This window comes from Mauremys mutica, chromosome 3, assembly GCF_020497125.1.
Source record: "Mauremys mutica isolate MM-2020 ecotype Southern chromosome 3, ASM2049712v1, whole genome shotgun sequence".
In the NCBI taxonomy this organism is placed as follows: Eukaryota; Metazoa; Chordata; order Testudines; family Geoemydidae; genus Mauremys; species Mauremys mutica.
Genome location: NC_059074.1, coordinates 74,002,654 through 74,074,742, shown reverse-complemented (window position 1 = coordinate 74,074,742; position 72,089 = coordinate 74,002,654). Strand labels below are relative to the sequence as shown.

The 72,089-nt window shown below is 43.0% G+C and overlaps 1 protein-coding gene across 6 annotated transcripts; it reads left to right on the top strand.

The window, feature by feature from the left end:
- The first annotated feature begins 21,377 nt into the window (after positions 1–21,377).
- Positions 21,378–67,185, top strand: GPR63 (G protein-coupled receptor 63). 6 transcript variants are annotated; one of them, XM_045011964.1, is made up of 5 exons: positions 21,378–21,848; positions 38,250–38,394; positions 38,690–38,798; positions 55,901–56,017; positions 64,671–67,185. In XM_045011964.1, exon 5 carries the CDS (start codon positions 64,815–64,817, stop codon positions 66,072–66,074), a length of 1,260 nt encoding a protein of 419 aa, XP_044867899.1. In that variant the 5' UTR covers positions 21,378–21,848; positions 38,250–38,394; positions 38,690–38,798; positions 55,901–56,017; positions 64,671–64,814; the 3' UTR covers positions 66,075–67,185. The 6 variants fall into 6 exon arrangements, with proteins under 6 accessions (XP_044867899.1, XP_044867902.1, XP_044867900.1 ...); XM_045011963.1 differs by lacking the exon at positions 21,378–21,848 and adding an exon at positions 22,175–22,506; XM_045011967.1 differs by lacking the exon at positions 38,250–38,394.
- The last annotated feature ends 4,904 nt before the right edge of the window (positions 67,186–72,089 follow it).

Genomic DNA, 72,089 nt, shown 5'->3' with positions numbered 1-72,089 from the left:
ACAACATGGTGAAGAGCTGTGGAAACCAAGCTGAAAAACCTGGGGCACATCTGGGAAACTATTGAAAGACTTGACAGAAACAGACAGGAGTGGAGGAGCTTCGTCACTGCCCTAAACGCCAGAGGCATAATAGGAACATGATGATGATGACGATAATGGTCTTGCTTACAACACTCCTGCTAATACATCCCAGAATGGTGTTCACTTTTTTTTGCAATGGTGTTACACTGTTGACTCATATTTAGCTTGTGGTACACTATGATCCCTTTCCGCAGTACTCCTTCCTAGGCAGTCATTTCCCATTTTGTACGTGTGCAACTGATTGGTCCTTCCTAAATGGAGTACTTTGCATTTGTCCGTATGAATTTCATCCTATTTACTTCAGATCATTTCTCCAGTTTGTCCAAATTATTTTGTATTTTAATCCTATCCTCCAAAGCACTTGTAACCCCTCCTAGCTTGGAACAGACTTTTTTTTTTTTTTTTTGAGTGCAACTTTTTCAATTGGCAAAACTAGGTTGGAGTTGTTTAGCCACTAAAACATACCTTGTCTTATCAAAATATATATTTATGCTTTATTCATAAGAATGCCATTGGAAACAGTGAAAACCGTCTTAGCCAATTAAGATAATTGAAAGTTTGCTGCTGTTTATACTAACAGAAACCAATGTTTCCCTCAATAACTTTGTTTCCAGGGTCCTGAGCAAATTCAAATGGTAGAGAGTCATTCTTGGATCAGATCAAGAAAAATGAATTAGGAAAACATTAGCTTTAGTTTATACTGGCTACACATTAACCATACTTGCAGGAAAAATGCTGGTGGAGCAATAATGGCTAAGACTCTAAAGCAAGGCTGTATCATGTTATTTTCACATTCAATGGATAAACACAGAGAGCTTCCTGAACAGACTTGGCATGTGTCCAAATCACATACAAAATGTTCCCCTCTGTGTGAATTTCAGGGACTTTTGTGCTAACTGGGACAAGTCTGTCATTTTATATGTATATTACATATATAAATAATATGAATTCTAGTTGACAAAATACCCATGTTGCAGCTGACCCAATGCAGCACAGCAAGAGCTAACCATAGTGGTACCATATAGCAAAATCCCACTTTCAGAATGGAAAAAGTCATCTTAAATGTTATTCTGCCAGCTGAGAGCATTATTATACAGATGTCACCTCTTGACCTGAAAGATCCCCTTTTAAAAGTGAGATAACTTGAAAAGTTCATTTAGCTTTGTGCATCACACTTGAGAGAGGGAGAATGAATGCATGAATCAGTGGCTGATGTGTTGAATGAATGATGTGTTGTATGTCATCTTTGGGCGGGGGGCCTACTGCCCCTTCCTGTCCTTCGGTGACTAGGCAGCAGAATGTGGTATTTTCTGTGAACCCCAGCTACTGGACCTCTTCAGTCTTCATGACACATTGTGGATTCCCCAGAACATCCACCCCAGAGTCCATCATAGACTCACACATAGCAATAATAAATTATGAACATTAACATTTTAACTCCATTGGTCTGGCTTAGAACTAGGGTGAGGATTTACCCATATCACGTGTCCTGTGCTACCTGTGGGAATAGATATAATCTTTTTACTTGTTCACTGACCAGTCCCCTAAGAGCATGTTTCATGTGGATTATTTGCAGCTCACAATTTTTCATCTACCAGGATGCAGCACTATTATGTATATGTGCTAGCTTGTTAGACCCCGTGTGAGTGACACAAAAGCCTGACATGCATTGCTCATATTTCTCACTTGGCTCTACAGAACAAGGTATCTGTATGCGAGTTTAAAGTCAGCTTTTTAGCCTGCATCATCAACAGAATGAAAGCTGTACCGCTTTGTTTATCTCTTATCTACCAAGGTTATACACACAAATTGGATTCTCATCTGGGTTTGTCTGTGTAATGGGGTGGCTGCCTCACTCCATGAGAAAAAGGGCTGGAACAGGCCAGAGAGGCTGTGCAGACCAGCAGCCAATCAGCAAAGGCCTGTGGCAAAGAGTCAGCCAATCAGGGCCGGGCTGGGCCCTATATAAAGTCTGCCTAGCAAAAGAGAGGGTAGTCTCCCTCTGACTAGCAAGGGAGGAGAACTGGCTCCTGAGGTAAGGAGGTAGCACCTTGGACAGAGCAATGTTGGGCAGGCTTAGGGGAGCAGAGGAGAGTGCCGGCCCAGTACCTGCCAGGCTGTGCCCTCCCTCCCGCCCCCCCCCCCCAAAAAGGGTTGAGAAGGTGCACAGGGCCAAAGAGGAAGTAGCCCAGGGAAGATAGGCTGACAAGAAGGGAGAGAAGGATGTCAGAGAGAGGCTGCCGCTAGAGGGTCACTGGGTTGGGACCCAGAGTAGCGGGTGGGCCTGGCTTCCCCCTCCTTCCTCTCTTGCACTGCACCTGGCCACAGAGGAGTATGGCTGAGACAGACTACAACTTGCCTCTTAGGTGAGGGGCTAGACTTTGGGGTTGTGGTTGGCTACTGAGACCTGTGCAAGCTGGAGGACTCCTGTTTAAACCCTCCTCCCACCAGAAGGGGGTGAGAATGGAGTAGTGGATGCTGCCGGAGGGCAGTGTCCTGAAGCAGACACTGCTGAGCAGACAATGGCAAGACCCCAAATGAGCAGACAATGGCAAGACCCCATGCGCAGAGGGCGCTCCACAGCTGATGAGCTAATTCTCGGAGCAACCAGCAGGAGGTACCAGCAGTGGTGAGTCCTCACCCTGTTACAGTCTGATCTACTGGATTTTGTAGATTTGTATGTAAAATTATTCAGTGTTTAGAAAATATGTAACAAACACTTGGTGGCACAACTTGCATCTTTTGCACTTTTCAATGCCAACATGATGTATGTGGTAGACAATATAGATGCAAGTTAATGCATTTCCCTAATTAATTTTTGTCCACATGTCCTAAAATGACTTAAATGTACAGCATAATGTACTGAAATCATTTTTACTCTGTGATGTGACAGGGAGTGATTTGCTATTAGCAGCAAATGTCTGCAGCAATCTTTTGAAGTACATATCTTAATTAAAGTGAACATCCAATATGTTGGCCAAGGATGAGTCATGCTTCACAACAGCTCTACAGGGAAGGGGACTTGAGCTTTGTACTCTTTCAAAGCTATGGCCATGTGAATGCATTGCTTTCTTTTGTGTGAAATTGTATTTTATGCTGCTTATTGCATGCTTAGGAGGCACTTTAGTGAAGTCATAAGGGTGCCAAGAATGTGCATATGTATAGCATGGGACAAGAAAAGCTTGGGGGAGGGGGCAAAGGGCTATTTAAAAACTCAGTTGGCAAAGCTTTGTTGCTAGGCACAAAACCTACTCTATATGCAATGTTATTACTCAGGAACAAGGTACCAGCATATTCCTAGTTACCATGGTTTCCATGCAGACACAGTGCCCTCTCAGAAAGGAAACAATTAAGCTTAATTTTATATTCATTACTTAAATCACTTTAAATGGCTTAAAAAAAAGAATTGCAAACTAACATGCATGGGAACATTGTCATGACTTGATTTCTTACATGAGTTTTGTACTTTCACAGACATAGAATCTTCTTGGGTTTTTCCCCAAAGGAATTTAAAAATAAATGCTGTTACAAAGATTTCTTTTATTAAAGAGAGCTGAGTGGTATGTGCTGAGTCTTCTGAAAATTGCAGGTGATGACTCACTGTGAAAGCTGATGGATTGTGCATTTCAGATTTAGTGCCTGACAATATCTTCTAATCACCCGCAATCTACAATTGGCTTGCAGACTAGAATAAATTGCCTGAAACTTCCAACAACCCTGAAATCTCAACCAACTACAATGATGGGAGAACTCTGTATAAAGATTTATTTGGTGAAAAATCCTAAAATGTAGAAATGGCCCCCTTCTAAACACTGATTCCTTCCAAGTACAATATTTGATTTGCGGATGTTACAGATTTGGGGATCAAATATGTTACATTTTGAGGAGATATACTTTTTTTTTTAAATGACTTCTGAGTTTGAGCCTATGAACAGCTGCAAAACTGCATAAGCAAATTAAAGGCTGAGTTGGGTCTTCTTGACAAATGTTGCCCTTTAGCAAGGCCCCCTTGTGCTCGCAAGCTGGGTTTATGTGTTGCGATCCTGATTCTGGATTCTGTGGTCAGGGCCGGTGCAAGGATGTTTCACGCCCTAGGCGAAACTTCCACCTTGCGCCCTCCCCCCCTCCACGCCCCTGCCCTGAGGCGCCCCCCCCGTGGCATCTCCCCCCCTCCACCCTGAGGTGCCCCCCTTGCAGCAGCTCCCACCCCCCACCCTCCGCCCTGAGGCACCCCGCTTCCTGCTCCGCGCACGAGCACCCTAAGCACGCCATTGCCGCTTCACTTCTCCCACCTCCCAGGTTTGCGGCGCCTAAGCTGATTGGCGCCGCAAGCCTGGGAGGCGGGAGAAGTGAAGCAGCCATGGCGTGCTTGGGGAGGAGGCGGGGCAGGGGTGAGCTGGGGCGGAGAGTTACCCTGCGTGCCGTCCCCCCCCTTACTTGCTGCAGGCGGCCCTCCCCACGCTCCCCTGCCCCAGCTCCCTCTGCCTAAATGCTGGCGGCGACCGGGGCGGCCGAAGATCCGGCTGCTGCGGTCGCTGCCGAAGAAAATGGCGCCCCCCAAATCCTAGTGGCCTAGGCGACCGCCTAGGTCGCCTAAATGGTTGCACTGGCCCTGTCTGTGGTATTCTTCTGGGAAATTCTGCAGAAGCTTCATGTGGGGTAGGGGGGAGTTTATAATGAATGAAATATGAAGGTGAATAATAGTCAGTACAATAACCCCTTGTATTATTTCCTTTGGCCAGATTCTGCCACATATAATCACACCAATTAGTACTTTGGTCCCCAAATAACATTATTAGTTCCAATATAACTGTAACATTCTACTGAGGACATCCAGAGCTGTGAGCCACTGTGCTACCTCTCTGCCCCAGCAAGAGTTAGTTTTGCTGGAGATTAGACTGTGCATCAGCCCCCTTCCACACCAGTCTGTCTTCCTCACCAGCAAACTTCTCAAGGCTCTCCCTGCCCAAACCTTGCCTAGCAGATAACAATCTATGAACTCCAGCCCCTGAACTCCTCAGAGATGTGTCTGCAATGCACAGCACATAGCACTGTACATTCAAAAAATATATTTATTTTGCTGCTTTTTCAAAGAGTGAGTACATGATAGCTTATTAACTTAATTTATGTCTTTTGTTAATAAACTTGTTTTGTTTATTATTATTATTATTATTATTATTATAAAGCAACTCAGTACTGTATTTGAAGGGAAGAGTGTGTTTACCTCAGTTAAGTGATACCAAGTGGAAGGAATAGAGATAGAAATAGATACAAACAAATACAAATAAAAATATGCTTTCTAATGGGTAAGACCTTAACAAACTGCTGTCTCCATTCAAGGTAGTTTCCTCTCTAAGCGGTAGCTGACTAACTCTTAGCCAGGATCCCCATGGAATCCAAGAAGTTAGTTTTCCTTGTCTCCTCAGGTGAAGGATAATCCCAAGTCTTTCTGTGTGTCCTTATCTCAAAATCTGCCTTTGTTTCAGGGTCAAATTGATCCCCTAGGGTTCAGTCTCCAGTCTCCTTCAGGGGGCTGCTTCCATCTTGATTAAGGTGTCCCATGGGGTACACCCAGGTGATACTTCCTGCTGCAGTTTTATAATGTAAATGTCCTCTTTTTTGCAACCTTTGATACAAATGAATAGTCCATTGAATTTGACCACATCTGGTTTGAGGTGTTGGCCTCTTTCCTTTGTCTGGAGAAAACCTGTTCATCAATTTCCTCTGACATGCCTGGTTTAAGGACTTTTTAGTATCCATAATTCCACACACAGCATTATTACATACATTTCACAATGATATTATTGACCCATGTGTTATTAGTTTTCAAAATACGCCTTACAAGGCATATTTTATACAAATAACATTGTAGTAGTGTGTCTGTGAGAACACAGATACCTAGAGTCATAGTAACTTTTCTCAGAATATGATAATACTCCCTGTGAGATTCATGGAATACATGTAGCTTCCCATATAGCTATAAACAGTGTACTAAATTATTTCATTGAAGTCAATAGGGTTTTGAATGGACATTATTTTTTGTATTAGGATTGGTTTTAGAATGTCACCAAGATTAGGGTCTCATTGTGTTGGTGTTGTGCAAACAGGTAGTAAGAAATAGCTCCTGTCCTGAGGGCTGTGGTAACTTTGTAGTAAGTATATGTTGACAATTTGATTGTGCTCATGGTTCATGAGCACACAAACACTTTTGCAATTGTTTAGATTAGTTCTGCTTGAAATAAGTCTTTTGCAACCACTAACCTTTTAATTCCACAACAAAGGACACATGGAGAATAAATCAACTTTTGAGTTGTGGGAAGGAAATTACAGTGCAAAAGGGATAATTATCATAGCAGAACTTGTATTTAGGAAAAATCTTCTGTAGTGTACAAACACCTGGATCAGTATTTTTACCAGAAAGAAATGTTGAATGTCCAATTAATGTAAGCTATGAGTGTTGAATAAAGTAGCTATAACATTTTGAAATGTGATCTTATGAGAATCCAAGTAGGGATGAAGAAGTACAGTGCTGGAAGAGATTTCCAAGAAAAAGGAATGTACTAAAGTGATGATGACTCAGCATGTGTCAATCTTCCCTGTGAGCCAATTAATAGTTCTAGAGCTGCCTACAGTTATTTATACACAGGCTTGGAAGGATTAGATTTTTATTGGTAAATGTCAATTTTACTGGCTACACTCTCAAACCAATGAAAAAAATATTTCCATCAATAATCATCAAAATTTACAGATAGGCAAAGTAGGAAAAAAATGCTACTTGAGAACTTATTATAGTTTGATTTAAGTATATTTTGACATATTGACAACTTGTGTGTTAATGGTAATAAACTTCATTTAATTACAGTATATGTTGACATTCAAAACATTAATTATTGTCTGACCCCTCTCATAATTTCCAACAACTGTGAAAGTTTAAACAGATGAAAATAGAAAAAAATGCTTTAAATAAACATTAACTGTTAAAATTACAAAATAAAAATGTAAATCTGCCAAGCACCCAAGGGTGAGCTAGGTAAATTGAAATGTGAATAAGTAATCCAGTTTTGTAGTTAGTTATATGTAACCTGTACCAGTTAATGATTAAAAGTTAACATGGATTTTGAAGTAAACACAGATCTGAGCTGATATGAGTTTTGGATAACAGGTTTAGACTAAATGTCTAGTAGCATCAGCTAAGTATTTACAAACTAGCAAAGTTTTTCACTATACCAGCTGTATAACTTAAAGCAGTGTACTCAGTTGCCATAAATATGGGCCTGTTGTAAGAACCTACACAGAATAAACAGGAGAGCTTGAAGGTGACACATGAGAATATCCTATAGCTCAATGGTCCCAAAACTCTGCTGAGAGGTAGCAGTTCCCTGTTCAAATCCTTACTCCCTTTTTTGGGGTGGGGATTGAACCCTGGTCTCTCACCTCCCAGGTGAATGCACTAACCATTGGGCTAAAAGTGTGAAGGTGGTTGGTGGAACCACCACCACCTCCATCCAGCTGTAATGAATGCTCTGCGCCTCAGTCATCTGAGGTCATTACTTTTCAGTGCTAAGGGTTTAGCCAATCCACAAGCAAGGGTCTAACCAGGTGACCCCAAGGCAAGTATTTAAGCTCCTAATGCAAGCAGCTACTCCAGTCTGCTCAATGTCAATACTTTGTCAGGAATACTCCAAGCTACTGGTAGTCCTGACAGGCTGCCTGGCTGTTCTGACACCACAAATTGAATGGGACTTGATCTGGTGGACTTGCTCAGAGTCCACCTACTGGATCAGGACCTTTATGGGAGATAGGCATTCGACTGCCTATCTTCACCTGGTTTGTGGACCACACTGAGGCTTAGGTGGGAGATAGGCATCTAAATGCCTAGAGTAAGGCAGCCATGAGCATGGCCAAAAGCAGAAACTTAGCTGGCTAAGGAACTTTTGCCCTGAAAACCAGGGCCAGCTCCAGGGTTTTTGCTGCCCCAAGTGGGGGTGGGGGGGAGCTTTAATCAGTGGCAGCTCTACCACGCTGCTTCATTCTTTAGCAGCCAGCTGCTGAATTGCTGCCAAAAAGCCGGACATGCCGCCCGTTTCTGTTGGCCACCCCAAGCACCTGCTTGCTGGGCTGGTGCTTGGAGCTGGCCCTGCTGAAAACTGAGGCACTGAGTTTAGGAGCCAAGAGGGTTTGAGGGGATTTGAAGGATTTCAGGAATTTAGGGACCTAAGGGTGAGGTATAGGTACCCAAGTACTTTTGTGGAGCTGCTGGGCCAGAGTGACTTGCCCCAGGTCACATGTTGAGGCTATGGCAGAACCAAGAAATGAATGCAGGTCTCCCAAATCTTAAGCTAGTACCTGTATCATCCTTCTCTGTAATTCCAGAAAAATGTATCCTAGGATAACTTTAAATTGATTTCTTTATTTGGCCCCCTTGCCCCACTTCCTAAATCAAGCCTAATGAGCTCATTCAGCACATAAATTGATGTTTCCTTTCAACATGTAGGGGAAGAGGAAGTAGCGCTAGGGTCCAGCACAGTATTCACACTCCAGCTATCTGAAATGCCCTTGTATTTCCTACACTCCCACATCCCAAATGGTGTATTTCTGTGGACAGAGGATAGCTGCCTCATTTCCACACCAGAAGTGTTTGCATTTCAATAGTGAATTAAGCAATCCCTGAATATAGTCTATATATCACTATGGGATCCCTCTGGATAAAAGTAATACCTTATATTTGTATAAAACTTTTATTTAAAAACACAAAAATATCTAGAAAGGAACTTTCTATGAAAACTAAATGAATTTTTAGTTTCTATTAATTATTACAGGATAAATTTTTGTTTCCAGCAATTTGTTAATGCATTGAATTCTCTTATCCTTAGATTAATAAAGTTAGAAGGGAACATTGTGATAATCTATCTGACTTCCTTAATAATACTGGCCATAGAACTTCCCTGAAATAATTCCTGTCTGAACTAGAACATACCTTGTAGAAAAAAACATCTGTTCTTGATTTAAGAATTCCCAGTGATGGAGACTGCACCACAAACAACTCTTGTTAACTTGTTCCAAAGGCTAATTATTCTCTTTGTTAAAAGTCTGCACCTTACTTTATTTCTAGTCTGAACTTGTGTAGCTTCAACTTCCAGCCATTGGATCTTGTTATATCTTTATCTGCTAGAATGAAGAGCCCTCTATTATTAAATTTCTGTTCCCCATTTATGTACTTAGAGTCTGTGAATATAGTAATGCCACAGAATAGAAGATTATGCTGCTCTATCGAGCTCTAAAATGCTTCATATAGCAATTCTACTGGATTTCAGTGTAGCACTGCTATGGGAGATATTTGTTGGCTTCATGCACTTTATTCAGTACAACTAGGGTGACCAGACAGCAAGTGTGAAATATCGGAAGGGGGTGTCATAGCCTAGGGAAGCTCTTTAAATACATACATACAGTAACTTGTGTAATAATTACTGCTTGTGAACAAGAATGGAAAGTCATTTGCAAAACTAAAACTGTTGTAAAAATGACAGGCCCAACAAAAGTCTGTTTTACTCCAAAAAAGCGAATATTAGCAATAATCCTAATGTGAATCCTGCCTATTCTCCCTATTGAGCAGAAACACACTAGAGGCTGTAGAAGTTGTTTTGTATACTACAAACTGTTCTGGGACTCGCTCTTTCTCTTAAGCACGCTGATGCTATTATGTCAAACTGTGACATAAACATTTTCTATTGCAGTGGGATGAACTCTGTGATCTAAAGGCTCTTTTCCATTTCTAGATGCTATGATCCTGAAGGCACAACTTTGAAGTAAATATACTAAAAATTGCAAATAAACATTGAGAAATACATTTATGTGCATTGGCCCAATCCTGCTGGAAACCATTACTTCTTCACTATTACCTGAAGGAAACATGCCTGGTTTACACTACATGGGTAGGTCAATGTAAGCTTACATCAACCTAATTATGTCAGAGTGCACATTACAGCCTTGTCCTGCTGATGTAAGTGCCCTACTACACAAGAGGTGTAGGACTTACACAGGTGTAGTTAGGAGAACTGCATTACTTACTTTGGCTGTTTGGGAACCTCTGGACTATGTGTTTGTGGGAGTGGAGGGTACAGCACTTTAGAAGACGGCACTGTCTGGGAGGGGAAGAGCTCAGTTATAGTGTATATCCTGTCTCAGTCTCTATGGCAGATTGCTAACTTCCTGGTGATTACAAGCAATTCTGTCTAGCTTCGCTGGACCTTGATGGTAAAGAACTTTTTTCTTTTTCTTATTTATTTATTTATTTTTGCTGTTCACACATTAGTCCTAATCCTTTACACTTGTCACACAAGGACATTAAATGTGCTCCTCCTCAAAAGAGACTGCAAAAATAACTCCTCCTTGGCACTGTTTTTCTGGAGGGTTCACCTTCCATGAGACTGGAACAGTGTTATAAAGTACCTTCTTTTCAAACAAAGGCTGTTCCTTGGACGCTTTACAAAACAAACAAAAAATGGCACCATATTCTTCTTAATGGAAAGTTTTTCTGAAATGCCAATTTTTTAAAGCACAGATTACTCAGGGAAAAATGTATACTATAGGACTAGCTTATTAACTGTCTGTGTATTTTCCCTATGCACAAGTCTCATTAGCAAGCATTACTCTTGTGTGTGGATGATGAGTGGCCAAGAATTAATGAGCAAAGTGAAACATAAAAAAGGTAATGCCATTTAATTTCAGTCCATAAGGGATCCTTCCCTCCTCCCTCCATGTTAACACAGCTAAAGAAATAAAACAATGAACCATCTTTTTTCTATCTTTGTTGATCCCAGAAAGCTTTACCATAGCTCTGTAGAGGAGCCAATGATCCTATAATTAAGGTACTGGCTTGGGATTCACAAGATCTGTATTCAGTTCTGGCTTCTGTCATCTACCCCCTGGGGCTTTTGGGGAGGGGGGGGGCAAATCACGTAATCTTTCTGTACCTCCGTTCCCCCATTGGTAAAATGGATATAAGAATACCTTCCTTCTCCCATCCTGTTTGTCTTGTCTATCTAGATGGTCAGATTTTCAGATGAGGGATTGTCTCATGATGTGTATATAGAGGGCCTAGCTCAGTGGGTCCCTGATTAAGATGAGGCCTCTAGATGCTACTGTAACAAAAATAATACTAAACACCCCCCATGAGTGGCCACTGTGCATACAGAAAGAGTCAATGCCCTTTATAGGAATGAAATAAAAAAATCTCCCTCTACTTCAATAATAATTCATATGTGGGATGCCACTGTGTAAGAGCATCCCTTGCCTCCCTCCTGCCCCAGTTCACTTCCTCCCAGAATGTATATGCCGCAGCCCGAAGAAAGGTTATCACAGGGCCCAGAGGAAAGATGTTGCAGAAATAACTCTACTTTGCTTCTTTTTTTTTTTTTGTACCCCCTACCCCAGTCAGGGATCCACTGTGTTTGCATCTCCTCCACTCTCAGAGTGGAGATGATAATTTTGGATTAATTTATTAAGAATGCCATTTGACTTCAATGGGAGTACTACATGTGGAGGGGCTATTGCACTATGGCCAATCCATAGTCGTATCTGATCTTTGATGTAAAGTGATCACACGCAGGACTCAGGATCACAGGTATGCTCCCTCCCTCCTACTAATTTACATAATTGCACAATTGGCTAGATTTGTCCCCTTCCTCTGAAGTATGTAGATTCCTTACAGTGTTTCCATGGCACCTAGCACTAAGTGTATGAGTTGAAAAGTCTCTTTGGAAAAACTCGGTTGTCAGAAAGTTGATTAGTACCTTTCTGTAAGGACCCCAAGAAACATTTGTAGTCAAGCTCCCCGTTTCTAATGAAAGACAGCAACTAATCCCATGCACAGCTTTTGATTCCTAAATAGGGTAATAGCTCTCTAAGACTTAATTGAAAATTGTAGCCAGTACTAATATAGCAAATTTATATTTTTGTTAAATTCTGCTCATTCAAAGCAGCAAAGAGTCCTGTGGCACCTTATAGACTCAGGCTACGTCTTCACTATCCGCCGTATCGGCGGGTAGCAATCGATTTCTCGGGGATCGATATATCGCGTCTCATCTAGACGCGATATATCGATCCCCGAATGAGCTCCTGTCGACTCCGGAACTCCACCAACCCGAACGGCGGTAGCGGAGTCGACATGGGGAGCCGCGGACGTCGATCCCGCGCCGTGAGGACGGTAGGTAATTCGATCTAAGATACTTTGACTTCAGCTACGTTATTCACGTAGCTGAAGTTGCGTATCTTAGATCGATTTCCCCCCGTAGTGTAGACCAGCCCTAACAGACGTTTTGGAGCATGAGCATTGCTTCAAGATGCACTATTTCTCCATCATTCTTTGCTCAGGGTTGGAGGAAAAACTTTGATTTTTAATGTTTACTTTCCAGTTCACAGAACAGGGCCCTGAACAAATTATTCTTGATGGTGAATTGTTTGCCTAATTTACTGTAATGCTGGCCTGCAATTATAAACAAACACTTAACGGATTTTGTTTGGTTAGATCAAGGAGTCTGAGAGGATATTTGTGAACTGTCAATGTTTCAGTGACCCATTTCATTACACTGTTTGCTTCTTTATCATAGTAAGTATGTGGAGCATTGTCTAAGGTTTTGAATAACAAGAGTGCAGAGATTTTTGTTAAATAGTATTTACTCCCTCTGGAATTTGTAAAAGTATGCTAAAGAATACAGGGCAACTTTAGCACAAGGGCCAAAATTTAGTTTTCCTAATACTCCCCACATTAGGCATTTAAAAAAAAAGTTTTTTTTTTAAAATCAGACTGAAATGTAATATGAAAGTGCTATTGAGAATTGGGCTAATCCATATTAGCCTATTATTAATGTGCTAGATTAGCAGGCAAGAAACTAACTTATTCCTAGAAAGATCTGTTTACTAAAGTCCAGTGCATATAATCATGGATCTATTCCATCTTGAGCTATGAACAGCCTGCTCTTCCTATTTCTGCTCCATATAAACTAGTAAAAGCCTATGGGAATTTGGATGAATGACTTAGATATTTACCAAAATGCATTTTTTCTTTAAGGGCCTCCCTCTTCCACTTCTTACACCGATAGGTAGCTCTGTGCTCTTCTCCTACATCTGATATCTATTAAGAGATTAAACTCTCTGCAGTGGTCTTGATGTGCTGCCTGTGACCCTGTGTACGTGGGGTAGCCCTCACTGGAAATGCCAAGGTCAGGGCAGGCTGCAAAAGGGAGAGTAGATACTTCCAAGACAGGTGGGTAACACTGAAGTTAAACTCCTCAACCAGTCAAACTGTGCTTTTGATTTCCCCATACTGGTTATCAAGAAGGGAGGGGAAGAAAATCTCACAGCCCCCTTTATTGTATTCCAGTTCTCTGGCTCTCAGTCAGCACCTAGGTCCAGTACAGTGAGAAGTTATTTTAAAACTCTGCTCACTATACACAATGTTCTTCTGACCCCAAGGGTCAGCCACATTACCAGGTTAGTATAGGTTTGGATTTTACTCAAAATACCACGCTGCCAGCCAATCCTTTAGTGTCTAAAACTAAAGGTTTATTATAAAGAAAAAAGAGAACAAGAAGAGATAAAGTAAAATAGTCACATACATACAAAGACTTCAAAGTCCATATATCAAGTTCCTAGCAGTACTAGTGGGATGGGCCACACAGCTTGGATAGGCCATTCAGGCCTTTATTCAGAGCTTCAGTTTGTAGCAAAGTTCCTCCCAGAGGTAAGCAGCAGGATTGAAGACAAAATGGAGAAGATGCAGCTTCCTTTTATAGTCCTTTGCCATGCAGCCTGTGCTTCCTTTGTTTCAAACACAAGCTATCCAGCACATGACTTGGAAGCCTTAGGGTAAGTCTTAACTAGCAAAGTTAAAGCACATGGCTGTGTAGTCGCAGCACCGCTATTAAAAAACCCCAAAAAACAAACAAAAAAATTCCATGAGGGGAGTGGCTCCCAGCGCAGGTGCACTGTCTGCACTGCCACTTTACAGCACTGAGACTTGCAGCGCTCAGGGGTGTGTAGTTGGTTGGGTTTTTTTGTGGGTTTTTTTGTGTTTTTTTTTTACCCCCTCCCCCCACGAGTGAGAAAGTTGCAGCGCTGTAAAGTGCCAGTGTAGACAAGCCCTTAGGTAAGCATTTCAACTTATTAGAAGAGAACCTCTGGAGGTTCATTCCTCACTTGAAAACCATAATGCAGAATATTTTACTGTATTAGTGCAAAACTCCACCTTGGATGTGCATTTGCTACAGTTGTAGCAACAGGGCCAGCCCTTATGCTGCTTCTGTTTGGAACTTCACGGACACAGGAAAGATGTATACAAAATTGCATATTTAAATACACACATACGCTATAGCCTCACAGTTCCAGTGCTTGTAGCTATGACTAAGAGTAAAAGGCAGTTTATTTCTAATAGTTGTTTTCAGTGATTTATAATTTCCCCCAATATTAGCATTCAGAAGAATAATCTTATTCTATTTCAATTTACAACATATGAGAGGGAACCTTCCTGTTAAACTGGGCGCCTTTGACATTATTTTAAATAATCCAATAAACAGAACCAGCAGCAACCCCCTAGGAAAAACTACAACCTCTATGCAACACAATCTATTCATCCATTCACGGACAAACAGACAGGTATTGCAGTATGTTTGACAGTTCAATGATTCCTGACTATTTAGGACCAAGGATAGAAGCTCATTTCTTAGCTGAAAACTCCTAGTGGAGAATGTTCCATCATTCAGCTCCCAGAGTTACAAGCACCAAAAAAAAAAAAAAAAGTGTTTCCACAAATAGGAACAATTTTGGTGCATTTCTGCTCTATTGACCAAATTCTCTTCCTCTTAGGCAGTGAATGGTCCCACTGGTGCTAATGTAACCCACACACCTTCTGGGTGTGGTGTTCTGTCCCATCTAGTGGCACCAAGATCTCTAGAGAGAGAGAGATTCATGAGTTTGCTCTACAGCCTTAGCTAACAGGCAGTTGGCTTTTAGCTCATGCAGTAGAGCAGGGGTCGGCAACCTTTCAGAAGTGGGGTGCCGAGTCTTCATTTATTCACTCTAATTTAAGGTTTCGCGTGCCAATAATACATTTTAATGTTGTTAGAAGGTCTCTTTCTATAAGTCTATATTACATAACTAAACTTTTGTTGTATGTAAAGTAAATAAGGTTTTTAAAATGTTTAAAGAAGCTTCATTTAAAAATAAATTAAAATGCAGAGCCCCCCGGACCAGTGGCCAGGACCCGGGCAGTGTGAGTGCCACTGAAAATCAGCTCGCGTGCCACCTTTGGCACATGTGCCATAGGTTGCTTACCCCTGCAGTAGAGGCTCATGCACAAAGCTCCAGAGGTCCCAGGTTTAATCCTGCCCGCCAACAACCGGGGTCTGTTGATGTTACACTAAGACTTGGAGATTCTCCTTCAGATCAAGTGATAGCAGCCTGTGCTTTTGGAAAAGGAGGATCTAAATTCTATTTCTGCTTATCCCATCATCATATATCAACAGTGAAGCCAAGACTTGTGTGAATAAAGTGAGAAGGATTTGACAGTGTCTGTGATAAAATGTATCCTTTCTCCAGATCTTTATTAGTTAAGTAATATTTTATTCTTTTTCCCACCTCTGAACTATCAGAACTGTTAGATGGCCCCTCTAAAATTATCTTAAGCTTGGAAGCACTAAAAGACCTATCACTTTAGTCAAAAGGTGAGACTAGAATTTAATGAGGGTATTAGCACAATAGATTACAGCTTGCATCAGGAAGCATATGTTGATTACTAAGCTGTGATTGCTTCAGTGAGTGAAAGTGCTTTTTCAAATCATATCAAACATTCTGCTTTTCCCAGAGTCAGTCTTGTGCCATAGCAATACCAACCTTTTGCAAATAAAATGTGGTCATACATTATTTGTCTTACGGGATCAAGAACTGAAGCCTGTTGTACTAGGCTCTTTACAAACAAAGGGACAGATTTGTATATGTATTTAGGCATCAGGAGATGCAGATAGGCTCCCAAGTCCTCTTAAAATCAAGCATCCTTGTCATTAAAGGGCATAGAACTGGAAGATGGACTTTGACATAGTTGAGGTTCTTTAGGGCTTCCTAGATCACAAAGGGCACCTTGAATTTCACCCGGATTAAAGAGATGAGGATGGCACACAGATGCAACAGGATTTCTTTCATCTAGCCTACTTCAAAGGCAAGCAGATCCATACTGCACCAACTGTGAGTGAGTGGCCTTTTTGAGAGGGTGGTAGCTGGCAGGCTTGTCACCATCTTACCATCATTGGTGCCAAAGTGCCATTGACTTCCCTGCACAGATAGATGGCAGGATATTATTTCATATATCATCTTCAGCTTTGTCACTCTTTTTTTCAGGCACATCCAACAGAGTGGAAATCTGAGTCTAAAGGCAAGGGAAGTAAAGTTACTTTTGTTCTATCCTCTCTATTCTTAAAAAGGATTGGGCATGATTTATGTTTTTTTAAAGATTTGTTTGTCAATACCATTTCTTTTTAATCTCAGGTTTCCGAAGGTGTGATGCACCATCTCTTATCTTCTATTTTGTTGCCTAGTAAGGGAGACAGAATACTGAAACTGTGAGGAAATGACATGGGATGCTTGCATTATAGCAGAGGCAGCTTCACAGCACATCACAGGATGACTTTGGAAGGTGTGAAATGATTTTCATGCTACATTTCAAGCTCAGCTCCAGTTCACTAGCCTTCTGCATCAGTTAACAGATACATGTCATATGCTTCCACTGCAAAAATAGCAGTCTATTTTTTCAACATAACCCTTATTCATTTAGTCTTTCTTCACTTGCTTCAGTTAATGTCGTATGGTTGCATGCATCCTAGGCCTAGATTCAGCAAAAGAATTTAAGCATGTGTATAGTTTTAAGCATGAGTCGTCCCATTGAAGTCCATGTAATTGTGCATGTGCTGGACTGGAACCCTAATTGTTGCAGTGAGTGTTTGCTTTTTTTTTCCAGGGTCTTCAAGTTTAATCCTCTATTACAGTGAAGAAGCAGGCATTAAGAGGGTGGACATCATAAAATCTTGGTACTAGAGATGTGCTAGAACCAAGCTCCCCAGATCCAAACTTCTGCACTTGGGGGAAGAGGTTCAGATCCAGACCAAGTATTCAGATCAGGCCCTGTTTCTGGTTAGCACATGATGGTACTTTATAAAGGACTCTGAATATTTAATGTTATGTAATTGCTTCATAATACAATAAGTGCTCTTGCCTGAAGTCTGTGCAGCATCTCATCTGGTATGCCCATTTCCCAAATCCAGTGCTATTTGGCTTATATATAAATATAATTGACTTATTCCATCAACTGTGTTCCACATTTTGACAATTACCATTAATAAAGAGGTTTTGGGAGGGTGTGATTTCTGCTCCCAATCTTCCCTATATTATTAAACTTTGGCCTGTGCTGCACATTATGCAGATACCTAAAAAGAAGCATGCAAAATCTTTTACATTGTATTAAGCTCCGTTAGGAGGGAAATCTGAATGGGATTTGGCTCAGAATAGTACTTTAGGTGTTGAAAGCCACCCTCCCACAGACACCTCTTAGATGGGGTTGAAAAAGCAACATTGTGGATGAAAGAGAAATATTCATGTGAGCAAAATAATTCAAAAAGTCTAAACACAACACAAATATTCTCATGTAACGTGTTTGTGGGTAGTGATTTGCTTCAAGGATTCTGACAGTTGTAGTCAAAGAAATAAATTATATAGTACTTGTGCTAATCATTGTGTATTATGCACTGTGAGTAAGACAGGCCAATGACATTTTAGATGGTTACCCACTGCTCTCAAAAACATTGAACACCACAGCAGGTAAAGGGTAAACAAAGATCTTAACAGTCGGGGTATGCTTCTGCAAAGAACCAAATCTAAAATAAGTCCCTGCCATCAGCATTGCCTGTTCCCACGCATCAGGAATTAATACACACCAGTCTTTGCTATCATACTAGTCCACAAATTGGGCTACTCTTGCTTCCAGGACTTTGTCCACACTGAAATATTTCCTAAAAATCTCTCCATTGCTTTAGCACTGCTGCAGCTCTACAGATGCTAGCAAAGGAGGGAATTCTGGTGTGGAGAAGACACTAGCAGTTTGACCATTGTGTTGTTCTCAGCCTGCGACCCATAGGCTGTTTGTGGGGGCCCAGTCAGCACAGAGATGTGGCCCATGTGACGTCCTCAGCACCACAGAGATGGTATTGGATGCGACCCACATAACACATTGTGGGCCACAAATGCGTCCCACAATGGTAAATTGGTTGAGAACAACTGTGTTGTCTAAACCTGCCGTGCTAGAAGAAACAGTAGTGAAAATGCCAACAGACAGTCTTTACTTTCACTCCTACCCCTGAAGGACCTGTACACTAAGGCTGGGGCAATGGGATTTTCAAAAATACTTCCTTGTAGATGTAGCCACTCATGACAGTCCTTTTTGTTTGTTTGTTTGTTTGTTAGGGAAACTTTCCCTCCCCCACTCACCACTTGCTTCTGGGGTAAAATGACCAGAAAAGTCCCTTTTTATTTAAGGGCCCTAGCAGGTCCATTTAGACCCTGCTCATAGTTATTTTTTATTTGAGCCAATGTTTGCCCTAGCATACCAGCCTAAAAACCCAAGTTTTCCTCCAGCTGTGGGCCAAGAGTAACCAACCCTTGTAATTTTGGCTACTGGTTAATTTGTCAAAGGGCCATCTCTCCAGACTTGGTATCTTATCTTGGGCAGTTTTACAGGATTAGCCTTTCTTTCTACTTTCCTGATTCCAGGGAAGTCTGGTAATCCCTTCCTGCACTGGCTAGGTATGAATATGCCATAAGTATTTATTACTACAATCATTTTCTCATTATTTGGAGCTGTTCTGTGTGGTCAGAATGGGCATCAAGGGGAAAAGGTTCAATGCCCATTGAAGGATGAGGGAGACAAAAGGCTCATTTGTGTGCATTTCTTGACCAGCTCTGTGGGTCTTGACTGCATAGACAAGTGAAGCCCCTCCATCTCCCTCCCCATACTTGGTCCAATGAAGAGCCAGCTTACCTATAAAGGCCGCAGTGTTGCCATAATAAAGTCTTTTTGTGTTTCCTAAGCAAAGCTCTGAAAGACTAATGATCTACCAGTTGGTTTCCTTAGGCACTTTGAACTCTCAGTTGGGAAGACCAGCTGTATTAGTGTTTAAAGATGCACGTGAGAAGGGAAACTTTCTTTTGAAGTGCACTGCTTGTATTCACCAGAGAGCAGTGTTGCTCAAAGGGTGATCCAACAATGTACAGCGTTCCATGGAATGACAAAGCTCTTCCCTCAGACAAAGAAGAAAGAGAGGTGAAGCTGGTGCATTAATTCAGGGGACAAAGAGGAAAACACTGTGCCCACTGCATTCTATCCAGATGAACTGAAAATATGAAGGTCAAGGCAAGATTTATTCTTTTTCTCGGGGATGAAACTCCACTATCCATGCTGGCCTGACAAGTTAATTGTTCAGGTACATTCAACTGAAGCATTTCTCAATAAAAGCACAAACTGTGTATGCATACAGTAAAACTAGTAAATAAATGCAGAATGCTCTGGGAATGCTAATCTTGAGCAGTGAAGATATAACAGGTTGTCAATGAAATAAGCTTTGAAGAGATGTTTTAAGAATAGCCAGGGAGTTAATTTCCATCTTGATAGTCACTGATTTGCTGTATCACAATTTTTTAAAGCAGTCATTGATTTTCGGTGCCTTCATTTCTGATTGCCCAAAGTTGATTTTCAAAAGTGCTCAGCACGCACAACTGCAGCTGAACTCAATGGAAGATGCACGTGCCCAGCATCTAAAAAACAAAATATCCCTCCTCCCCGTCCCCCACAAAAAACCTGACCCAGGTTGGATGCATATTTGGTAGCTACTATTGAAAGCATGGGCCTTGACCTCTTTTTGTTATAATATCCACTATCTGTATTGTGTTCAAGAAATTAATGAGAGGACCTGAAGCTTCCTGTAATCTTCATTTTCTTCTTTCTCTCATTTTGGGTTATTGCCCAATACTTGGGGATTGAATAGAGACACGTGCTGAATAAACTACTACATTCTTTGTAATAGCCAAAGTGAAGACTGACTATGAAGCGCTCTGTGTGCCTTGAAAGCTTGTCTCTCTCACCATCAGAAATTGGTCCAGAACAAGATATTACCTCACCCACTTTGTCTGAGTAAAAATGGCATTCCGGAGTTTTAAGTTTGAGAGATCAAATACACTCAGTTTATAAATTAAAAGAGTTTTCATAGTGGCATTATATCCTTCCAGTCTTGACACTGCTCCCATAAAGAAATAACTAGTCTTCCACAAATTATTTTAACTGAAAATACAATTAATTGAAATAAAATTAATACACTTGATACAATGTAATCAAATTTATTGAAAGCTAAGCTCATCCCTTGCCTGAATTGTGTTACTGATGCTATTAATATGCACCTTGCTTGAAGATTCTACAGTTAGACTTCATTAACAATTCTGTTGTTGATACATGAGCCAGAACTGAATCCAACCCTCTTCCGCTTGGTTGTATTGGCATTATGGGGGTGTCAAAAGCAGTAAAAACTTATTTTAGTCACTAAAGTCAGCAGATATGACTCAATCCACAAAGGGAGCAGATATCTATGGAGCGAGGAAGTGTTATTTCTACAGTCATGTTTCTGTTCATAATTAGAGTTAAGGATTCGGGGAAAATCCAACATTAGAGAAATGGAGCATATTTATATGTATGTGCCAAGCCAATGAGAGGGAAACGATTTATTGTAAATAGTGTGCAGCAACATCCATCTCCCCTAACGGAAATATTTTAAACATCCACTTTAATAGCAAGACCTTAATGCGAATGTAGGAACAAAATAAAAGCGGGATCACAGACACCCCCCTCCCCGGTGTTTCCATAGCAGAAGTTGGTGCTAAGTCCCAGTTGGTTTGTATAAACTGTTCCTTTACATGCCCAGCGCAAGAGCAGACTAGACTTTCCATTGCACGTTGCCCCTGTCCAGGATCCCCCCCGGCTCTGAGCACTCTCCCTTGGGAAGCACCAGCCTCGCTCCATTGCAGCGGGCCTCTGCTCTGCGCTCGCTCGCGCCTGCACTCAGGGCCGGGGCCGACTGCTAACGCAGGTGCAAGGTGCGCCAGGCAGCTACCACATACCTGGAGCGGCCGGCGCGGCGCGGCGCAGGGCGGGGAGCCCGGCCCGCCCAAGGGATGCTCGGCGGGAGCGCGCGGCCACTGGTGCACGTTCTCGGAGCGCGAAGTCTCCTCCCCTCCCGGGGTCGGGGGCCCGCCCCAGCAGCGGCAGCAGCTGCAGCATTGCATAGACCGGGACGGCCAGCAGCCGCTTGCCGGGAAGCAGTTAGGTGAAGGAGGCGGCTGGCAGGGAAACGTTTCCTCCTCCGACCGGGCGTTGAGTCTGTCCGTCCAGCAGCAGCAACAGCAGATCCATCCTCAAAGCAATGGGGAAGGTTGCGCTGAGCGGGGCGCAGTCGGGCTACCCTGAGGAAGAGACAGCAGCCCCAGCTTGCAAGCAATGCGCCTCGCGGGCTGCCTGTGCTGCCTCCTCCTCCTCCTGCTCCCAGCTTTGAACCTTTTGTTTTCTCCAGTCGGGGGCAGCGAGCTGCTGCTGCTGCTGCTATGTCAGGAAAGTTCCAGGAGGCATCGGATCAGGCCAGGCTTCTGCTCCGCCGGGATCTGCAAGGCGTGGTGTGTGTTCTGAGGTGAGACTTTGTTCTCTTCCTAAACACCCTTCTGCCAGCTGTTCAGACCAAGTAGATTGCTCCAGTTGGGGGTGCGGGAGGAGAGCGGGGCTCTGTGTGCGCGCCGGGGGAGTGGATCGTCTGCATGGGAGAGAGGTGAACCCCCGAATTGTGCTGGGGTTTTTCTTTTTCTGGAGAGCCCTGCACAGTTATCTCAGGTGCATTTTTTTCTTTAACTTACAGTGCGGAGGCACCTACATGGAAATCCATTCACTAGACTAGTTCTCTCGTTTCTGATGAGGGCTGAGCTAGGAACGCACTGTTTCTCCATGGCACCTGGTGCCCATTTACTCAGGCTGTTGTCTCTAAGCAGCTAGGCCATTTTAGAAATCTGCACCCTGAAGAGTACTTGCATTCCTGGGCCCCAGGGCAACTGGCTGTCAGGCCCAATTCAAGCTGAAAATAATCTCTAGCCAGCCGTCCAGGTGGGAAAAATCAGCTTCATCTTCAGGCTTTATTCCAGGAGCCATTTATCAAGCCATTGATTGATAGGCAGAGTGATTACTAGGGTTTTATAACAGTCTTCAGCAGTTGCACTGCTGTGGAGTTCAGCCAAAGAAACTATCTCTTCTTTCCAAAACTAAAGGTGCTAAAAAGTAGAGGTTTTGTCAGCCATGAGGTAGGCGCTTTAGGTTTCACTCACAATTATTTCCCCAGACAAATCTGCACTTGAGACCTTTCCATTTCTTCTTTTTTAAAAGTGTTTCCTCATCTGGTCCCTCAAATTCTGGCATTATTTTATATCTGCTCGAACTAGGCCATGAAACATGTGCCTTTTGTAATGGTCTTTGGCCTCTTTGCAGAGGTGCTGAGAACACGCAGTCCATGTTTTTTCTTTTATTGCCTGAGTTGTGGGCTTGTTCTTTAGAGTGGTTGCTAAATAAAAGCTGTAGTTCAGTATGTGATCTAAACATGAAAGCTCCCTATTATTCTCTACGAGTTACATTCATAGTAAATATTTAAAGGGTTGAATGTCATTTCTTATCTTCCCTTACCTTTTTAATAGTGATTCTTTACAGTTTGATTTTGTAGCCTATACTGTATCTATATTTCTCTATTTTTCCTTCCAATTCTCTCTCTTATGTATTGTCTTATTGTCGCTTTGTCTGTAGAAATGCAAATTAAATTGGGTGGCTGGGGACTGAGGTTTCTACTTTAAAATATATTAAATAGATTTCAAGTCCAAAATACTTTCTACCAGAGGATGCATGTTAATTATTGCCTAAGAAAGGAATATTGACTTGTGAATTCTTGGACTGTGAGAACTGCAACACTATCTATCTAGTTATTTTTGGATTTTCTGTAGTTACCTGCAGTGTTTTGTATCTAAGATCTTGATTGTGCAAAGTTTTTTATTAGACAAAAATACTAACATACACCCATTGATATATTTTTGATTGAAGAGTGACTCTTAGCCAAAAAAGTGCCCCATCAGGTTAGAACAATTTTATTTGTGGGATTTGTGTATACAATGCAACTTTGTGCATAGCATCTTTCATACATGACTGCACAAAGACAAATAATACAAGACACACTACAATTCTACTTACTGAAACATTTCATAAAGACATTTTTTGGCAAATCAATTAAGGTATAATTGTTTCCCCATGAAAATGGAGTGAAACAAAGGAATATATATGCATAAAGATATAAGCAACATCTACATTTGCAAAAAAAATGGGGCAGAAGATGTGACAAGCAAGTTGTGTGGGTGGGGGAGGGGACTGTCAAAAATTGTTCATTTTTATTGAAGAATTAATGTTTAAATACTGGGAAATATATTTTGTACAATGCATTTTTTGCTATTGTGAGGAACATATGGTACATAGCTGATCTTATAGCAGAGAGAATAAGAATCTGATATGAGGGACAATTTCTCAGATTAAGTAGACCATTTCTGGATATCTGTTAAAAGCTGTTTTGTAAAAAAGCAGTTACTTGAATGAGAGAAACCAAGCGCTGCCAGCTCACCAGTGTGTTTTTGCTTCAATGTTTGCAAAGTGTTCTACTCTCTCTACTGTCAGTGATGTCAGGTTTAACACTTATGTGGTCAAGTTCCCAGGGTCATATTAGACTAAAACATTTCATCGTAATGAACCTGTGTACAGAAGCAGATTTGACGCTGACCAGTAGTATTGAGGTGGTTTTTTTTTTATTTGAATAATTTTTGCTGGTTTCCATAACTGAAGTTGAATTTTTGCACTCATACTATCCCACATCAGAAACCCAGATGCTTTGCTTATGCATAAGTTATTAGACAGTGTCCTTATTATTACAGTGTGTGTCAAATGGATAGCTGCCTTTGTAAATTGAGAAAATAATATGAATCATGAAAATATTAGTGGATCATATGCAAAAACTGCATGTGAACAGCTTTAACCAAGCAGGACAAAACTGACAGGAGCATACTCATTTCCCATTATCTGCTCATCTGTTAAGAGATGTTGACACTTTTCATAGGGTAATGGCTGGTCACACTGTTTTCACATTTCATTCCTGTGCCACTCTGAAAATCTCCCTTTAATAGTAAGAGTAGATGATGTTTAGAGGCATAGCATGCTAAGGGTTTGTACACACTACTACTTATGTCGGTATAACTTATGTTGCTTGGTGTGAATAAGCCATCCTTTCCCCACTCCCCGAGTGACTTAAGTTGCACCAACCTAAGTACCGGTGTGGACAATGCTATGTCAGCAGGATAGTTTCTCCTGCTGACATAGCTATCACCTCTCTTGGAGGTGGTTTTATTATGCTGATGGGAGAGCTCTTCACCAGATGTGCTGCAGTGTTGCAGCTGCATTGGTAGATTTGGTATTGTAGACTAGCCCTAAGTGATGAAACAGTAGAAGAGGCTTGGAGTTTTGAAGTTCGAAACAGATATTGCTCTTGTGTAAGCATTTGTGTGAAGATAACTTTACTTACTGTAGTAGAAAGAAATCTGGAGGAGTCTCTTACATCTAGTGTAAGACATTGGTCCTGCTTTGAAGTGCTGTAGATATGATGGGGGCATTAAAATGTGTATATATAGGGATTAGCACCTTCTTAGTGCCTTATTTCACTGGTAGACGTTTTGCGTATTCATTCCAATCTATATTACATTCCACTGTCTTGAATAAACAAAAGATGTTGTGATCAATTAAATATCATAATTGGGTAGAATGTCTACCAACATACTTTGCCTTTGCTCATTTCAGGCCACATTCTGGTACCCTTATCTATGTTGAGTAACACCTTGCTCAATGAGTAATCCCATTGATCTCAGTGGGCTCAATTATAAGTGGCCTAATTCACTTGCATAGGGGGCATAAGGAAACCCAAGCTTCTCCCGCATTCCCTTGTGTTGGCTACCCACAACATCAAGTTATACAGGAGAGCTGGGGAGAGCAGCTGTCTCTGTGATGCTGCTCTTCTCTTCTGCATATGGGGTCAGGCAGGGAGCGGGTAAAGGCTTGACTCCATTCCCCCACGCCCTCACCTTAGGAACTGGCCAGTGCAGCAGAGGCGGAAGTAAGCTGTGTCAGGAAAGGGCTGGCACAACTTCCTCCTCCCACTCCAAATTTGCTTCTGGGGCAGACCCACTGGGCTAGTAAGGTGTTATTCAATGTGAGTAAGGGTATGAGACTCCAACCTAGAGCCTGCCAATATTCTTACACCAAGGCCTTTTATTTGAGTGGAGGAACACTTTCAATAGAACAGTTTTTTTTGTTTTTGTTTTTTTACTCGACGGGAAATTATTTACTCTGCAGCAACTAGCATGACACAATGCTTGGGCTAAATGGCTCAAAGCTGGTTTTAAAGTAGTTATCATGGCAGAAGTCCAAGAAGCTTTCTTGATGCACTGGTCCTTTTCCATCAGAATTATGAACAAATCTTAGGCATGTGAAATTAGTCTGGAATTTTGTAAATATGCATCTTGCTTCTTGGTTCAAATCTATGGTGTGTTTTGGATTCTTGGTCTCATCTTGGTTCTACACTATGTGTGTGTACCGTATGTTATGTTATGGTTTTTTTGGGGGCGATTGTGAGGGAAGATATTTTGATGTGTCTAGATAATAGTCCTAGCCTCTTACATAGAAGACCTCAAAGTGCTTTACAAAGGAAGTCAGTATCATTATCCTCATTTTACAGATGGGAAAACAGAAATACAGAGAAGTAAAGTGACTTGCCCATGGTTGGTTAGCCAGCCAGCCAGTGGTAGAGCCAGGACTGGAACCCAGTAGGCTACAATGCCCCTCAGGAAAGCAATATATTTTAAAAAGCATGTGTCGTTTCTGTGTCTGTGTGCTAAGGCCTATAACAGGGATTGGCAGCCTTTGGCACGCGACTCGCCAGGGTGCTTACCCTGGCGAGCCGGGCCGGTTTGTTTACCTGCCACATCCACAGGTTTACTGGCCGTGGTTCACCGCTTCAGGCCAAAGGGGGCTGTGGGAAGCGGCGTGGGCCGAGGGATGTGCTGGCCGCGGCTTCCCACTGCCCTCATTGGCCTGGAGAGCCACGATCGGCTGAACCTGCCGACACAGCAGGTAAACAAACTGGCCCGGCCTGCCAGGGTGCTTACCCTGGCAGGCCACGGGCCAAAGGTTGCCAATCCCTGGTCTATAACTACCATCCAAATTGGTAGTACAACTAAGAATTTAGACTTGCTATGTACTTTTCTCAAGTATTGATGAACCCGAATAAAGAAGAACATGATGAATTACATTGATATTTTAAATGTTAGAAATAATTCAACATTATAAAACACAGCACATATGTTTTATACATTACAAGTCAAGACCCCAAGACTAAACTAATTCCATAGAACTTTTTATAATGAGGGAGGAATACTATTTAACACTTAGTTAGTAAAAAGGGGAAGAGCAGGGACATGAAGCTTTTAATCACTTAGGTTGCAGTTCAGGAAAGTACTTAAGTACACACTTAACTTTAACTACACATTGGAACACAGCAAGTGCTTAAAGCAGTTTCTGAGCTGAAGCCCCAGTTTAGTCATTCCATGTAAATTTACTTGAAAGAAACCTCATAAGATCAGTGGCGGATCTAGAGTTAGTGGGGCCCTGTGTGCCGCTTCAATTTTGGGCCAGCCCCCCTCGGGACCCAGCCAAGAAAAAGAACATTCTCTCTTATCTGCCCCCCCATCCCCATTTTTCATTCTTTCTTTCTTCATCCTCCTCCTATATTACAAGTAATAGGAAGTAAATGAAAATAAAGTGAGGTACCTTGATTGGGCCAGGGCATTGGGATGCTGGAGGGAGTGTGGGGGTTGGGCTCTGGGAGGGAGTTTAGGTGCGGGCTCTGGGGTGGTGCAGGGGGTTGGGGTGTGGGAGGGAGTGAGGAGTGCAGGCTCTGAGAGGAAGTTTGGGTGCAGGCTCTGGGTTGGGGCAGGAAGTTGGGGGGTGGCGCTTACCCCTCTGGCGGCAGCTTCTAGGCGGGGAGGGCAGGGGGGTCTCGGCACGCTGCTTCTGCAGCTATCATTGGCTGCAGTTCCCCCAATGGGAGCTGAGGAGTCAGGTCAGGGGCTACGCATGGAGACATCTTCCCGCCCCCAGGGGCTGCACGGACATGCCAGCTGCTTTTGGGAGCGGCGCAGCGGAGAAGGAGGGAGGCAGCATGGGCAGGGAGCCACCTTAGCCCTGCTGCTGGCATGTATCTGCACGCCCCTTGCGGGGAGGGGTGCAGTGGGTCTCTGTGCTCTGTTTGGGGCGGGGGCAGTGCACGGCGCTGCCTCCCCACCCCCACACCAAGGGCACGCAGAGACATGCCAGCAGCCAGCTGCTTCCAGGAGTAGTGCGGGCCACTGGCCATGGAATGGAGGTAGCCTGCCTGTCTGAGCCCTTCTGTGCCGCCGTCCGGGACTTGGGGGCAGGTTGTCAGACGAGATTTGTTCTGGATTTTTGGGGGGCCCCCTGTCATTGGGGGCCCCATGCCACTGCGCTGTTTGTTTCATGGTAAATCCGCCTCTGCATAAGATACAAGCATATGATGTGTCTCAGTATTCAAATGTTTCAACACCTTTCTTTTCTGAAGCATCGTTTACTGTCTAAGGCCCTGATTAAGTAAGGTATTTCAGCACATGCCTAATTTGAAGTATAGGAGTAGTCCAACTGACTTCATTGGCACTTTTTAAGTACCTTCCTGAATTGGGTATAATTTGTTGTCATCTATCTATCTAGATATATAGATATAGATAGATAGCACACACATAACTGTCAAAATAAACATTATTAAGATTGCAAAGTCAAGCATGTAAATGTTAGGAAATGCCAGAATTAAGGTTGCCTGTGTTCTTTTAACTTAGTTTTTGTGTGTGTAATTCCTAGGCTTTCTAAAACTCATACTGAAAAAGCAGAAATTTGATCATGTGGCATCCTATTGATGCCTGTGTAGTTGACTTCCGTAGCATTTGAACCTTTAACCGCATGCAGACTTGTGCCACTTAAGCTAACAGACTAACTGATAGCAGTAGGTATTTGGTGGCAGCAGAGGAATGGTGAAACTCCAAAATCTTGAGTTCCATTCAAGGCTGTGGTGGGAAGTGTGCTCTAGTGGGTACAGACTTTTCTGCCCATTTCCATCCCAAAGTGTGACCCTTCCTCCTTGTCCCCTCCAACCTGTCTCTTCCCCAGATCAGACTCCTCATCCTAATACCATTCTCCTTGTCTATGCAGGCCCAGTTTCCTCAGGGTTCTCATCCCAGTCTTCTTGCTCAGCCAGTCACAGTTCACCTGAAGCTCCCATTTCCAGCCTTCTTGCCTAGCCGGTCCCAATCTCTGTCCCAAAACACCTGCTTATATCCCCTCCTGGCTTCAGGCCCAGTCTCAATGTCTCCACAGCTCCCGCTCCTAGTTCTTTCCCCACCCCCCCTTTCTCTAGCTGTTCTGTCTATTCTCCCTGTCTGGCTCTAGTTCCCCCTCAGCATTCAAATCAGGCATTATCCTCCTCCATGCTGCCTGGGTATCATCGGGCGGGGGGGTCATTGAAAGCACAGGAGAGACTGGCTCCCTGCTCTCAGTTCTGGTGCCCAAACCCAGCAGGGCCTATAGCAGCCCAGAGGTATAATTTCAGGGAAAGTTCTACTCAGTCCTGGGCTGAAGCATAGCCAGTGTGGAGGGATTCTTATATTTTAGCAGCTAAATTCCCAAGAAGTCTCTACTGAGCATGTGCAAACGGCGCGTTTCCCTCTTCTCTCCCCCCCCCCCCCCAGGCTTATAGCTTGGCTAAATCTGGGTGGATTTTCTTGGTGAGAGCAAAAGGCACATCACTGATGCAAAGGCCAAACCCCTGCCAAGTTTAAAATGCTTGCTTCAAAGCATGATGGCATGAGAACTTTTCAAAGGACAGGCTGATGGAATTTTTTAATATGGTACCCTTGGGACATTCTGTGCCAAAAAATTAAAAATTCTGTGCACAATATTTTAAAATTCTGCAAATTTTATTTACAATTTATTTACAATAACAACAGTACATAATCACACCATTTTCAATTATTTTGGTAATTTATTTCAAAATACCTGTCAGCAAGTATGTCTTTAACAATACAGACACACACAAAATTTCACTCAGGACTAGAGAGTTAAAGAAACCTCTATGACAACCCAGTTCCTGTTTCTCTGCCCCTTTCTCCCTGCCCTTAGAGTCCAGCTGGGGGGGGTCAGACACCCACAACCCCTTCCCCAACAGAGCCCTGCCAATACACCTGAACTCCCATCTCCCCACAGACGAGCCTTGGGGGGCCCCCCCTAGCCCAGATACTCACATCCCCTGCTCCCCCAGAGCCTAGCCATTTCCGCCAGCCCAGACACCCACCCCCCTTCTCCCCTAGAACCCAGGGATCCAGAGGGAGAAACAGCCTGGAGCACTGGAGTTTCCTGTGCACTGCCTTCTCCTTCACACAAGAGGTGCTGGGAACTGCAGCTGCCAGGAACCCTCTAGCTCCTCCCTCTCCCTCCCCCCCAGCAGTGTTTTCTATGTGTGAGCTGGGCTCTGCTGGGTCCAGTAGCCTCTCATGACAGCTAGCAGCACTGCAGCCCTTTTCTGTGGGGGAAAGGGAATTCTGCGTACACAATGTTAATTTCTGCACCACTGCGCAATGCAGAATTTTGCAGTTTCCCCAGGAGTAATATGGGCAAAACAACATATTTTTTCTTAGCCTTTTTCTGGGAAGTGGCTGAACTATTTTCACTGGAATTTCCCCAGAAATATTGTGTGTGTGTGGGTTGTGGGGGTTTTTTTTTTTTTTGGCCAAGTTAAAAGCAATTGAAAACAGGGTTTTATAATGGGAAGTAACTGGCCGCCTCAATAATCAGCAGTGCTAACAGCCCAGCCTATAATGTTACACATACAAAACTGTGTTAAAAGAACATTAAGGTTTCAAAGTCAAGCACACAAAAGTTAGGAAAAATGCCAGAATTAAAGTTGCTTCTGCAATCTTAATTCAGCTCCTTTATGCTTATGCATTATGATACACAGGGCCAGATTTAGGGGCAGGCGACTCCCTGGGTGCCGTGCTTGGAGGGCATCGGGCTTGGGGTGCTATTTTTGTTGTTAGCATCTTATATGAGAGGGATAAATCATGCATACAAATTGTGCATCCAAGTCGTGAAATGGGCTACAAATGCAATAAAAAATAAGGTATTCAAAAGTTTAACAAATTGAGGGGGGGGGGGCAGGTGCTGAAGATGCTCCTTGCTTAGGGTGCCATTTGGTCTTAGGCTGGCCCTGATGATAGTCTTTAATTACATGATTACATGCTGCTTTTCCACAGGATTCCTTCCTCATTCAGTGCACAGGATGGGCAGTGTTCACTTAATGAGCAGCTACTCTGTATTTTGTTTTCTCCTCGTTGTTCACTGTGTGGTCCCATGCCTTATGTGCGGCACACTATTCAAACCCTGCTCCGAAGACAGAATTATTCATTTCATCATTAATTTTCTATAGTGTTCATCACTATAGTATCATAACGCTTTACAAACGTTAATTAATTTATCCTCAGAACACTACTGTGAGGCCAGGAGGTGGTATTATCCACATTTTATGATGAAAGCTGAGGTACAGAGAAATTAAGGTCAAAAGTGTCCACTAATTTAGGGTGCTCAATTTGAGTTACTTTAAATTCCAGAGAGAAAATTTATGCAACAGATGTACAAAGAAAAAAGCAGATTTTTATATGAAGATTGTAAAAATCATATCTTTCGACAGCTGAATTGGATAGACTCTAAAAACTATTAGAGCAGTTTATTACTTTAGGATTTACTATATTTCATAAAATCACACCTTTTTGAGCATCCTCTAAAGTTCTGTGTTTATAATAATGAAAAAGTATGATTTCTCAAAAAAGTAGTAAAGATGCTTTTTAAAAAAGTGTTGAAAATGATTCTGAAATAGAAAAATTGAATTTTGTGTTGCTTAACCTGCAGAACATCAGGATTTATTTAGTACTTTAGCCTTATTCCATTGAGCCTTGTATTCTATCAGATCATTTAGGTTTAAAGTCTTCTGTATTATTTGTCACTTTTGAGGTTTTTCTCCCAAAATCTATTTGTGATTTTCATAGAATCATAGAATCTCAGGGTTGGAAGGGACCTCAGGAGGTCATCTAGTCCAACCCCCTGCTCAAAACAGGACCAAACCCAACTAAATCATCCCAGCCAGGGCTTTGTCAAGCCTGACCTTAAAAACCTCTAAGGAAGGAGATTCCACCACCTCCCTAGGTAACCCATTCCAGTTCTTCACCACCCTACTAGTGAAAAAGTTTTTCCTAATGTCCAACCTAAACCTTCCCCTCTGCAACTTGAGACCATTACTCCTTGTTCTGTCATCTTCTACCACTGAGAACAGTCTAGATCCATCCTCTTTGGAACCCCCTTTCAGGTAGTTGAAAGCAGCTATCAAATCCCCCCTCATTCTTCTCTTCTGCAGGCTAAACAATCTCAGTTCCCTCAGCCTCGCCTCATAAGTCATGTGCTCCAGCCCCTTAATCATTTTTGTTGCCCTCCGCTGGACTCTCTCGAATTTATCCACATCCTTCTTGTAGTGTGGGGCCCAAAACTGGACACAGTACTCCAAATGAGGCCTCACCAGAGCTGAATAGAGGGGAATGATCACGTCCCTCGATCTGCTGGAAATGCCGCTACTTATACAACCCAAAATGCCATTAGCCTTCTTGGCAACAAGGGCACACTGTTGACTCATATTCAGCTTTTCGTCCACCGTAACCCGTAGGTCCTTTTCTGCAGAAGTGCTGCCCAGCCATTCGGTCCCTAGTCTGTAGCAATGCATGGGATTCTTCCGTCCTAAGTGCAGGACTCTGCACTTGTCTTTGTTGAACCTCATCATATTTCTTTTGGCCCAATCCTCTAATTTGTCTAGGTCCCTCTGTGTCCTATCCCTACCCTCCAGCGTATCAGCCACTCCTCCCAGTTTAGTGTCATCTGCAAACTTGCTGAGGGTGCAGTCCACACCATCCTCCAGATCGTTAATGAAGATATTGAACAAAACCGGCCCCAGCACCGACCCTTGGGGCACTCCACTTGATACCGGCTGCCAACTAGACATGGAACCATTGATCACTACCCGTTGAGCCCGACCATCTAGCCAGTTTTCTATCCACCTTACTGTCCATTCATCCAGCCCATACTTCTTTAACTTGCTGGCAAGAATACTGTTGGAGACTGTATCAAAAGCTTTGCTAAAGTCCAGAAATAGCACATCCACTGCTTTCCCCTCATCCACAGAGCCGGTTATCTCATCATAGAAGGCAATTAGGTTAGTCAGGCATGACTTGCCCTTGGTGAATCCATGCTGACTGTTCCTGATCACCTTCCCCTCCTTTAAGTGGTTCAGAATTGATTCCTTGAGGACCTGTTCCATGATTTTTCCAGGGACTGAGGTGAGACTGACTGGCCTGTAGTCCCCTGGATCTTCCTTCTTCCCTTTTTTAAAGATGGGCACTATATTAGCTTTTTTCCAGTCATCCGGGACCTCCCCCGATCGCCATGATTTTTCAAAGATAATGGCCAATGGCTCTGCAATCTCATCGGCCAACTCATTTAGCACCCTCGGATGCAGTGCATCCGGCCCCATGGACTTGTGCTCGCCCAGCTTTTCTAAATAGTCCCGAACTACTACTTTCTCCACAGAGAGCTGGTCACCTCCTCCCCATACCGTGCTGCAGAGTGCAGCTGTCTGGGAGCTGACCTTGTCTGTGAAGACAGAGGCAAAAAAAGCATTGAGTACACTAGCTTTCTCCACATCCTCTGTCACTAGGTTCCCTCCCTCATTCAGCAAGGGGCCCACACTTTCCTTGACTTTCTTCTTGTTGCTAACATACCTGAAGAAACCCTTCTTGTTACTCCTAACATCTCCGGGTATCTGCAATTCCAAGTGTGATTTGGCCTTCCTAATTTCACTCCTGCATGCCTGAGCAATACTTTTATACTCCTCCCTGGTTATTTGTCCAGTCTTCCACTTCTTGTAAGCTGTTTTTTTGTGTTTAAGATGAGCAAGGATTTCACTGTTAAGCCAAGCTGGTCGCCTGCCATATTTACTTTTCTTCCTACACATCGGGATGGTTTGTTCCTGCAACCTCAATAAGGATTCTTTAAAATACAGCCAGCTTTCCCCGTCATGTTATTCTCCCAGGGGACCTTGCCCATCAGTTCCCTGAGGGAGTCAAAGTCTGCTTTTCTGAAGTCCAGGGTCTCTGTTCTACTGCTCTCCTTTCTTCCTTGTGTCAGGATCCTGAACTCGACCATCTCATGGTCACTGCCTCCCAGGTTCCCATCCACTATTGCTTCCTCTACTATTTCTTCCCTGTTTGTGAGCAGCAGGTCAAGAAGAGCTTTTCCCCTAGTTGGTTCCTCCAGCACTTGCACCAGGAAATTGTCCCCTACACTTTCCAGAAACATTTTGGATGTTATTGACAAGAGTTGGTGTGTATGTTGGTCAGTGTTTATATAGGTGTGCCTAACTAGGAAGCTATTCAGTTGTATTGTCCTGCCCTGGGTATTTTGTTGTAACTTCTTGTATTATATATTTAAAAAAAAGTGTGTTTATGTAAGTACACAAATATAAGTTATTCTAACTTATATTTTATATTATATATATATATTTTAATAAATTAACCAAAAATCCTCCTTGAAGCATTTAAAGAGTGCACTCGAGCGCATGCTTGCACTCAATCTCTCATCAGAGGTTTGTGTGTGTGTGAAGTAAGTGCTTTAGAAAGGTATATGTAGTAACAGCCCAGGAGATGGAATCCCTCTGTTCACAGAGAAGAATCAACACATGTAGTGGAAATGAAGAGCCTCCGTCCCCAGGATGCCACAACTTTGATTTCAAGGGCTCACCATTAGAGCTGAAAAGTTAGTTTGGCCTCCAGGACCACTGAGGGTTTGTCTACGCTAAGGAGACTGTGCTGGCATAGCAGCATCACTGATCATGACTTAAATCAGCAAGCAGGAAACGTTGATTTAAATAATCAATCTCAGTCGTGTTTTCAATTGTACTTTTTAGTTCTTTTCTTAAAGGTTGATCGTCATTGGTTGGTAATCACTAAAAATGTTGATTTGCAATTAAATATAGCCTTTGTTCTAAGTTTGGTGCTTCTTTTTGCTAACAGGAGACTGTGCCATATCTATACATGTATATATTTACGTAATTATATAAATTAATTTACATTCATTCAGATTCTTAATTTTTACATTTTCAATTAGAAAATGATGAATGATCTATTTCTTATTGACTAGATCATTAATTTTTTAATTGTGATTTGTCAAGTTCTATTTGGATGGAAATAAAAAATGCACTAAAACAGCATTTTAAATATTTTTATTTAAAAAATACATTAAATATGCTAGATGCAGAAGGGGAAAAAAGCTTATCAAAAGTTTTGCATTGAAAATTGATTTCTTAAAGGAAATATTATCTGTAGTTAATCAGTTGAACTGATTCCTATCCTCATGGCCTTCAAGATTTTAGAACTGGTAGTTTTCATCCTCTCACGTACTTTTTTCAGCTCCCAGTTGGTTTCTTAACTTTGAATGAGCTAGTCATTGAACTGAACTAGTTGAATAAACTGAAATGAAGAAAATGTTTTTTATGAACCTGCAGAAGAGACTGTTGCTATAAAAGTGGATTAGGCATGTCAGCAAACTCTGGTTCCAGGTGCTAAGCCAATGACTTCTACTAGTTCAGTGGTTTGATTTTCTTTAAACCTTGGCAACAAATATGTACTGTTTATAATTTTTTTTGTTTAAATCATTTTAATATATTATAATAAATTTAGATCTCCACATAGATTGCTAATTTCAAATTTAGTTTTAAATAGGTTTATTTAAAAAGTTAAACAAACCTGTGTTTGATTTAAAAAAACATATTTTTTAATTTTATCGATTTTTATGCACTCTTATGGAACACCATCAATTCCTCAAATGACGGTAGCTACATTAGTGGAAGCATTCTTCCATCAACATAACTGCGTCTACACTCGGTCGGTCGGGGCTCGACCCTCCAGCGGGCAGGAGGGGAGCCACACCGACTCACTTCTGTTCGCCTGCTAGCTATGGAGTCACGGGGACCTAACGTTTTAGATCGGACCAGGGCCCTCTGAATTTGGGGCAGCAACAGCAGTATCAATAAGCCTGGGGGTCTTTGGAGCACTGGAAAACGCTGTAGTGTTTCAGGTAGTCCTGGCCCATTTATTACAGGGCAGGGCAACAGCACCTCTCAATAAGCCCTGGTCCCTCTCTAATCAATGTAAGCTGACCTTGCATCAGCCCTAGCCTCTGGAGCGGGGCAGGGCAACAGCAGTTGATGTAAGCCCTCCTCTTAGGGGAGGGCAACACAGTTACACCAGCTCCCTGAGCCCTGGGCCTTTGGAGCAGGGCGGGGCAACAGCAATGTAGCCCTGAGGATTAATCAGGCAGGGTCTGTATAAAATGACTTTCAGTCTGTAACAGTGTGTAGGCGGGCATAGATTAATAGAATGCTTGCACCCCCATAAGGGCTGAGCAGCAGTTCAAGTCCATAAAGCCTAGAAGCCCTCAGTCAGGGCGGGGCAGCAAAACAGCCGCTCTATTTAGACCCTCAGGCAGGGGCTGAGCAGCTTTAAGACCCCAAGCTCCTCAGAAAAGTAATAATAGGCGGGGCAGCAAAACAGCAGCTCTACGCAAATTGTCTAGGGCTTTTTGAAAAGCCAAGTGCTAAGCTGCTATGCCAGAGCGCTAGGGTTGAGGTGAGACTGCCACCCGTGAGGGTATTTCTGGCCCACAAAATCTACCCACACGTACCCAGCCACAAGATGGACCCGCTGCAGTCAGTGGGGATCATCCATACGCACATAAAATGGGCACATCAGTGCCCTCAGCCGCACAAGGGTCGGTACCCCGGGCTACACCTTTCCATGGGGGAAAGGCCTACCTCGTCCGTCGCATAGGTTCAGGCCAGTCGGTCTGCCCTTGGTGGAGGGTGGGGCAGGTCCGGTAGCTCTTCTGGGAGTTAGGACGGCGATACATCTCTCTGGGTAACAGCAGGGCCTAGTCCTCTCAACCTGCTTCGGCAATCCTGGGGGCTTTCCTCCCACGAAAGGGCTGTCAATACTCAGCGGGCTCATAGTATTAATTCTTTTCGAGGGGAAGCTCCGGCCAGTATGGGCAGTTACCTTATTTCTGCTAAGAGCATCGTATACTCCCGGCGAAGGGTGGGTTTGACTGAGCTTGGGCATGCGCATTTTCTACTTCTGCCCCGCCCCTTGACTTCCGGGGAGCGGGGACTGGGTGTGAAGTTCCGCCCTCTAGAGGTGCTATGGCAGGGCAAAGTGCACTCTGCCGGGCAACTGTGTAAACGATCATACATGCGTCTTAAAGAACTGGGAGTTAGGTCAGCATAGCTTTGTAATCTCATACGGGTGCTTTAACATTTTTACATTTACTTCTTGTTTCATTGATTTTAAATAAGGACCAGGTCTTGAATTTGGAACTAATTCTGTTGGGGGTATAGTTTTTCTACACTGTCACATACGCTGTAGTGTTTCTAGTCTAGACATTTATTACAGTGCTGATTCAAGACGACCTCTATCTTCTGGTCTACACTAAAAAGTTGGCGAGCCATATCCATATGTATTAGCTGCCTTATGCATTCTTAATTAAGCTGTACGCAAATTCTAATTATTAAATAAGCACTCTCTTATGGCAACACAATTACACCAGCTCCCTGAGCCGTGGTTGATGTAATGAGGGTGACATAGCATGAGTGCGTGCAGACATTGCATTACCCATGTTGTCCCTAAAAGTCCTTCAGCAGCTGTCCCACAATGCCTGACAATGACCACTCTGGTCACAATTGTGATCTCCACAGCTCAGGAGTGACCGAGAATGGAAGCTTCCTCTCTCTCTCTCTCTCCCCCCACCCCCATCCCCCTACACACACTTTACAAGCTCTCAAATGTTTGAAAGGCTTTTTTCTGATTGTCCATCTTACCGAGCACATTGAGCAGCTCTCCACTGTTGTCTGCAACTGCCCAACTGACCATGCCAGCTACACGCTTCAGATGCACTCTGGCCTGGAGTAGACGGGAGCTATTCGATCTCCTGGGCCTGTGGTGAGAAGAGGCTGTGCAGGCACAGCTATGGACCAGCCATAGAAATGTGGACATCCATGAGCAGATTGCACAGGAGATGCAGGAGAAGGAGTACAACAGAGATCAGCAACAGTGCCAAGTGAAAGCGAAGGAGCTGTGGCAGGCATATCAGAAGGCTTGGGAGGCCAACAGTCGATCTGGTGCTGAGTCACAGACCAGCTGCTTTTACAAAGAGCTGCATGCCATAGTTGGCGGAGACCCCACCTGCACTCCACAGAGCATGGTGTATACCTCCAAGGAGCCGGAGTCACAGGCCCTTGCCTTGAAATAGGACAAGGAGGAGGAAGAGGAGGAGACTGGTGAGCATGTGACTGGAGGGGGGTGGTCCAGCTGTGCTACAAGACAAGACCTGTTTGAGACTCCACCACAGTCCAGTAAAGCACATCTGAGCCCAATGCAGGGGAACAAATGTTGGGTAAGTGTGTAAATGTATTTTCCATTACAATGAAGTACTGATGATGCCCCCAACTTAGCAGGACACAGCTATTGACTTTTTTCACTAATTTACTACTAGAAGAGGTAGCAGTGTAACTAGAGAGGTAGTGTTGTTCTCTGCTTTTTGTTCCCCTGTAGAGTTAGGTGGGGGCAGTGGGTCATGTGGAGCAGTTTGTTTACGTATGCAGGGATGTCCCTCAGAGATCCTGGTAAGACTTTTATGGAGTTACTCTGTAATCCTTTCCTGAAGGTTTCTACAGATGGCATGCCTATTTCTTTCTCCGTGGTAGGACGCTTTCCTGTGCCAGTCAACAATAACTTTGGTAGTCACCATCGCAGTCAACAGGCTAACGGCATATAGGCCCTGGCGGTTTCGGGATGCCAGCAGCAGCTGTATTCTTGGTGCCTTTATCACCTTCAGGAGTGAGATATTAGGTAAAATCACCACTACCTGTAGAAAATGGTTCCAGTATTTAGTACCATTTCCCTCTACTCATGACTTCATGCAACTGAGCAATTCCCTACTCGTTTCCTTCGCCCCTGGCAGGCCATGCTCACCATGGCTGGTGCAGTGAGTGGTGCGGTGCACAAGCACTTCAAAGCAGAAGTGTCCTTAAGCATGTCTCGTTTAAAACTTTAGGGGAGCAAGGGAAGGGAGTTCTGAAATCTTTACTTTTGCTTTCTACTGTGACTATACTTACAGTGGTACCTCTGTGTGTTTCATCTGTAGCTGCTGCTGTTATGACCTTGAGGGGTTCCTGCTCCACACCCACACAATGCCGTAGCCAGTTAAGGAGGAGAAAGAAGAGGACTCGGGATGACAAGTTCAGTGAGATCCTGTAAGCCAGTGCTGTATCAGACCATGAGCAGAGGGCCTGGAGGGTGAATATTGCAGACTGTATGGAGAAGGAAAGAGCAGACTTGAGAAACTCTCAGCAGAAAGAGGAGAGGGAGATGCACCACTCCATAATGAAGCTTTTCCAGCAGCAAACACAGCTGCTGCAAACTCTTGTGGACCTACAGGTTTAACAATCATGGACTCATCTTCCTTTTCCGCCTCTGGAGAACTCCATTATAGCACCTCCCTATGCTCCCCTCAACATTCCAAATGGAATCTGGGGGTGCATCCCTACCCCTGCCGTTCCACACTAGGGGGCATTTGGGACAACCACAACTTCACGTACACTGACCTGTGAGAGCAGCGGTTGCTAAAATGGAAATCAATATTCTTATGCTTGGTTTCATAAATGTATTAAGTTTTTTATGTACTTGCTTTTAACTTGCGCAGAATTTTTTACAGTATTTCTGTCAGTCAATAAGATTCTATTGTTTGGAAAATAATTCATCTTTATTAGCTCCCAAAATATGCTGCAGAATGCCCAGCAGTATTGAAAGCATCCACTTCCTCGTTGTACAGTGTGACACAACTCAGAGGATCAGTAACAAACACAGTGTAATGATCATAAATGTACAGCAAGCGCCACAAAAGTAATAGGTGCATTGACAGTGTTACATTCATGCATGGGCACCAAGCACCTCGCAGTTGCTAATAGGCACCAGAACAGCAGGGCGAGGTAGAACACAGTACATCACAATGCATTACTATGACTCACTATTAAAGTGCTCTTTCAAAGCCTCCCTGAGTTGGATAGCTCTGCATTGAGCTCTTCTAATAGCCCTTGTGTCTAGCTTTTCAAATTCACCAGACAGCCGCTCAACTTCCACCCTCTAGCCTGGCTGCAACATTTCCCCTTTTGCTTCCCAGCTGTTATTGTGCAGGTCACAGCAGGCAGCTAGAACCACTGGGATGATTTTTCACTCAGATCCAGTCTTGTGAGTAAACAATGCCAGCCTCCCTTCAATCTACCAAAAGCACAATCAACTATCATTCTGTACCTGCTGAGGCAATAGATTAATTTTTCCTTGGTGCTGTCAAGATGGCGGGTGTACAGCTTCCTGAATTAGGTAGGCTGGGTTCCCCAGGATCACTATTGACATTGCAGCATCACCAGTGATAATCCACCAATGGGGAAAGAAAGTTCCTGCTTGTAGCTTTCTGTACAGTCCTGTGTTCTTAAAAATGTCAGCATCTGTGGCAAGCTGGTCTAGTGCCAAAATAGGAATACGAGTTCTGTCTGTTGCTCCGCTGCAGTTCAGGAAATCCATTGCTGCAAATTCATCCATCCCAGATTGCTGAGAATCACAGTCCTGCATAGCAGGAGACGATTAATGGCCCTGCAGGCTGGCATGGCAAGGGCCCCCATAGTGGATTTTCTACCTTCAAAATTATTTCCCACTGACTGATAGCAGTCTGGTGTTGCAAACTTTCAGAGTGTGATTGCCAATTGCTTCTCCACAGACAGTGAAACTCTAATTCTGATGTCCCTGTGCTGGAGGGTTGGTGCAAGCTTGCTATATAGATCCAGGAGCATGGCCTTGCACATCCAAAAGTTCTGCAGCTACACTCGTCATCCCAAATCTGTATTACAATGTGATCCCACCAGTTAGTGCTTGTTTCTCAGGCTCAGAAGCAATGCTTCACCATCTGCAGCTGCTCTGTGAATGGCACCAACAACTTGAATTGGCTCTCGCTGTGTCCCACATCAATCTGTCCTCCACAAAATCAGAATGTTCCCCTCTGATTCAGTGGTTCTTGTGACTCTACAAATACTGAAGTATTGTGCGCCCTGTGCTTGCAACACTCATGACAATAGTGCAGAATTGTACAGGCTGCGTTTCTGTCAGAGATGGTGGACAGTGAGGAGGGCCAGATGGGTTTGAGAGATTTTTTTTTAAAGGTGCAAAAATTATGGGATATAGATGACATTACAAAATGGAGAAAGTTGCGTGCTTGGAAGTTGACTCCTTGCTCCAAGGCAGCCAAGCATGACTCGTTTCTGTCCCCGTTTGGCTTTCATTGCCAAAACTTCCCCAAAAGTACACTGGACGATGGTGATACCTACCCATGGTGTAACACACTGCATCGACACAAGTGCTTCTGGTGAATACACATAGCACCAGTGCAGGTGATATACTAACTCTGGTGACATTATATTGGTGCAACTTGCATCACCAAAAGTTTGTAATGTAGACATGCTGTGAGAGGCAGTAGCTAGGTTGACAGAAGAATTCTTCTGTGAGACTTGCAGTGTCTACACTGGGGCTTAGGTTAGCTTAATTACATTACACAGGGCATGAAATTTTTTACGTCTCTGACAGATGTAGTTAAGATGACCTAACTAGTATAGACCAGCCCTGAGACTCCAAATGTTGTTTGTGATATGAAGGCGGATGTCATCCGAAAGAGTTTTGGCAATACTCAGTACTGACTCACCTCGGCATGTTCAGAGTGTTTATGAGAGCAGGGAAATATACTGTGCCTAACTTGTAAGAGGGCAGGCAAATCTCCTCTCTTTACCCTGAGATGTTTCCACTGCAGTTACTATGTGGACACCTGTCTACCAGGAACTGGACTGTATCCATTCACTCATTTCACAGAGACTAGCTAAGAAACATCAGTTCGTAGCAGTGTATGGGCAATATTGACCTGGGCTGGATTTATTTCTTTATGTTTATTTAAATTGTCTAGCCAATCGAGCTCTAGGTATCTGTACAGTTATCTTAAAAAAACACCCCCAAAATCCAAAAAACTGAAGGATAAATATCCTTACCATAAATAATTCTGCTGCCAAGCCACCTCATACCTATAGCCTGGTTAGCTCACCATATGTAGCACCAGACTCCAACTTCCTCCAACTGCTCCTCCCAGAAAGGCCCAAGAAAACAAGTGAGCATTGTAGTGCATCCTGAAGGCTGTAAAATCTCAGCTCTGTAGGATGAAGATGAAGGAAGAGTTCTAAAATTGAAAATCCTTCTTGGAAAATGACCTGCCAGCATCTCTCTCCCTTTCAAGCCAAGGGACTATCATCTTGAGCAGCTCTGCTGATTGCAGTGAGAGGAGCGAGATTTTTCAGGCAGCCCAGTGAAAGACTGTGTATCCCGTTATCAATCCTCTGAGGCATCCAGTCGATCAAGCCAGTGTGTGTAATTCTTCCTCTCCCCCCCCCCCCGCAAGAATACCAATAACTTTTTTGTTTTATTAGCATACTCAATTATCATAGTGACTACACACTTTAAAATATAAATGCCTTTCTAGCCTATTTGTGATATAGATGAAATATGGTATTAGAATTTAGCTGTATGCAGCCAGATGGCTTATATAGTGTTGCTAAGGAAACAGACTATGAATGTAGTGGTAGCTGAATGTCCCCAGAATATCAGACTATTTGGAGCTGGTATTTTTAACCCATGTAGGCAGATAGATAAAATAGATACAATTATGAAATGTTAATTTCCTGGGTTTTACATTTCATTAGTTTTTATTGCTCATTTATATTGACTAAAGGTACTTGAATTCCTTACTGTGCCAACAAAGGTACATGGGGCACTTCTCTACGGCTTACAATTAAATGATAAAATAAAACTTTAAGAAACTACAATAAAAGATCTACCATAAAAAGAATCATCGAAACTGTTTGATGGATGGGTAAAGATATAAAGACCAAACAGTGGTAGGGTCCTATGGAAAAATGCCTTTGTGGTGGGAGGAGAAGTTAAGGTAATTCAAGTGTGGAAGAGAGAGAGCTACTAGCGAGGATGATAGAGGGATAAGCTGTATCACAATTTGTTACTGTTTGGTGTTCATGACAGCCTGTCAAACTACACTCCAGACAGTAGCCCTGCCCAGGGAAGGAGTTTGACACCTTGTTGAAGGACTGTCATTAGGAAGGTATCAAATCTGCAATCTCAGGCCATTGACTTTGATTGACTCTCAAATATTGGCCTACCTCCATGGAACAATATTTTTTCTACATGGTGATGTGAATGGCTGGGGGAGAGGATGACAGAGAGAGAGAGAGAGAGACTGTCCTTAAGAAGGCATGCTGTTGTGAGCATCATTGCATGTCAGAAGAGGGAGAGGGAGAAGGCAGGAGGGACACTGCCTTGCCTGAAAGGCTGATAAACCTCAGACCAGGGGTGGCCAACCTGTGGCTCTGGAGCCACATGCGGCTCTTCAGAAGTTAATATGCGGCTCCTTGTATAGGCACGGATTCCGGGGCTGGAGCTACAGGCACCAACTTTCTTATGTGCTGGGGGTGCTCACTGCTCAACCCCTGGCTCTGCCACACGCTCTGCCTCTACTCCACCCCTTCCCGCCCCCTCCCTTGAGCCTGCCATGCTCTCACTCCTCCCTCTTCCCCCCCTCCCCCCAGAGCCTCCTGCACACCATGAAACAGCTGATCGGGGAGGGAGGGGGAGGCGCTGATTAGTGGAGCTGCCGGTGGGTGGGAGCGGGGCGGCGGGGAGCTGATGGGAGGCCGCTGACGTATTACTGTAGCTCTTTGGCAATGCACATTGGTAAATTCTGGCTCCTTCTCAGGCTCAGGTTGGCTACCCCTGCCTCAACTCACTGAAGAGGTGAGATCAAACATGGGGAGGGTTCCTCTCCGCTGTCTGTTACTTTTCAAAGATCTGTAACTCTTGGATGCTTTTAAGAGTAAAGTATTTGTGGTTAAAGAAACTCCTTGGCTAAGCTTCTGTACCTGGCTTTCCTGACACGTTGTCCCCAAACAGCTTGAATTACTGCAGGGGTAGGCAACCTATGGCACGCGTGCCAAAGGCGGCACGCAAGCTGATTTTCAGTGGCACTCACACTGCCCGGGTCCTGGCCAGTGGTCCGGGGGGCTCTGCATTTTAATTTAATTTTAAATAAAGCTTCTTAAACATTTTTAAAATCCTTATTTACTTTACATACAACACTAGTTTAGTTATGTATTATAGACTTATAGAAAGAGACCTTCTAAAAATGTTAAAATGTATTACTGGCACGAGAAACCTTAAATTAGAGTGAATAAATGAAGCCTTGGCACACCACTTCTGAAATGTTGCTGACCCCTGAATTACTGCTTAGTTGGAGTTCTGGGGGAGTGTGTGTAAGTGACTTGGTGGACTCAGGAGGCACTGGTTTCAGAGTCTGGGGTGGTTGGTTTGCAGAGTGTCAAGGGGTCTGAACCTGGGAGTGTGCCCTATAGACCCAGAACTAGAAATGATGACTAGACTCTGCTCAGACCCAGTTGGCTTGGAAGCACACGAGATCCAGCAATTAGGTACACTTGCAACAGACTGGTGACTGAATCGGGCCAGGTTATAAGAAGGCAGTATAAAAAGAGAGATGATACTAAATGCGCTTTTAAAACACTTTTTGAAAGGCTCATCTTCTTTTAGCTGAGACCTACCTCATTAAGGCCTCCATCTTGCAGATATTTATACATGTGCTTAACTTAAAGTATATGAGTTGTCCGTTGATTTCATGGGGAGTGTGCCCATGCTTTAACACATGTATGTTTGCAGGATGGCAATCTGATTCTGAGTATAGATGCTCCATGGATGGACTGAAGGGGGTGGGGGGAAATGACTTAACAAATCTTATTTGTTTGAAACAGGGAAAGGTAGCTAGGCCTCTTCTCTTTGCAGGCATCTAATATGGTGCTGATTGGGCCTGTGGAGCTGGGAGACCTGGCACTGGAGGCTCCTTCAGAGATTTCAAGAGTAGATTTGAAAATGTTTGTTGAAGAATTAAAAATTATTGGGGCTGGTTTAGCAAAGGCAATCTGTGAACTAAAATATGAAGTGAAGGATTTGAGGGAGAGTCTCAGGTATGTAGAACTTGTTGGAAGATGGAATTTCCATTCTTCAGGAGATTCTGGACTCTTCAAAATTAGTTTGCATTCCAAATTGGAACAAAATTTCTCATGAAATAAAGATTCTGAAAAAATTTGTTTGGGAAACATTTAAATGTTTTCTTAAGTTAAAACTGTTTCATTTTGATAACCTCAAAACATTATTGTATTTGTGTGTGTGTGTGTGTGTGTGTGTGTGTGTGTGGAGAGAAAGTTAAAACAAATCTATGGTTGAAATGTAGCATTTTTCATAGAATCATAGGGTTGGAATGGACCTCAGGAGATCATCTAGTCCAACCCGCTGCTCAAAGCAGGACCAATCCTCAACTGGTCCCCTCAAGGATTGAGCTCACAACCCTGAGTTTAGTAGGCCAATGCTCAAACCACTGAGCTATCCCTCCCCCCAATGTTTACAGTATCAAAATGAAACATTTTAACACAAAATGAGTCTAAAGCAGTGTTTCCCAAACTTGGGACGCCGGTTGTGTAGGGAAAGCCCCTGGCGGGCCGGGTCGGTTTTTTACCTGCACGTCCACAGGTCCGGCTGATCGCGGCTCCCACTGGCCACAGTTCGCTGCTCTGGGCCAATGGGAGCTGCTGGAAGCGGCGTGGGCCAAGGGATATACTGGCTGCTGCTTCCAGCAGCTCCCATTGACTCGGAGTGGCAAACTGCGGCAAGTGGGAGCTGCGATCGGCCGGACCTGCGGACGCGGCAGGTAAACAAATCGGCCCTGCCCGCCAGGGTGCTTTCCCTACACAACCGGCATCCCAAGTTTGGGAAACACTGGTCTAAATGAATAGTTTTGATATAAATGTAAGGAGAAAGTCAAAGCAAATCATTTCTACTGTCTTCGGCTTTTTTTTTTTTTTTAAAAGACACGTTCCCACAAAATATTTTTATTTGTATAAAACTCCGTTTGCATTGAAAATGTTTTGATCAGCTATACAAATATGGATTGCTAGTAACCAGCTAGACTTCTGTTATGGCCAGAGTTAGATAAGTGTGTCTAACTGAAACAAAGAAAAAATAATTAGAGGATTAAAAAAAGACATAAAATGAAAATAATGGGAATTCTAGAGGGGCACAGAAATGGTAAACAGTGGTGACATACTGAACTACAGTAAAAAAATGTTCTGCAGCATACTGGAAAATCCAAGTTTCCTTTAAAGATGACTTACAAAAAGGCTGTATGTAATTGGATTTGTGCTTATTTCTTTAAAAAAAAATAAATCAGGATGTCACTTCTGGTTTTGCTGCAGGGCTGTCCTTTTGGGTGTCTCAGAATGCGTATTATTATTAACTATAACATCTTCATTGAATGGATGGGAGATATCTTTAACAAAAGCTTTCTTTTTCCAAAATGTTAATTATGTATTTGAATTTAAAATAGGTTTTAACATAAATAGAGGTTTTAAAGAGATTTTAAACTCTCCTCTCCTCTCAGTTGCTCAAAAGATGACATGTTTGCTCTCTTGTTTCTTGTGATGTCATTTCACTTGTACTCCAGTTGTCCTAGGCCATAACTTTCAAGTAACCACTGAAATTGGGGGGTCCAACTTGAGTCATTTGTGGCCAGATATCTCAGCAGATGATGAACACCCATAATCTGACACCATATATTGCTTTACTGTTTTTAAATTTATACCAGATACAAGAAGTCAATAAATTGTAGAAATTATCTCCTTAGAAGCAGATGTTAAATTCAAAACCAAATAAGCGTCTCCTTAACTTAACTCATTTTGCTAACATTAAAATGAGTTTTAACTGAAATATCTTTAAGCTCTTGGAGGGAAACACGTTGTTGAATTAGTGAGGGAAATATGATCTTATGTTTTCTTACACGTTAGTAATTCGAGTTAATATATAACTGCTTCTAATTATGTAATCCTGACCTTTCCAGAATTTTAATTAATATTCTGGAAAGCAGTCTGAAAATTCTTTTGGTTTTATTTGTGTAAGAGTTAAGGGAGATGTGGTGGGATATTTGAGAACGTTTGGAGCCCTGCAGGTTGTTTTCTTTAGGAGGAGAAATTGCTGATGAAGTCCGATATTTGATACAATTCTGTTTGTTTATAGAAATTGTACAAAGACCTTTTCCTCCTGAACACAGGAGAAAACAAACAGGAAATATAGTTTCTTTGCTCACAATTCGAAGCCCCCTTTCAGCCAGAACCCAGCCTCAAAGCTCTTTCTCTCTTTTTCCATCATCACACATTCAGTGCTTATTCAGGCTGCATCTGGTGTTCCATGCTGCTTTCTGTCTTGGCTTCTTAGGAATTTCTCTTCTGCTTCTCTTATGCACACAAACTTCTACTACAAACAGTACCCAGCCAAGCCCCTCTCCCTCATAATTCAAATTCCTGAGCAGCCACTATATGCCTTGGTTTTGGGTGGTGGCATGTACCTTTTGTTTAGGGTGGAGGCTACTACTGTTTCATGAAGGAGTGTAACTGTTTCTTACAGCTATCTTAAATGAAGAGTGGCAGTTACACCTAAGGCTCTACCAAATTCATGGCCATGAAAAATGCATCACAGATTGTGAAATCTGGTCTCCTCCCATGAAATCTGGTCTCCTCCCGTGAAATCTGGTCTTTTGTGTGCTTTTAACGTATACATTTCACTGAGGAGACCAGCATTTCTCAAATTGTGAGTCCTGACCCAAAAGGGAGTTGCAGGGGGGGTTGCAAGTTTATTTTAGGGGAGCTGTGATATTGTTACCCTTACTTCTGCACTGCCTTCAGTGCTGGGTGGCTGAAAAGCAGTGGCTGTTGGTCGGACGCCCAGCTCTGAAGGCAGCACTCGGTCAGCTGCAGCGCGGAAGTAAGGGTGGCAATACTATAGCATACCACCCATACTTCTGCACTGCTGTCTTCAGAGATAGGCAGCAGGAGAGTGGCAGCTTCTGACTTGAGGGCCTGGCTCTGCAGGCAGCAGCAGTGCAGAAGTAAGGGAGGAAATACCATACCATGCCATCCTTACTTCTGCAGTGCTATTGACAATGGCTCTGCCTTCAGAGCTGGGCTCCCAGCCAGCAGCCACTGCTCTCCAGTTGCCCAGCTTTGAAGGAAGTGCTGCCGCCAGCAGGAGCGCAGAAGTAAAGGTAGCAGTACCACAACCCTCCCCCCCCCAATAACCTTGTGACCGTCCTCTCCCCCAACTCCTTTTTGGGTCAGGCCCCCTACAATTACAACACCATGAAATTTCAGATTTAAATAGCTGAAATCATGAAATTTACTATTTTAAAAATCCTATGATCATGAAATTGACCAAAATGGACTGTGAATTTGGTAGGGCCTTAGTTATGCCCATTGGTTTCTGTAATGTTTTGCCCAATTTGCAGCAATATGTTAAATGTTTCATATTGGTAGATGTTTATCATAGCAGAACAGCAGCTTTCTATAGTTAAGGTTAAGACCAGCTTTCTGTTTAAAGCTATATTTTTTTAAGTGCTCTAAAATGTATGTGATTACTCTGATTTCCTTGAAATTTGGTGTGCCTTCTGGGGGCCTAGAGTTCTATTAGAGATCCTAATTTGGGGCCATTTGACCAAGGGTTCCCAAGACACAGCCCCCCAAAATAAACAGCTTTTCTTAGGTTGCCAGAATTTGTCAAGCTTATTTTTGCTCACAGATAGAGATTAAACAAATGCTCAGATCATCACATCAGCATTTCAGACTCTCAGGAGTTACTCCAAACAGAGTACATAGAATCCACCAGGCCTTTGGGGGGAAATCAAATTAAAATGTTATTTCAAAAGCAGTTTGCTTCTCCTGTTAGGCACTTGAGAAGGCTTGCACGCCTATTTGCATGTCTAATAGATTATACCAAACGTGTTCAGAAAGAGAGGCTACCTATCTGGGAAACTACCTCTAGGTCACAGGACTTGAGTGGCTGTGAGGTTTTGTTATGCTTTGAATCTGAGCTCCATCCCAAGCACTATGAGTTCAAATCTGCCCCAGGGTGGAAATCTGAATTAGAAAAACCAGGTGTATTGCTCCAAACTGTCTTTATCAAAGGGGGATTTTTATTTTGGGAAAATGTAATCTGGGTACAGCAGAATATTTAGAAAGCACTGAGATTATTTTCTGAGAGGAAAATAAACTACACAAGCAAATGCTGGCTGGGAGGGGAGGGTGATTTGGGGTGGAGGAGTAGGTGGAAACGGCTTCGGTATCAGGTGATGGGGACTAGGGGGAGTGAGAGGGGAGTGTGGGACACTGGGAATGGTCATGAGGATGAATGAGGGGGAGAATAGGGACATGAATGCCTATTAGCCCATATTACCTTCCTGTATCTGTGCCATGATCCGAGGCCACCAGCATCCCCTTTCTCTGCTTCCCTCATGTGAGTCAGGTTCTGGAGGGGGTTTGCCTAGCTGGGGTGTTCTGAGCTCCTTTCCTTTATTCCCCTTATATAAGCTGAGGATCTCTGAGTCTCTGCTCCCCCAGTGGGGTTTGATCCCTCTCTGCCCACTCCTCCCCATGTGTGCAAGGATCTTGGGGGGGCCCTGCCTGTCTGTGCCAGTCTCTGATCCCCTTGTGTGACCCCATGTGAATCCCCCCCTGCCATGCCATCCCCTTCATGTGAAGGTTCTGGAAGGGTCTTGCCTTTCTGGGACTGCCTGAGCCCCACTCTCTAACCTGTTCATGTGATTTGTTGCTTTAAACATACATTTTAGGAACTTCTGTCCTATTTTCTATGCTTGCATATTGTTGTTCAAGACTCATTGAACAACATAACTTTTAAGACTCCGCCAATCATGACTGCATAGACATTTTTTGTGTGTTATACTGGATTTCTTTTTGTCCAGCTACCAGTATGTAAAGGTCATTTCTGACAGTGAGGCAAATGGAAACTCTCCTTAACCCTCCTCCTGTATGGGCACACTTCTTTGGAATTGTTGCTCATAAGATGGATTCATTTTTGTGCAATTTTTTTTTAAATTTACTATCTTGAGAGAATAATTCTTATTAGTTGGTTTGAGAAGTGAAATATGTTCACAAGTTATTCAAACAATTAGATAGCTTGGCTTAACACCTATTACTTTTATTTAGAGTCTACCTTTTTACATTAAGACAAATAAGTTAATGTCCCAGTATTAGGGTGACCAGATCACCCAGGTCAAATATCGGGACGCGGGGGGGGCGGCAATGGGGGAAAAAGTGGCGGAAGAGCAAAAAAAAAAAAATTCCCCACCCCCGATTCCTTTTCCCTCCGCAAGCGCTGGAGGGAGGCCCGGGAGACTCAGGGGAGCTCAGGGCCGGGTGAGTGTGAGTCCGGGCTGGCCCCAAGCAGGCAGGACTTGGGCATGGTACCTGTAGGGAGAGTTCAGAGTGACCTGCGGGGCCAGGCGGCGGCGGCTGTTCTCCCCACCTGGGCAGCAGGACTTGAGAGCAGCCGCTGCTGCAGCTCCCACATCCCCGGGAGGAGGAAGCGGCCGCTGGCCAAACTTGGCGGCTGCGGCTCTGGTGCCCATGAACCCCCCGAGCCCGGGCCTGCTGCGGGGACCCAGCACGCACACCGCGCGCCCAGCCCCTGGCCAGTTGCGTCTGGGCTGGCTGCCCAGCTGGTGCAATCCCACGGGCGGCCCTGGAGTGGGGGCAGCAGGCCCCAGCCCCCCCATTCTGCTCGGGTCCCATAGGGGAACGAACGGGGCTGGGCTGCCGATGCCTCCGCCGCGGGATTGCACCAGCTGGGCAGCCAGCCCAGACGCGACTGGCCAGTGGCGGGGCGCAGTGTGCGTGCTGCTGGGTCCCCGCAGCAGGCCCGGGTTCAGGCCCGGACGCCACGTGCTTGGCCGCTTCCTCCCCCCGCGGCAGTGGGAGCTGCAGCAGCGGTTGCTCCCGTGTCCCGCTGCCCAAGTGGGGAGAACAGCCACCGACTGGCCCCGCAGGCCACTCCCTACTCTCCATCCAGGCACCGCGCCCGAGTCCTGCCTGCTCGGGGCCAGGCCGGACTCACACTCACCCCGGCCCCATGTTCCCCTGCGTCTCCTGGGCATGGCGTGCTTGGCAAGAAGCGGGGATTTGGGGAGGGAGCCAATGGGGCGGGGATGGGGGCGGGGATTTGGGGAGGGAGCCAATTGGGGAAGGAGGAGGCAGAGTCGGGGCGGAGAAGGGCGCGAGCCCTTCCAGGCTCCGGAGCCTTTGCTTGTTTGTCCAGTGTCCCGACCTAACATTGGTCGGGACGCGGGACAAACAAGCAAATATCGGGACAGTCCCGATAAAATCGGGACGTCTGGTCACCCTACCCAGTATGTATCTGATTTGGTAGATTATCCTAGATTATTCAGCAAATTAAGCATAAGGTAAATGTTGGAATTCAAGTGAATAATAATGACTTGCTAGAGTATTTTTGTATTAGTTGAAAATAAAAATTCTGTATATTTGATACAAAATAAATAACAAACTTTATATTAATATGTCCCCTTTTTATCCTGAAGGATTCTGTGGTACTTTCCAATCTGTGAGCTGTACTCTTCTATCGCTGAAACAGTTACCTATGCTAACTGGCTAGCCATAACCACCCTAACCCTAACCACTTTCTTGACCCAAATGCTATAGGGCTGCAGTATTCACAAGGGGCAAGAATCCTAACATCTATTTCCTTGGAGGTAGGGGTTGGGTAAAAGTCCTGGGAAGTAGCAGAACTTTGGCTGTAGTAAGGGTTGCAGCAAGAATGGCATGGGCTGGGGCGTTCCCTTCCAACCTCAGCACCTCCAAACCTGGACACTACCATCAGGTTAGAGCCGTAGCCTAGGAAACAGAGATCTTTTAATAAAGATTTAAAATCAAAATATATGGTGGGTATAAATCAACAGAGAAATGTATAAATAAATAAGAATAAAATTGAAAAAAAATAACAGGTGCAGATTTAAAACAAAACAAAAGTAAAAATAGGCAATAGGAGGAAAATCAGTTAAATAATAGACAAGGATTAAAACTATAAAATGGGTAAAAAGTCATCAACATGGTGATAAAAACAGCTGAGCCCTGTTAACACTGTTGTTACCTCTGGTGGATCACTGTGGCTGCAAAGTTTGCTAGTAAAGATACTGCCAAAGGCTTTTGCAAAAACACTGTGCCACAGCTGGGAGGCTCAGTCAGTCACTAGATATAGGGTGACCAAATGTCCCGATTTTATAGGGACAGTCCTGATTTTCTGGGTCTTTTTCTTATATAGGCTCCTATTAACCCCCACCCCTGTCCCGATTTTTCACATTTGCTGTCTGGTCATCCTAACTAGATACCATGTGAGTAACATACCTAGCCCACAATTTGTAAAGAATACAAAATTGTCACATTTTTTCCACTCATTCTAATACCCCCATTTCTACCTCAGTGCTCTCCCCCCCCCCCCGCCAAATCACAAATTCTTACTCTTTCACAGTCAGGCAAGTATCTATGAAAGCAATAATGAGATAAGTGGGCATATTTTGCCTAGCTCTGTCAGTAATGGAAGTAAAGACATTTCAGTAATGATTTGTCACCTCATAAAAATGACAAACTGTGTGTGTGCCTTAAGTTCCATTCATGGATAGCTGCTATTGTTTTGTTAAACCACTAAGGAGCAAATCCAGCCTGGTCCCTCTTCCCTGGCAGCAGAATAGGTACATTTCGAGGATGTAAATGGGTAAAAATGTAGAGGGGCGCCATGGAAGAGATATACCCCCTTCCTTGCATGCAGCCTGGGTCTAGGTTCTCTCTGCTTGGCATTGCCCAGTGGGCACAGCCGAAAGTGTGCTGCATGGATCCTCTGATCCTCCCATGCCACAAAAGAGTGTGATAGGTGACATGTAAACTACCTCAGGCAAGAGGCTGAAGTAGCTTTAACAGAACAGCTCTGCAGTTGCTTTGCAATCTAGAGTGGACTTGTCCTAAACCCTACTTACCACCTTCTCAGCGTGCAGACCAGGTTTTCAGGTGGGGCATGGAAGGTTTATTTGACCCTGATTGTGCAGTTTAAGACATTCAAAGTATTGAAACGCTTTTGCAGCCTTTTGAGGGAGTCACTAGCATGCTGGTATGTCTTGTATGATGGATGATTCTGAATACTTGCATGTATTATTTGTATTACAGTGGTGTCTAAAGCCCTCATCTGTGTTTGGGGGCACTTTGTGCTAGACACTGTACGAACACATACTAAGGGCCGGTCTGCACTGGGAACTTACATCAGCATAGCTATGAAAAATCCATACCTCTGAGACACGTAGCTATGCCGACCTAGCCCCGGTGTAGACAGTGCAAGTCAGTGGAGATAGTCTTCTGTCAACCTAGCTACTGCCTCTTGGGAGGTGGATTAATTACAATGATGGGAGAACCCCTCCCATCGCTTCATTGAGTGTCTACAGTGAAGCGCTATCAGTAACATTTTAAGTGTAGACATATCCTAAGGAACAGTCCCTATCCTGAAGAGCAAGGAGAAGTGAAGTGATGTATCTCACAAAGCAGTACTCATTCGTGGTGCAGTCAGGTATTGGTTTTGACCTTGAAATCAAAATAATTTGGGTATTCTTATAATTTCTTTGATGAGTGCCTTCATTAATATACAGTGGCCGAAGTTAGGCAAGCTACTTTGTGTGGGCAGACAACTGTGCCTGCACAGAGCCCCATTGACTCAGCTCTGTGTATGCCTGGGGTTCCAGCCATGCAGAACTCATTGCTGGATCAGGACAATTTTTTTTCATGTTGATGGATTCTACTGATTTGAGAGAGTTTCTCAATACATATAATGGAGAATACCAATTGGACACAGTACAAACTGTTCTGATTCACTTTCATTTCTTTAAAAAATGCTTTATTTTTATCCACCTGCTTGGCAGCTTGAGGTTAAAGTTATTCCTAGATGTCACAGATATTTTAGATTACTTTTTAATTGGGTTTAAAAACACTACCAGCTCTTACTGATGACATCTTCTCTTAGCATGCAAGTAATGAGAAGAAATAAAAAAATATTTCAGAGCATATGCTTACCTTGTGGGAAGATCTGACAAGTTAAATTTGAATTTAATCCTTCCAAGTTCTTGGCACTATTTTCTGCCTGCTGGCAAACCTGTTCCCTTAGCTGATGCTTTACTGAGGCTGGGAGAAAAGATTAACAGTTTATGTTGCTGATCTTGTTAAACGGGGAGCAGATTTAGTGATGAATGCCTATCATAATCTTAGCAATGCATTTTATCTGTGTGTTTTATATATGACAATAATATTCCCTCTTATCCTATTTATTGGAATAAACAAATTGTTAATTTTGAGCTGATTGCAAAATAACATCCATTAGTACTGACTTCTGACCATTTGGGAAAACTGTGACAGAGTGATTGTGAAACAGGTCAAAGCCTTTCCAGCCTTTTAAAAACCAGAAAGAGAGACAAGTGTCCATAAACAATTTTACCTTGTGCTTTGATTTTTATGTATACAAAATATTTGTAAATAATGGAGATCATTGGGAGCTGCCAAAAAGCATTAAGATGTTTCAGCTTTCAAGGCTCGCTGATACTCCCTCATTTCCCTTTGAGAATAAGTAGAAGAATCTGCCAAAGTGCTCATTTGAAAATGGATAGTGTGAATTCACCAGAGCCATATGAAAAAGTAATAGTCAGGCCTCCTAGCCTGTTTGACAGATGTCACATTAGATATTTGTTAAAGTAGAGCAATATCCTGTTGATGACTGGGTGGTGGTGGTGACTAGATGGTCCATTTCTATTATTTTTGCTCAGGGGTCGGCAGCCTCTGGCACGCGGCTCACCAGGGTAAGCACCCTGGCGGGCCGGGTCAGTTTGTTTACCTGCCATGTCAGCAGGTTCGGCTGATCGCAGCTCCCACTGGCCATGGTTCACCGCTCCAGGCCAATGGGGGCTGCGGGAAGCAGCGCGGGCCGAGGGATGTGCTGGCTGCCCTTCCTGCAGCCCCCATTGGCCTGGAGCAGTGAACCGTGGCCAGTGGGAGCCGCAATCGGCTGAACCTGCAGACGTGGCAGGTAAACAAACTGCCAACCCCTGTTGTAGCTGTTCAATCATTTTCACTTCTCTGATATGGTTGGGTTGATGTCTGTTACTTTCTGTGAACTTCATTCACCCTCCTTATGAAATTCCACAGCAGCCTATGTGTTTAAATGCTGTTTCTTTCCATTGTTTTCAGAGGGCTTTGGATCAGGCCCTTAACACAGTTAGGTTTCTAAGCATGTTCCTAACTTTAAGCACGTGAGTAGTCCCGTTGACTTCAGAGTTAGGTATATGCTTAAGTACCTTGCGGAATTGGGGCCTAAAAGTTCTACTTAACAGAATATTAACCCCAATCCAACAAAAAATATCTTTTCAGTTTTACTGGAGGGAAAACTGCTGCCTTTCTGCCCATGTTTTGCCTTATGTTTGGACTTAGTTGTTACAGTTTCAGAATAACTGCCTCTTTGACAACCTCCAGGGCTGGCTCCAGGAATGCTCTCTCGGGTCTCTAGCTGTCCCCTCTCTGGGCAGGGACTCAGGTTCTCCCCAAGCAGGTCTGACTAACATCCAGCCTCTGGACTTTGCTTTCTCTTCAAGGACAATGATAGTGGCTTACCAGCGGTTATAAGTGACTATCCAACTCTTTGTTAGCAGAGTACATTTACTTAAGGACAAAAACATACAGAGAAAACATATGAAACAAAATAAAAGGTCTCAATGCATACTAATTGTACCAGGAGTCGCCCATCAGTCCTGTGTGGACTCTGGCAGGTTCCAGTCTTTCTAAACCTTCAGCAGGGTAGGGTGTTACCTTGGATGAAAGGTCATGTCCATTTGTGGGATCAGAAAGCAGACTGCTGAGTCTGTTTAATCCTAGCCTTTGTATCCCCAAAACTGTTGTCTCCCAGCCTCCTGAAAATAGGTAAAAACCAGTCAATGCCCCTTCCCCTGAGAGGTAAAACTTCAAAGGCTGCATAATTGGCCTTGGAATTTTGCATTAATCAACCTCTAGTGATTCCAGATTCCCCCAGTGACCAGGAATACACAATACATATAACATGTATTGATACAAAAGGCTATGAATATTCTACGGGTCTGTATCATCTGGCACATCTCAACGTAATGGTCTTTGAAGTTTTCATACTTTCAAGGCTGGCTCAAACATTCAGATAACATTCATAACGATAAATACAATTGCCTCGAGAGGCTTGTGTTTGTCATATCTGTGTCAATAGTATTGACTTACTTATTTTTTAACAGGCTGCTCGAAAAGGGAAGATTCTGCTGAACATCAGTGCATGCAACCTCACAAAGAGCACCGAAAGATGACTTATTCAGACTATTCCTTATTCTGTTCAAGGGATCCTGCCTGCATTGGTATGTTTTGGATTTTTGTGTCAGGAAAGAGTGTTATTGCAGGTGTAAATGGACGCTAAACTTAAATATACAATTTAGATACATTGGATACAAATCCAATGGAAATTTGAGAATGAAGTTGTGAAGTTAGAAATGGATCTTCCTATTGGTTAATCTAACAATTAGGCAAAGACCATGGAACATCATTGTCAGTGCAAGTTTTCAGCAATACTTTGCACTTCTTTAGTGCTTATCATTTGATGATATTGAAGAGTGTCCCAAATGCTAACTAGTCCTCACAACATCCCTGCGAAGCAGGTAAATAATAACTGTTTTACTAATGAGGAAACTGGGGCACAGGAAGTCAGTGGCAGCACCTGCAGTTAACCCGGAATGCTGATGCCCTTTCTTGTGATCTAAAGACTAGACCACGCTCTTTCTGAAGAACTAAGTAAATGCTATTTTTCTTTTCTTTTTATATCTGTTCACGGTTTGTAATATGATTTCCATGTTGGGCATTTTTTGGCCATTAACCATCAGCTGAACTAAGGGCAGAAGGCATTCTCCTTAAGAGGGTAATTAAGTGTCACTAATTGCTCAATCCAGATTGGTGGTGGTTGCTTTAGTACTTTTCACTTTTAAAATATATAGTTCTAGTTTTAAGAGGAAAAGAGAAAAATACTTCAATTTTAAATAAACTCTTTTTATGAATAGTTCTGCTAAAATCATACCACTTGAGTGCTTTTCATAGATCCTCTCTGTTTACAAAGTCAAATGCTTTCATAAAGTCAATGAATGTGCAAAACAGAGGTTCGTTGAATTCTGCGTCTCTCCAAGATTTGATAAAAAAACAAATATCTTATCTAGAGTCCAGGTTCAGGCGTAAAACCAGCTAGTGACTCAGAAGGGATTTCCTATGCTCTTTTTTGCATTTGGTTGAGAATCACTCTACAGAATACCTTGCCAGGAATGCTTATTAGACATATTTCTCTGTAGCTGTTGCAATATGTTGGGTCACCTGTTTAAAAGAGTGATACAGTGATTGAGCATTGCCAGCCTTCAGGGACTTCACCCTTCATCCAAATGAGGTTAAATAGTTTGCAAAGGAGGATGACTACGCCTGTTCTGCCATGTTTTAACACTTCAGGTGGATACCATCTGGACCAAGTGCCTGGTGGTTTTTCAGAGACCTGATTAGGCATGATTTTAGAAGCAAGTTGATTCAAATATTGCAGATTCTATATAGCAGAGCTTGATATGCAATGCAAGTCAGTGGTGAGCTGACATAGTGTTTTGAAGTGAAAACTGAAGTCAAACAGGGATGCATACTAAATCCAATATTTTTTGCTCTACAGTTAGGCCTGATCTACACCTAAAAGGTTGATGTAGCTATAATGCTTGGGGTGTGAAAAATCCACACGCCATAGTGCTGTGTCTTTGTCATCCTATGCCCCAATCATTCAGGATGGTGGAGTTTCTACAACAATGGAAAATTCCCTTCCATCACTTTAGTAAGGATCTAAACTATGACAGCTTAGCTAGAGCGCCCTAACTGTGCCTCTAGTATAGACATGGCCTTAGAAAACATCTTGTTTAGCTCCCTTAGGCCCCGTCTACACTGGCAAGCTTCTGCGCACTAAAGCAGCTTTGAGCGCTATAACTCCCAAAGTGAACATGCTGCCAAGGCATTTAGTGTGCAGAAACTACGCAGTTGCAGCGCTATAAAAAAGCCACCCCGACGAGAGGCGTAGAGCTTTCTGCACAGGGGCTACAGTGCTGTGGTGCCAATGTAGTGATACCGTGGTGATTACAGTGCTGTGATTGGCCTCCGGGAGGTGTCCCACAATGCCTGTTCTCACCTCTCTGGTCATCGGTTTGAACTTTACTGCCCTGCCCTTAGGTGACCAACCATCAGCCCCAGCCCGTACTTCCTTTGCAAATTTGAAAGTCCCCTTCCTATTTGCTCAGTGATATGTGCAGTGGTCTCGGCGCAACTTTCCAGGTGGCCACGTCTGCTCCATGCACCAGGTTATCCCGCGCTTGGAGCAGTGCCAAGCTGCTGGACCTCATCAGCATTTGGGGAAAGGAAGCTGTGCAGTCCCAGCTGCGCTCCAGCCGTAGGAATTATGATACCTACGGACAGATTTCACAATGCATGATCGAAAGGGGCCATGAGTGGGACACATTGCAGTGTAGGGGAAAAGTGAAGGAGCTGTGGAATGCCTCCCAAAAGGTGCGGGAGGCAAACTGCCGCTCTAGTGCAGCGCCCACGAACTGCTGGTTCTACAAATTGCTGGACGCGATACTCGTTGGCAACCCCACCTCCACTGCGAAGACCACTATGGATACTTCATAGGCTCATGTGCCAGTCGAGAGTGGACCGAGCCAGGAGGAGGCAATCTTGGACAAAGTGGGTGTGTGTGTGGGGGGGAGGATGACTTGGAGGCCAGAGATGCATGCAGTCAGGAGTTCTTTTCTACCCCAGAGGAGCCTAGCCAGTCACAGCAGTAGGATCTTGGTGAAGCGCAAACAGGAGAGGAGGCCCCTGGTAAGTGGATCTGATTTTGGGAATTGATGAAGTGAGTTGTTGGCGGTTGTAGGAGGGTTGCAGAAGCAGGCTTGTCTCCAACCGCGTACCTAGTCTCCGCGGCAGAACAGGCTGTTGATTGACTCCCTCACTTCACATGAATCTCCCTCAGAGATCCACTGCGGCAGGTTCCTCGGCAGAGCTGCTTTGTTTCTTGCCCCATTAATGGTAACTTTCCCGCACCACTTTGCCATGATGGGTAGTGGGGGGACCATTGCTGCACGCAGGCTAGCTGCATAGGTGCCAGGGTAGAAGCCGCAGGCTTGGAGAAGACCCTCCCTTGATTCCCTGCTCACCCTCAGCAGCGAGATATCTTCCATAATGATCCCCCTCCTATGGAAAGCGTGGGGGTCTTGTGGCTCATGTGTGCTTGCCTGGGTTCATCCAGTTAGTGACAGGTGTGTGAATACTGGCTGTGTTTTAAAGTGCTGAATCACTGTTGTCTGTGTTGCAAATAATTTTGTTTCTGTAAAATGTTGCATTTAAACTTCAGCAATGACCTTGGGAGGCCAGTCTCCTTTATCGGCAGCAGAACGGATGCGCAGAATTAGAAAGCATCCAAGAAGAGCTAAGGAAGACTTTCTGCTTGAGGTTATGATGCACTCAGCTGCCGAGAAACAGGAATTGAAGGAGTGGTGGGACAGCAAGGAGAATGACCGAAAGGAGAACGCGGCACACCAGAAAGAAGCCACGGAGCAGCTCCTAACAGTTATAGAGCACCAAGTGGACACACTCTAGGCGATACTAGCTCTTCAAACCAAGCAGCTCCGTGCCCACCCTCCCTTGCAGCTGCTGTCGCAAAACTCTTTACCATGCGCCCTTCACACACCACCAACACACTGTTATCAACCTTCTGGCTCCACTCTCTACCCACAGCATTCCACTCCTCCCTCCTCAGAGTCCAGCAGTGTGGACTCCCACTGCACTCAACACCAATCCCTCAGCAGCTTGACCCTGCTGAAGTACAGCACTTGGTGCCTAGTACTCCAAAGGAGAAGTTTGGGTATGATCCCTGGACATAGACAAATCTGTAGCTGTCCTGGGACCTCTCCTCCTTTTGATAATTTCTCTTCCCCCATACCCCCTCCCTGCTGATGAATTTTTTCATTTTACTCTCTCCTCTGGTTGTTGTTTTTTAATAAAAGAATTGTGTGTGTTTGAAAGCAATATTTATTCTATTAAGTGAAAGCAAAAATAGCACTGCAAAGCAACATACAATTATGTTAAGGCCCCTTCTTGCATCATGTGCACCAATCACGGCCTAGCATTACAAGCACTGCAATCCCGAGCATAGCCACAAATGTTACTGGCTTTCAGCTTCAAATTAACCTGTATACACCAGCCAGAGAATGGGGATTAAAAATGAATGAACAAAAGACCAAACTAATGTGAAATTAGTGAAATCAGAAATCAAGAAACTGACTAAATTAGTCATTAATGGTGTAGACTTCTCACAAGTAGACAGATTCTGCTACTTGGATTCCATTATAACATATGACAACTACCATGAAGATGATATTGACAAGTGAATAGCTACTGCCGGGAGACCATTCATGTAACTGAATAAAAATGTTTGGAATGTAAAATCCGTAACAACTAAAACCAGATTATATACAACACTCGTTGTACCCACATTTCATTATGGTTGTGAAACATGAGTATTGACAAAGTGTCTGGAGCAAAAGCTGCAAACATTGGCAATAAGGTGCCCTTGCCATATCCTAGGTATGACATGGCTAGGTAGATTAAGAAATGATGACATCCATAAAGGACTGAAAGTATAGTGCATGCGTAGAGTCATCAAAAGATGCAGACTACAATGGTTTGGCTTTGTTGCTAGATTGACCCCATACTGACTGCTTAAAATTGTTCGCTATGGAAGAGTGCATGGAGAGAGAGGCTGTGGATATCCAAGGAGACAGTGGTATAACATGGTATATAAGACCAACCAGGTAACACCCTACAGGCTCAAATGGAAATGGGGACTCAAAACAGATGTGGATGGAATCTGTTCATAGCCTTGGTCCTACCCAATCTTGGTGTTTAAAAAGAGATGGGTGAATGGTTCTTCTGGTGATACTGGACATGCAAGTCTGCATGATTGGAAACTAGCTAATTCAGTTATCTTACCAGTGGAAAATCAGGTAGGTTAACAAGTAAATTGCCCATTCCCATTGGTTCTATGCCCCACTTCTTGCTCTATCTGAAGCAGGGAATTGAATGTTAAGGCATTGAAGAAATCCTTTCCCTCCTATGTAGTGAGAGAAATCTCCCAGGCCCCACTTACACAGGTATGGGGTCAAAGAAAGGATACAAAGTGAGTTATTTTATTTATAACATTTTGGTTTTGTATTTAAAAAAATGTTTCCCTAATCTGTACTACCTACCTATATCCCTGTTTGTGCTAAATGTATTTGTTACCCTGGTTATTTAGGGCTTGCGTAATAATAAACATGGTAAAAAAATTAACTTAACATTACAGGTCATCTTTAACCCAACCAAATGTGAATTAAAATAAACCATTCATGATAATTGTAAAAACAAAACAAAACCCAAGTGGGACCATGTAAAAGGGCATGTTAAAGTTCTTCCTTTCTATGTATTTAAATCACCTGTCAACTTTAAGCTTTTGAAGAAAATCACTGGTAGGTGGCTAGAATTTGGCACAGAAACAGGTAAAATTAAAAAGGAAAACTTTAAATTTAATGGCAAACTTGAGCAACAGCCAAATGTAGACTAGCCTACTCTGCCTTGAACACAACTGTTGCTGTAATACTGTATTTACAAGTACTGTATAAAGAAAAATCCTCCACCATTTGGCTATAAGGGAGGTTCTGGTTTTGATGGTTATTAGCTTTCTATATGAGACATGATCTTTAACAGTTGGGTATACTTTCCAAATTCTAAACAGATAGATTTTTGCTGTTGGCTTAAAAATCTACTAAATTCAAACAGAGTTCATTATATTTGATGAATGAAATTTGTGAGATATTTATCTGTGAGTTTACACTGCATCAGAAACAATTATGTCTATTATGCTTCCTATAAAGAAAGTTGCATTTGAGTGAGAAATTTGCTTCAGAGGAAATGTGCGTACCCAGTAATTTTCTGCATTGAAAAGGAAAAAGTAATTTGGACTCTAGCTTTTCTGCATTTGAAAAGAATCAACGAGAGTGCATGTTCCAAAAATGAGAATACAGTGACCAAAATGTATCAGCGTCGTACTTGTCCACATTGCTCAGAAGCAAATTTGCCGATTTATATTATCTTCAATCTGTGGGCTCATATAGCAGTTCAATAACTGCTATCCAATGCATCTGTCTCAGTTTCAAATGGTAGGATTTGGCCTTCGCAGCTAGTAACTGAAGAGTGAAACAAAACCACTGTGAACTCCTCTTAGCTCCGTTCTTTCTGATTTCTTTTCAACCTCTGTTTCTATTTCCAAATTTTTTTTGGAGGACGGAAACACAGGATGGATCATAGAAAGGATTGTGTGCTTGATGATGGGAGGAGAGAGCAACTGAAACATCTTTTTGTTGCAACTTGCTCTCTGTGCAAAAAGCCTGATTGCTCAGGTTTTGTGGGAGGAACTCTGTGGGGTTGGCTGAAGGGAATCCTACCCACTCCCTCAGCTCACAGACAGGGCAGAGGGCTGAAGCTCAGCCCTTCCTTGCTCTCTACTCTATCCCAATGGGCTGGGAAAGCATCTACAGCCATATGGCTGTTTTTACTCATGGACCTAGCAGCTCATCCACTAAGTTATTTGGAATCAGTGAGGAGACCCTGTCCTCCGTACCTGTTTCATTTGCAACGAGTGAAACTGAATGCAGATTAAATTGAACAAATGGATCTGCTTTAAGCCCTGTGCATTGCTCTGTCCATGTGGCTGAATTGCTCCCAGCCTAACTTCTGTGTTGCCTGTTTTTCTGATGTCCCATCATCAATGAATAGCAATCCCTCCGGGGAACATTGGTCCTCTGTCTCCAATTGTACAGATCCAGTACCTAGAGGGTTCAGAGGTCCCCCCAGCACAGCCTTTCAGAACAGATTAAATGGTGCACAAAACCTTTCACTGGTACTCTGCGCCTGAGTGAATTTCACACTCTCTGTTGCATATATTAGCTACTGGGATTTAAATAGAAAGGAAGGAACAGCACATATATGCTTATGAGTTGGTATAGTATATGTCAAATAAGCTTTGTGGCTCGTACTTTTCCCCAAAGTTGTTTTCTGCTGTAGTTTAAGGGTAATGAATCATAAAAGCCATATATTTTTAAATCCCTTGCCTCTAAACAAGAACACATTAGATTGATTGGTTTATATTCTGTCTAGCATTTTGTGAAACGTTCTCTACTATAGTTTCTGGACACCTAAGGCTATTTAAATTTAAAATATCAGCGCTAGATTAGATGTTATGAAGATGTTTAAAGCCCTGATCCTGCAGATTTGGATGGTTAACTTTAAGTATGTGAATAGTCCCATTGTCCTCAGTGGGATAATGCTTAATGATAAGCATGTGCTTAAGTACCTTGCCGAATTGAAGCTTGAAGATGGGCCTAGCAGCACCCTCATACTGAGTTCTATCCCTCACTTCCTATCCAGAATATCTCCAGGATTTCCTCCATTTGCTGCTCATAATGAATACTGAGGCTTAGGTTCCTTCCCTTCCTAGTTATCCACCCTGGCTTCCTGTTCCCACTCTCCACAGAGGCCTACCAGACATTAGCCGTAGGCCCTTATTTTCAGTTATCCACTATTCTAAATCATGAATTATTTGTTGTTTTTATGCTCCCTTTCAAATCACTCCTTATGGAACACCGATGCTACTTTCTCTCTTCACTGCTTACAGTGTTCATTGAGTAATAGGCCTCTGTGGGTTTCCTAAACAGGATTTTGATACTCATACTGTCAAAAATATTGTTCATCTGAACCAGAAAAGAGTGGGATAAATTCCTGTTAGGTGTTGATTACACACAGAATTCTAACATTTTTGGTGGGGAAGACTATTAAAGGAAAGATTTCTAAATTGGCTTTTTCTCTCAATAAGTTCTGGGCAATTTCTCACTGTGGGTCTACTGTTTGTGCTTTAGTTTATTATTAACATTAGTGCTTGTTGGAGAGGAGTTAATATAAAATAAAAATGAAGGGCGAGGAATAAGGAGGAGAAGAAATCTAGAACACGGTAACTAGTTTATCTGGCATTTTTACAAGAATCTCACTACGTAGTTTAGGACAGTCTGCTTTCCCTGAGCTACCAGCAGGGCTCTGAAATGTAAAAGGTAGGAGGGAAACATAAAACATTAATCCTCCTCCTTCAAGCAGTAAGGGGAAATAATTAAACTCATGAATCAACAGTGTAGTTATGTTCATAGTAAGACTGTACCTTCCTGTGAGGGAGTGAACAAACACCATACAGGACCTGACTAGGAAGAAGTTAAAGGTCTGTCAGAGGAAACAGAAGTTGAAAGTGTCCTTGCCCTGCAACACCTGCCAGCAATATGGAGCCTGGAGGGAGGCCACTCCTGCTGGGGGCATTTGAAGTGGAGGAAGCAGGCTTGAGGGCTGAGAGGGCCTAGACAGCTAAGAACATTAGGGGAAGCCTGGATAAAAGTTTGGGCTTCTTGTTCATGATATGTTTTTATTATTGTTCATTTCGTTAATAAACTCCAGCTGTGGGAAGGGATTGCATTTTTGACCCTATGTGTTTTAGAGCAGGTAGGATAGTCTTACTTATGCTTCCTCATTATACTGTGACTTCAAAGTGTACCTAAAACCAATGCCAAATAAAACTAAGCCAAAGACTGTGTTTCTGGGTGTGGTGCTCCATCTCCCTTCAGGCTTGAAATCTTAGCAGTCTCGGACTCACTCAGATTCCAAAACACATTCAGAATGTTTAAATTAATAGTCCAGGACTGGGGGTGGGTGAAGGAGGAGAACAATTACAGAATTATCAGACAGATAATATCAGAAGATAGGGATTCTCAAATTTATTACATTATTGGTCCTTTAGTGATGTCTAAGAACCAAATTTTTTTCTGCTCATTTTAAGTTTTATTCCTATGTTTGTGTTTGTTTTTGTTTTTTCAGGCATAAATATTGGCATGAAAGTTGGAGCTCTGCTGTTTTCAGTTGTGTAATCCTGATTTGGTCCATGGCCAAGGAACATGATACTACCCTTACAAGCTGAAATGCCTTGAGGACCTTGGCTCTGAATTCATTCCTCCCGAAGCAATGGTTTTCTCCGCAATGTTGACATCTGCCCACTCTAGGACACTGAATGCTACTTTTATTGTCTATGAAAATGCCTATATGAATTTTACCACTCCCCAATTTTTGCTTCGTAGTGGCACAACACAGCCATTGAATCACAGTTCAGGGGCCATGGTCACCACTGAGATAAGTACTTTACTAGTGAACCCTACAGCTATCCTGCCAACACAAGAAGTTTTCAAGAGCTTGAGTCTGCCACTCCAGATCATTCTTTCTGCTGCTATGATATTTATACTGTTGGTTTCTTTTCTTGGAAACTTTGTTGTCTGCCTCATGGTCTACCAGAAAGCTGCCATGCGATCTGCAATTAACATTCTCTTAGCAAGCCTGGCTTTTGCAGACATGTTGCTTGCAGTGCTGAACATGCCTTTTGCTCTGATAACTATCATTACCACACGATGGATTTTTGGAGATATCTTCTGCAGAGTCTCTGCCATGTTTTTCTGGCTGTTTGTCATAGAGGGAGTGGCCATCCTACTCATTATTAGCATTGATAGATTCCTTATTATAGTTCAGAGACAAGATAAGCTGAATCCTTACCGTGCAAAGATTCTCATTGCTGTTTCATGGGCTGCATCCTTTGTTGTGGCTTTTCCATTATCTGTGGGGAACCCAAACCTGCAGATACCTTCTAGAGCACCTCAGTGTGTTTTTGGCTACACCACTAGTCCTGGCTACCAGGTGTATGTAATACTAGTTGTACTAATTTCTTTTTTTATTCCATTCATGGTAATGCTATACTCTTTTATGGGCATACTCAATACCGTACGCCACAATGCAGTTCGTATCCACAGCCATCCCGACAGCATATGCCTCAGCCAGGCCAGCAAGCTTGGTCTCATGAGCCTTCAGAGACCTTTTCAAATGAACATTGATATGAGCTTTAAAACTCGTGCCTTCACAACCATATTGATTTTGTTCATTGTTTTCATAGTCTGTTGGGCGCCCTTCACCACCTACAGCCTTATTGCGACATTCAACAGTCACTTTTACCACAAGCACAACTTTTTTGAGATAAGCACTTGGCTCCTTTGGCTCTGCTACCTCAAGTCTGCACTGAACCCGTTGATTTACTACTGGAGGATTAAGAAATTTCATGATGCATGCTTAGATTTAATGCCCAAGTACTTCAAGTTTTTGCCACAGTTTCCTGGTCACACAAGAAGACGCATTCGGCCAAGTGCCATCTATGTGTGTGGGGAGCACCGGTCGGTTGTGTAAAATTGCAGCTATTTGACATGACGATTATTTTCTGGGATTCTTCGTTTTTATGTATTGTTTTATTTTAATATGGCTCCTTCAACTGCCATATCTTATAACTTGAGTATGTTTTCCAATATCTTATTCAATTTTAAGGAAGAACGTGATTTATTAGAACTGAGTTTACTGTCAGAAACAATGTAAACAAAATTACAAATATTACCTCCCAGGATTCAGTGGAAACCCAGACTTTTTTTTATTAGATTTCTAATATTTTGTCAGTTTTCTGCTTATTAAGCCTGCAATTGCATCTAATTGTAGGGTTTTTTATGCTGCTATTGTACAATATGTTTAGTTGGTGTAATTTTTCTGAAAATGTTGCTGCTTTCTGCCAAGACATTAGAGCCAAAAAGTCACATTTAAGTAACTTCTATTTAATTTTAACAAAATTTCAAGAGTTTTGATGATGACATTAGAACCTTTTAAAAATATTTCCATTGATATTTTGTGCACTTTACAAAACTTGCTACAGAATCTGTTTTTCGGAATGTTTGTGATGCCTGTAGAGAAGGTTTTTACACATTATGGTGGTAGTTTAATGAAAGATATGTTTAGTTTCTAGAGGGCAGATTTATATTGGTGTATCTAAAACTACAGTTACTGATTTGCTAGATATTGTTTCTGAAAACTTACCTAATGGGATATTAACTCCTTAATCCTGGTGAATGAGGAAATGGAGGCAGAATGAAAAGATAAAATATCATGCCCAAAATATAAGGCTAACATAAGTTCTGGAAAAATGGGCCCAGGCAAAAATTGATCTTTTTTGACCATTGCACACATTTTAATATTTTAGTGGCTATGAAACTCCAAAATCTATTGCTATGTCCAGAAGTCAAAGTTATAAATTATGGCTGTGATCCTGTGATTTGCAGCATGTGGGCAGACAGATTTTCCCATTCAGAGCCCTAAGGAAGTCAGTGAGAGTCTGTGGGAGTGGAATGCTGCACCCGGGTATTCTAAGTGGGCAGGATCAAGGCCTGTGAGAGTCTACGGCCAAAGGAGAATTGGAATAGGTGTTTCTGGGTCAAAAAAAAAAAAGGCACATGAACCATGTTTTGGACTGGGGCAATATTAAACACCCTCATCTAAAGCAGGGGTGGGCAAACTTTTTGGCTCGAGGGCCACATCTGGGTGGGGAAATTGCATGCAGGGCCATGAATCTAGGGCTGGGGCAGGGAGTTGGGGTGCAGGAGGGGGTGCGGTGTGCAGGAAGGGGCTCAGGGCAGGCAGGGTGCGGGAGGAGGCTCAGGGCAGGGGATTGGGGTGCAGGAGGGGTGTGGGAGGGGCCTCAGGGTGCGGCAGGGGGTTGGGGTGCAGGCAGGGGGCTCAAGGCAGAGGGTTGGGTGTGGTGTGCAAGAGGGGTTTGGGGTGTAGGTTCCAGCCTGACATTGCTTACCTGGACCAGCTCTGGGGTGGCAGTGGCATGCAGCAGGGCCAGGGCAGGCTCCCTGCCTGCCCTGGCCCTGTGCCGCTCCCGGAAGTGGCCAGCACCACGTCCCTGAAGCCCCTGGGAAGGGGGCACAGAGGGCTCCATGTGCTGCCCTTGTCTGTGGATGCATCCCCCAAAGCTCCCATTAGCCGTGGTTCCCCGTTCCCAGCCAATGGGAGCTTTGGGAGAGGTACCCGCAAGCGATGGCAGCGTGTGGAGCCCTCTTGCCTACCCCGATCTAAAGACTGGCCACAGCCCTACAATTTATAACCACGACAAAAAATTGAGATAATCTTTCGGTGAAATAATCTGATTTGTAATTATAAATTGGGGAGATGGTTTAACAAATGGGGAAAGGTTGGGAAGCTAGTTCAGAATTTATGATGGAGAGTTGGGCAGTGGGGCTGGAGTGGGATCAAATAAGTCAAATTCCCTACCTCTCTCCTGTATTTCTTTATGTTGTTTTTCTTTGCCATCTCCCACTCACATGTCTACTGTCCCACTAGTTTTCTATGTATTACAAATCAGCTTGTTTAGTGGAAGCTTCTTTCACTGGAATGCCAAACCATCTCTTGGATTCACATCAGGTACTACTTTGCCTTTCTTGATAACTGCCTTGAAAACATCCATTCTTATTTGAGAACAGGAAAAATGTCAGTGGATTTCACTCAGTGATCATAATCCAGGTATGTATTTTTATCAACTACATAAACTTGTAAATGACAGGTGAATCAGATTAAACAGGGAACATTTGTGACATTTAAGTGACAGCCCTGAATTGGGCATCAGGGTGGAGAGGGACACTACCACAGGGGAGATTGCGCTTTTGGAAAGTAAAGTCTCTTCTGGACTGTATTTGTGCATGGGAGGAGTGCAGCCTGCTCCCTCCACACAGAATCCCATTGGCTACAAATTGAAGGAGCAGATTGCACCAGCCCTGCTCCAAGTAGGGGATAGAGTCATCGCCCTGCTTCCTTCCTACCCCCTTTTTCAGCATCCTGCTCTCCAGGAGTAAGCAGTCCCTGTGCTCTCCAGAGTACGGTGTCAGTTCTTCCAAGTGTCCCCTTCTGAGCTGCATAAAGCGTGTGTGCGCGTGCATGCTGCATAAGGCTTGTGTGTGCAAAGAAGCTTCTTGTTCTGTATGAATGCATAGGGACCACTCACTATCTGGAGAGCATGTCTGGATTAGATTTTATGAAGCTGTTTAGTGAAGGGCTAAAACCACTCTCAAAGTACACCGCTACCTCGATATAACGCCACCCGATATAACACAAATTTGGATATAACGCGGTAAAGCAGTGCTCTGGAGTGGGCGGGGCTGCGCAATCTGGTGGATCAAAGCAAGTTCAGTATAACACGGTTTCACCTATAACGTGGGAAGATTTTTTTGGCTCCCAAGGACAGCGTTATATTGAGATAGAGGTGTAATCTCTATTCCTCTCAGCTAAAAATATTGATAAAAGGGTATTTGTATTTTGAACATATTAAAGGAGGAATTTTGCCTTGATTTTTATTTCATTTTTAAAGAGTATTTTGCTTTGAACATGTAAATTCACTGCCACTCAATGCCAATTTGACAAGGCTGTGGGCTTTCAAGCCAAGGCGCCAGGGCTAAGGTGTTGTTAAAATGAAGAGGTCCCTTGAAGTCAGCTCTTACATCCACATTTAATTCTTCTGGTGGCATAATTGAACCAATTATCCTCTGATCAGATGACAGACAGCAATGGAGTTTTAGAGCAAAACAACTTGTTTTTTGTGTTCCTCTTAGAGTACAGCTCTTATTTCTAATTCATTTTGCATCTGTCTCTCCAGTTTATGGCTGGGCTTGGTATAGATTTTGTGTTTCAGAGCTATTCACCCCTTTTCTCTCTGAAAACAGAAAAATTGTGCTTTAATGTCATATAATGGGAGTACACACACTCTGCCACTGACAGGAACAGATATTTTTGCTCTGTCTTCCAGAGGAACAAAACTGGTGTGAATGGATGTAATAAAATATAATAATTCAAGTAGGAAAGAGGATGAGTAATCCAGTGAGGTTGGTTAAATGATTCCTTGAAGGGGGAATATGACCTTTTGGGGATTTCGTAATCTCTGATCTGTGAAAACTATGAAGTAGAAATTGCACCTGTCAAAAATTTGATTTATTTTGGTAATGCAATGTTTAAGCCCACATTGGAGCATGTTCTCTTCTCAATGCTTGAACTGTTAATGTCAACTCTCTGCATTGGGCCAAATTCAGAGGTGTCTTAAAGCGGGTGTGAAACATACACATTGAAAAGGCTTTGGGGATTGGGAGGTTAGCAGAAAAAACAAATCAGCTAACCAAAAGGGCGTACAATAAAGTAAAGGTGACTTGCTCAGCATATAAATCAGACCAGTTTACCCCAATGTGTTATTTACAGAACCAGTTGGCTTATTGTGTTCAGTTGGCTGTTACAGAGCAGTGCCTTGTTAATTTCAGTTGAATTCTTAGGATCAAGATAAAAATTGATAAACTACTTTCTCTCGTTGGCTATGATCCTGCAAACACAAGTTAGCGCAATTGTGTAAGAGAAATTTTAGCTTGGGACGGGGGTTTAAAATCTTAAATAAATTGGATCCTTTTTAATTCTAGGAGATTACACTATTATTCTTCCTCTCCAAAAATGATTTATTTTTTTTACTCATTACTGAACTGTGTTCTCTTCTATTATATTTTGAAGATTCTTTGGTATTGAAAATGAAGATGAATGTATTTTTATTACTTTGCAGTTATCTCAGTGTTGTTCAGTCAAAGCATGAAGCTTTCACAACTTTCATGTGTACAAATCTGTTGCTAAAATGATTTTTTTATACTCTTAAGGGATGTTGCATATTCTTGGATAGTTTTTACTACTTATGTAAAGGTATTTAGGTATATGGAGAGGAAAATGCTTTGTCTCTTTTCTTCCTCTGTTGATTTTCACTTTTATGCCTGATACTTTTATAATTTCTTTTATTTGGTTTTATGCTTAAACACTGCCAGATTTTAATGTTCTTTCTAAGAACGTGAGAGATTTTTCACTCTCAAGTCATGCAACATTTCTCTCCTTGAAAGATTTATTGGTTTATTTTTATGTGAAAGCAGAACTCCAAAACACCATTTTCGCTGCAACAAATTTGTGAAGAATTTCTTAAAAGTCAGTTTTTCCTGGAGCCACTACTTTGTCATTATGAACTGGTTTAATCTTTTTGAGCAGTAGTAATTTACCTATGTGGAAAAACCTTGAATTTATTGTTTTAAAAACAAATTGTTAAGTAGAATTGTGTTGTATTTTCTGTACATATCACACCCATGAAAATAACTCAAAAACAAAAAAGGAAAATAAACATGAACATTCTTCAACAATGTGGAAAAAGTCCTTGACATTAAGAAATCGTTATATTCACACTCAAATATAGGCCTGTCAAAATGCCTATAATTTTAATATCTGCTTTTATCATTTCAAATACTTTTAAAGCTTCCTTTATAATTCATATAATGAAGACGGATGTCTGCACCATTAAAAACTTTCCTATATTTGTAGCTATTTTTGTTTAACCCAAAACATTATTTCCTTTACAGTAATTGTACAACAAAATGCAGTAATGCTAAAACTGCTATGGAGATGGTGCCAATATATCTGAAACATATGTTAGCATTTTTAATGAAGGAAAGAGTGAAAGCCTAAAGGAGGATACATAACTTTTTTTATTTCCATATAAAGTAGATGTGCTGCCCTTTAGCTATGGCTGAGTAATTAAAATCATCTTGGTGTGGAATAAATAGAACATATGCCATGGGCAGTGGTACAGTGTAACATGATTCATTTCCATACACGACAGCGACCTTTATGACTCAATTCCTCCCTATTTGTAAATGACGGATTATTTCCATCAGTAGTAGAAATAAGAATTGGGGTGAATTGGATGATAAGCATCTTTTGATTTTATTGGAATTTTGAGTTAGCAAATGAACTACACCTCTGCCAATAATTTTTTTAAATTATGGCAGAACCAACTAGGGGCAGAGCTCTTCTTGACCTGCTGCTCACAAACCAGAAGGAATTAGTAGGGGAAGCAAAAGTGGATGGGAACCTGGGAGGCAGTGACCATGAGATGGTCGAGTTCAGGATCCTGACACAAGGAAGAAAGGAGAGCAGCAGAATACGGACCCTGGACTTCAGAAAAGCAGACTTTGACTCCCTCAGGGAACTGATGGGCAGAATCTCCTGGAAGAATAACATGGGGGGGAAAGGAGTCCAGGAGAGCTGGATGTATTTTAAAGAATCCTTATTGAGGTTGCAGGAACAAACCATCCCAATGTGTAGAAAGAATAGTAAATATGGCAGGCGACCAGCTTGCCTTAACAGTGAAATCCTTGCTATTCTTAAACACAAAAAAGAAGCTTACAAGAAGCAGAAGATTGGACAGATGACCAGGGAGTATAAAAATATTGCTCAGGCATGCAGGAGTGAAATCAGGAAGGCCAAATCACACTTGGAGTTGTAGCTAGCAAGGGATGTTAAGAGTAACAAGAAGGG

Coding starts and splice junctions, on each gene's coding strand:
- GPR63 (XM_045011965.1), top strand. CDS start 64,815: ATGGTTTTCTCCGCAATGTTGACATCTGCCCACTCTAGGACACTGAAT.